Genomic DNA, 69,780 nt, shown 5'->3' with positions numbered 1-69,780 from the left:
GCCGCCTCCATGTTCTTTTTTAGTTCGCTTATTTCGGCGTCCTTTCTCTTCTCAAGCTTCAACAACTCCCGCAGATACTTGTCCTTCATAACTATGGCTGCTTTCTGCTTCTCCGCTTCCGCCGAACTAACTAGATCGGCAAGACGACCGTTCTCCGCTTCTAGCTCGGCCATTCTCTTTTCGGCATCTAGTAGTTCAGCCGCCTTTGCTTCGGCTTCCGCCATCGCTTGCCTTGTGGTCTTGTGGAGTTCTTGGACTTTTCTATAAGTGATATTGTTCTTTTGCAAGGCCTGGCAAAACAAAGATTTCTTCTCAACCGAAGTAAAAGTTGGAAAAATTTAGACAGAAAAAACAGACAGAGCTACTTACCAAGATCATGGACTTGGAAGCAGACCGAATTGATTTCATTTCGGTGTTCAGTTGCTTCAAGTGGTGCTCCATGTCCTTGGGGAGGCACACACTTTTGGCCAGGTTAAAGGCCAGTTGGTGGTCTTTTTCAGCCACGACCGAGTCAGTGGCTTTGATGTTTCGGTCGTTGAAGATTAGCGGCGGAGCCCACTTCGGAGATCGAGCTCGGTCAGTTTGCTCTGGTTGGGGGGCAGGATGAGGACTTTGGGGGACGGATTCGACCTCATCAACAAGTTGCTGTTCGGCTGACGTAGATCGGGCGCGTTTGGAAGGGCGAGATGAAGAAGGCCGTTGTGAAGGAAGGGCCACGACGGCGGGCTGCACCTCAGTAGTTGGTGTTACTTCGGCCCTGGTTGTTGCGGTCAGGAGGGCCCTAACTCTGCTTTTCTTTGCCATTTCTTCTTCAGCTGTTAGTGGGACAAGTCTTATCTCGGGCAAAGTTGGGTCCGGTTCTGGGTCTTCCTCAAGAAGAAAATCGGTTACCTTTGCTTTTCGTCGACCGCTGTACCGGTAGGTCGGTTCAAAGTTCAGAAGCTTAGCCCAACTCCTTTCTTGACACCGTAGTGCGGCTCGCAAAATCGCAAGGTTGGGATAGCTATATAGAGAACGGAGGTGGGCAAAATCTGCAAAAAAGAGAAGTGTTAGTTCGGTCAATGGACTGAAGAACCGAAATACAATGCAAGGAAGAAGACCGAAGTTAAATTACCAGGCTCTCCCATTTTCCAATTTATAGGTCGGCCAGGAATTTGAGCTTGAAAATCCTCAAAGTTCCCAGAGACCCAAAAGAAATCATCATCATTAAGATCTTTGTCCGGAGTGTGTTTAATTATCTTCTCTCGGCGGCGGCGAATTCTAAGATAATAGACCCACCCGGCATTCTTTGAGCCAATAGAGTATTGATGAAAAATCTCGGCCAGGCCAAGATTTAGTCCGGTTTGGTGGTTTAATGCGGCTATTCCCATTATAATACGATATGTATTGGTGGACAGTTGGGTGAGGCACAACCTAGTCTGTCTAAGAAATTCACAGATTAGCGGTTGGACAGGAAACCGAAGTCCGGTTTCTATTATGGATTGAAGGGTAAAAGGGACGAAGCCTTCATTGTCCGAGGGAGTAGCATCTTTCTTGGCCAACACCAGTTGGACATCATCAGGAATCTGGTAATCTTGCCTAAATTCGGCCATGCCACCAGGGGTTTCGACTAAATATCTATACTTACCCATTTGTTGTATAATTTATGAATAAATTATTTCGGTACAAAAATTAGGCTCAGTAGCTCGGTTGAGCACACGCAGGAATGCCTGGGCAACCTAAGTCTGCAAGGTAGAAAACAAAGGGGTTAAGCACAGATCGTTGGACCGCGCTACAAATTATAAGCAAGATATACAAATCCTACTTCGGCTTAGTGGGCTGGTTCTACCTCGGCCCATCAGAAGGTTTGTTAGCTCGGTTTTGAGCAGTTTAGACCGGTTTAACGTCTAGGGGCAGCTTTCTGAGTTCGGTCTAAAAAACTAAGAAAGCTGGTTTAGTCCCAAGGCTTGAATCGGTTGCAGTATGAGGAAAGTTACTTCGGTTGAACCCCTAGGGGCGGTTTTCTGAGTTCGGTTTAAGAGCTAAGAAAGCCGGCTTGGCCCCGAAAGGCTTAGCTCGGTTATAGACCGAAGTACCTAGTTCGGTATGTGCACGTTTTTTCGGTGATCTTATCTTGGCTAGAGTGGTTCAGAAGAAACTACTGATATTCCTACAAGTTCTAGTTCGGTTGTTCTCTGAAATCTATCTACATACATAACACAAACAGTATCCTAGTTCGGTTGGGACGTGATTCTGGATCAAAATCAAGTTTTCTCTAGGGTATATGACATATACTCATGGGTTCTACTGGTTTCTTCATAAAAGTATAAAAGCAAAGCAAACAAATGAAGAAAAATGTTTGCAAAAAGTATACAAAACAAAAACAGATGGAAAAACAAATAAAAAAAAGCGAGAAGGGTAGGCTTGCTTACCAGATTGGAGAAGAAGAAGCTGAAGATGGAGCAGTAGCAGCAATGGAAGCACGAACACAGTAAGCTCAAAGCTCAAAAACTCAGGAAACAGAGGAGAAGAGAAAATGAAGAATGGAAGGTGAAGTAATTCGAGAAAGAGTAAAAAGGTTGTTTTGTGAAAGAAGGGAGAGAAAAAGGCAGCAAAAAGAAGTGGGAACAGTACAAAAATTCTGAAGGGCGGCATGATAGTTGGCCACAGCTTATCAGAGTTTGCCACGTGTTACTGGAATGGGAAGCGTTACAGTCGCTGTGATTGAAGAGACGTTTTGACCGGACATAGTGATACCCGAGGTAAACTTAGCTCGGCTGGAAAGGCTAAAAGGGTTTTTAGCTCGGCTGAAAAAGCGTAAAGCTCGGCCAGAAGGCTGGTAATCCCAATCATGTTGCACAGATGGAATTAAGGGGCAATTGAGAGGGTAATTTTTGGGAAAAATTGGGCCGAGCTTCGAGTTGGGTTTTGAGGCCCAAAACGCAGAGGACTAGGTAAAAAGGCCGTACTGAATACTCCGGCCTAGATGGCAAGGTTACTCCGGCCTTGGGGAGACAAAGTTACTTCGGCCCAAGGAGGTGAGTTTATTCCGGCTTAAGAAGAGATAGTTGCTTCGGCCCAAGGAAGAGTAAGGCTACTCCGGTCCAGAGACAACTCGGAGTAGGGCCGGTCTTAGAGTTAGTCCGGTCGCAGTATGTTCTGGGAAGACCGGTTTCGGAATTAGTCCGGTCGTGACACACTCTGGTTAAGTCGGTCAGAACTTGTTACTTGGAAGTTTGATCTAAACACACCAAGGTTGAACAGGGGCAGCCGAAGTAATGAGTTAAAGGAGAAGACCGAGCTAAGGATAGTTCGGCCTTCTCTGTGGCTCAGCATAGCCAGTGTTATTTCGGTCGTGTGGTAGTTTGGCTGTGGAGAAAACCATCCCACTTGGTTTAAGCAGTGGGGGAGGGTGTAAAAGGATAAGCATTATCCTTAGGAGAATGAATCCTAGGAGGACTCTGCATGGAGAAATACAAGTCCTATCAGGATTGTGCCACGGGAAATTTATAAAAGCTCACAAGCATCACTTTGGAGGAGGTAATTGAACACAATACTTTTGGAGAGCATAAAACTTTGTCTATTTGTCAAGCTTACTGACTTAGGCATCGGAGAGGTTTCCGGCACACACCCGCCGGCTAGCTCACGTTTGTGTTTTCAGGTGACAAAGCGACGTCGTACGGAGGAGCGTGGACTTGGTCAACAGGATTATACGAGGAGAATTATTTCCTCCCCGTACAGATTCGGAAAGAGAAATGAAAAAAGAAAAGTGAAATGTGAATAAAATATACTTATATTTCACCTAGTTTCTTACATCTTTTCTTTTTTCCTTTCCAAATTCATTCCCAAATTCCTTAACAAAATACAGCGTAAAAGAATGATGATAACCACTTCCAAACTTTATTTCCATACTTTAGCCACATTTCATTGCATTCTCTCATCTTCCCATGCTTCATCTTCCCCATCCTATTCCTCACTCACAATCCCCTCCCCGACGAGTGGTAGAAAGGAAACAATAGGAGCTGAGGTAATGAGAACAAGGTGAAAATTAAATGATTTGTTCAAAGAAATTCAATAAAATTCAAAAACCACTAATAACAATATTTTATTGTTGAAAATTGTATTGAAATATATATAATAATAAAAAAAAAGAATACATGAAAAAGTATCCGTAATGGCTTGGACCCTCTTTTTTTCCCACCCCTTAGACCCCTTCTTCACCTGATTGGCTATTTTTTCTTTTTTTTTTTTCTTTTTTTTTTTCCTTTTCCTCCAATCACCACCCGCCACGTGTTTGGGGGTGATTGGTGGGGGTCTCAATCATCACGCAAAAAGTATTTAATATTTTGCATTTCTTATCAACAACATTTAAAAATTTTGATTAATAAAAATTGGTGTTTTCGTCATAGGACCTAACTCCTCTCGAATAATTGAAGAGTGCTCTTCGAGATTGGTGGGCCATGTATATAACTCGTCGAATGTATCATTGTTACAAAAAAATCATGTTAATTAAGGCCAGGTTTGACAGGTTTTAAAAAATCCAAAAAACCAAAAAAATTACACAAAAAATAAAAAAATCATTACTATTCACAAATAAAAAATATTAAAAAAATATTTTATACATTTTTGTAATACAAAAGTTTGAATTACACTGTCATCCGTACTGGCCTAGCAGGAAGGGAGGTTATACACTTTTTGGGCAAAAAAAAAATTACATATGTAAAGCCACAAAGTTTTATGGTAATGTTGGTCCCTTGGAGGCCCACTAAGGGTTCCATTTTGATAATCCGAATCATTCAATATTTAGAACTCGTCGAGTACTATATGTCTATAAAAAATCACGTTGATCGGATATTGTTAACTATATGATCAAATCAGTTTTGTATAAACAAAACGGATGGTGTGATAGTTAACTGTTGAACAAAAACTAATCCAATCATATAGCTATCGATATCCGATAAACGTAATTTTTTACAGACATATAATACTCGATGAATTGTACATATTGAACGGTTCAAATTATTAAAATAGGACACGTGGTGACCCCCATGGACCGACAATCACTGTCCAAACACTTTGTCCCCGAATGAGGCAATAATTTGTTGTGTAAGACAAACTGTCCCAGGTAGCTATACAATCTACTCAACTTTCTTCCCTTATATACTTTATTTATACAGTTTTTTATTACACATTTTTTTATAAAAAAACAAAAAATTAACCTAAATATTCATATTTTTTTCTCAACTTTTTAATTTAAAAAGATAAAAAATACATTTATTTATAACACTCAGACAATCCCATATCAAAAAACTATTTGATTTGATCATATTTTAAAATAAATTATAATACAAATATAATATAATATAATAAAATAATTAATAATGTCTAATCAATTTAATTTTTTATAAAAATAATATATTAACGGAGTTGTAAAAATTAAACAATTTGAATCCTCACCATAAACTTGAATCAGAGCACACTAATGCGTACAACACCCTCGAGGTCACTGATAGGAGGTGTATCCTTGATAATGAATACAAACAGAAACAGTCAATTTTGGGCACCGTTAATAAGCATTAAATTCATGGCGTTGTCGTGCGTGAATCAATGGTCATTGTTTTTGGGGATTTGGATTATAGCTACGTCAACATCATAATCGTAAATACTACCTTACCATATAATAGTACTAATAAGATATTGGAACAAGAACCCTTCAAAGTTTTCCCTCCATCTTCCACATTCCATTCGAAAATTAATAAGGGAATCGTTAGTGTGGTAATTAAAGCTCCATTTAAGAAGAGTTATTTAAGATTTTTTTGGTTGTGTTAGTCACAAAAGATAAGATAAATTATTTTAGTCATAAAAAATAAAATATTATATTCAATTCATAATTATTACATTCTTTTCTCATAAAAAAAAAAGGTTAAAAAGTCATTCACAAACCAAGTTTTTTAGCCCAGGTTAAAATAGTTAAAAAATTCAAAAAGTCAAAAAGTCAACCCACTTCCCAAACGACACCTAAGTAAAATTGTATTTGTTTTTATAATAATTGTTTGTGTAGAAATTATTAAATTATTTTTATATAAAATAATAAAATAAATTAATAAATACAAAAAATTAAACACTAATGTTAAAAAAAAATTCCCAATATGTAAAAAATAAAAAATAAATAAAAAAATTTCTAATCCCCTAACTATTTTTCTAATACCACCTCCATCTCTTCCATCCCAATTCCGTTTCCAACCTCCATCTTAATCCCTTCCACAACTCTACAAACAAACACAATATTAAATAACCTCACCTCCATCCTAATTCCATTCCATTCATTACACCTAAAAACAAAGGGGGTTTTAAGATTATATATATCAATTAATATATTAATAAATCATGTAATATAATTTTAAAAGTTTTAAATATTTATAATTTGTATAATAGGTAAGATTAGTAATTATAACATAACACTAGTTGATACTAGTGTGTACATTAATAGATGAGTTATGTTAGGAATTTCAGAGAATCCCACATCTATATTAGAGGTTTAGTAAAAAATTTAAGAAAAATGCTATAGATTTCAAAGAAATTATCAAATTTTCTACTAAATCTCTCATACAAGTATAGGACCCACATAAATTATATGGGTGTGAATTGAATCCTATACCCATATAAAAGACTTAGGCCAAGTTTGACATGCTTGAAAAAAGATAAAAAATTAAAAAGTCGCTATCATATTTAGCCTCCGTTTGGCAAGGGCTTTTTCAGGCTTTTTTGGCTATTTTAGCCACAAAAAACAAAATAGGCTATTTTAGCCATAACAAACAAAACATCACATCCAACCCATAATCATTACATTCTTCTCTCACAAAAAAAGTCAAAAAAGCCAAAAAGCCCTTCCCAAACAAAGCTTTTTAGCCCAGGCTAAAATAGCCAAAAAAGCCAAAAAGCCAAAAAGCCAACCCACTTCCCAAACGGAGGCTTAAGTCATATCATCTTATTTAAGTTACATCACCTCTCTAACACATCACTTCAAACTCAACCAAAACCCAATCTATATTTCATAAAAAGTAAAAAAGTACACTTATTTAGATCATCTCAAACAACTTCTTAGTAAAAAATTTTAATAATTTATTTAAAATCCTAACCTTGCTTGTTTCTACTTTTCAAAAAATACTTTTCAGAAAATTCTACTTTCTTATTTTCAGTATTTTTTTGTTTTTACTGAATTTTTTTAATATTTTAAGCAATTTTTTTACTTTTTAGACACACATAACATAAATGCACCTAAAAAGTAAAAAAAAAAAAAAAAAAAATCTTTTAAAAATTCACTAAATATCAAAAATATAAAAAAATACAAGAATTCAGTACATTTTTTTATATTTTTATGTATTTATTAATTTTTAAAATATTTTTTCACAATTTTTTTACTTTTTAGATATATCTAAATAAGGTGCATCTAAAAAAGTAAAAAAAAAAAAAGCAACAATGCTAGGTGACCACAAATTCTGTGGCTCGAATGGCTCGAAACACTATGCAAAACGACGTCATTTTGGCAGTTTTGGACCATTTGAGTCACAGAATTTGTGGCCACCAATAATTTTTCAAAAAAAAAAAATGTTTAAAATTTAAAAAATATTCACTAAAAATAAAAAAAATACGAAAACTAAAAAAATCAATTTTCAAAAAACTTAATCCAGAAAACTCAAAGCAAACACACTGAATATTACTCAAAATTTAATAATTTATATGGGTCGATAGCATTTTTCTTAGGGTCCAGCTTGTCTCAAGTTGAAATAAAGACTGGACCCATCCAGTTCGGCCTATGGGGTCCATTTTTTGGGTCTGTTTTGATAATCTGAACCGTTCAATGTGTAAAACTCGTCGAGTACTACTTGCCTGTAAAAAATCACGTTGATCGGATATTAATAGTTATGTGATCAAATCAGTTTTGTATAAAAAAAAGGACGGTGAAACAATTAACGGTTGATAAAAAACTGTTTTGTTCACATAGCTATCGATATCCGATCAACATGATTTTTTACAGGCATATAGTACCTGACAAGTTCTACACATTGAACGATTCAGATTATCAAAATGGAACCCGTGGTGAACTCCACGGGCCCAACAACACGGTCGAGATTGGACTAGACCAAAGCCACTGCCTTTTTCTTAATAGATACTAGCCTATCACCCGTGCGATGCACGGGATAATTATAGATATTTATATTTATTTTAATTTTTTTTAATATATGAATTATGTTTTTTAAGATTTTTTATAAAAATAATTTAACAATCTTATCATTATACAGGAGAAATTAAAAAGGCTACTACAGTAACTATGCACATGCTGTATCTATAATTATCTGTATGAGAGGATTTTAAATGCTAATCAGAGATTTTGACCAAATCAGTAAATGCAGGCATGTGGATTGAAAAAAGTTAATAAATGCTGATCAGGAGATTTTGACTAAATCAATAAATGCTGATATTTTTTTTTAAATCAAATATTTAGAAAATTAAGATTGAGAGATTGGAGCTCCCACAAGGCTTATGCACAGACTGTATCTATAATTATTTGTATGAAGGGATTTTAAATGCTAATTAGGGATTTTGAACAAATCAATAAATGCAGACATGTGGATTGGAAAAAGTTAATAAATGGTGATAAGGGGATTTTGACCAAATTAATAAATGTTGAGTTTTTTTTTTGTTTTAAATAAAAATTTAAAAAATTAAGATTGAGAGAATGGAGGTCCCACGAGGCTTGGGGTTTAAAAATCTCATTTTTCTTAATATATTTACAATTATTTATGTATGTGAATTGCGATTTTTAAATGTCTTTTTTTTATAAAATGTCTTCTTTTTTTTTTATTTTATATTAAAGTTTAATATTTTGATAATAATTATATGTGTTAGATTTTTCAAGGAATTAAATGTTTTTTTTATTATATTATATTAAAATTTAATATTTTGATAATAATCATATGTGTTGGACTTTTCAAGATTTTTTTTTTATACTTGTTCTTAATGCATTAAAATATTATTATGAGGGACAATAATCATATGTGTTGGGACTTTTCAAGGAACTCATATGTGTTGGATTTTAAAGAATTTTTTTTGGGTAAGACTTGGAGGTTAGAAGAAGTTAATAAATACTATTTTTTTTTTTAAATTAAAAAATTAAAAAATTTAAATTGAAAAATTAAAACTCTCAAAAAATTTGAGTTAAAAATCTCATTTTACTTAATATATATATATATATATATATGTGGTATAAATAGATATGTAAGACCACCGTTTGAAAACACAACCGTACGCTCCACTCTGTAATATACATTTTCTTACTCATCATCGTCATCATTCATCACTCCCAATTACTCTCTCTCTCTCTCTCTCTCTCTCTAAGCGTATAAATGGTGGATCGTCATTGACATTGTCGGTGTTCAAATTCTGGATACCCATCTCGCATGCGACCCTCCGACGTCCTAATGGAGGACAGCGATGATGATTTCTTCGGCGAATCATCATTCATCGTCACCGATACAAGACGACGTAGAAGAAGAAGGAGAAGGGGGAGTTGTTTGTCCCCTCGATCGTTGCTCTTTCGATGGTGGTCGCCCTCTAAGAAGTCGAAGGGGCAAAAAATTGTGGAGGTAAAGAAGAGTGAGGACGTATCGAGGAGGGTGGGATTGGAGAGAGAGAGAAAGGAGGAGGTGGGTTGTTCGATGAATGGTCTGAATGGGGAATCCTCTTCCTGTGTTTCGGATTTGAAAGAAGAGTCTGAAATTGATGAGGTCTCAGCCTCAGGTAATGATTATTTATTTTTATTTTTTTTAAAGGCCCTTTTTGTGTTCTTTCAATCTTTTGCTGTTTATGTGGCCGATTGTGGTGATTTTATAGGAGCATCTCTACCTCTTCTCTCTCTCTATATATCAAGTCTTTTTGAAAAATTCTAAATTTATCATATAAACATGTTTTAACTATTTTTGATGAAAGAAAATCATCTGTAAGGCTTTCTTTTATTTTAATAATTTTTTGATTTTTTTTAATTAAAATATGAGATAAAAAAATTAGTATATTTAAAATACTTTTTTTTTTAATTTTTTTTTTTTAAAAAAAAAAAGACATATAAAAAGTAAAAAGAAAAAAAAAATATTTTTGATATAAGTCATTCATTTTTTAAATTTTTTTAAAGTAATTTTTTTGATTTTTAAGTTAAAATAGTAAGATGCCAAACATGGCTTAAGAGATCCTTGCCCGAATGTTTCATCAAATTTAAATTTGAATAAACACGCCCCTTTTCTACTCCAACCATGGCATCAAAACTCATATCAAATGAAGGCTATGCCCCATTTTTTATCAAATCAAAGTAGCGTTTAATCTTTCATTAAATTTCATTAAATTTTGCAAGTGACCGTTGTTGGTGGACTTACTGGCTGGTCAACCGAGTGGATAACCGGCGGGACATCTGGGTAGATAACCGGCTTATTAAAGTTCTGCTAAAAAATTTGCTCTAGGTCGGATGACTGGCCAAATTTGATGAAACAACTGGGTTGCAAAATATTAAATCAAACTTTGATGAAAAAATTGAGTAAGCGGTACAGATGCTCTAATCTCTACTCTTTTTAAAATTTCACCAAATTTGACTTAAGGTATAAAATTTCATCAAAATTGCTATGTATTTGGTGAAAGAATTTGGTTCCATCTTGATTTGGTGAAAAAGTTGACTCTCCCTAGATTTGATACCGATCTGATGAAATGGTTGGAGCACATGTCTAGCTATTTTTTTAAATTTTTTTTTATCAAATTTAAAATTGATGAAGGATCAGAGATTATGAATCGTGGTTGTGTAATAATGTGTGTGCATATTAAAGAATTAGGCAAACGTTTTATTTGATTCGGATTTAAATCTGTATGTATATGTTCGTATTTGTACATTAAAACATTGATGATGGTGGTATATATTTCTTTCAGTTGAGATGCAATTGATTTTGTTTACCAATAAATTATGTGTGCAAGCTTTCAACATGGTTGGAGAGGTATGGGACCTAGTTGAGTTATTGTTTGATGGAACATTGAATCTTATTGTGTACAACCAAGGAATATACCGGGCAATCGTAGTTTGACAATGTTTGCTTAATTTCTATTAATCCATTGAATAATATGGTTTCACTTTGAGTTGAATTTTCTAGAACAATATACTTACTCTTTGAGTCTCCTCTGTCTTCAAAAGATCCACTGCTGGTGGATGGATCTCTTCTCAGGCTGACTTTGTGCACATATTAGTGCGGCGAAGATAACTCTTTTCAACTCTTCCTATACGTACTTCCCATCCAATCGGGGGTGTGCCAGTTCATTGAACTTTGGTTGGGTCTACATACTCCCCATTCAGTCACGTCAACCGAAAGGGAGGGTAGTATTTTGGAGCACAACTAATTCACATTCAACGTCTGATCCTTTGATTGGGCGTGGATTTTTTTGTGAAAGCATCAATCTGCAGACTGGTCCCCTTGATTCATGGGTTATAGGCACTTAGTTGTGCACGTGTCCATCTGTTTGCATACCTGTATTGCGTGGCTGTGATAATTTTTTATACATTTTTGGTGTGCTTTCTTGTGCATTTCTCAAAATCTTACTTCTTAATGTCTTTGCCAAGTGAATGGCAATTGAGGTATTAAGAAATGCAGCATGAGTGCATATGATTGGGATGTCACTTCAGCTCCAATTGAGCTAGAGTTGTCTGTTTGTTTCAGACCATGTGTGGGTTAACCTCAAGTTGACCAGTTGTCATAGCAGCCACAGTGAGTGAATATTCACCTTCTAGTTTTATTACTCAAATCCTTTCTTGTGGGAATTCTGTGTTTCCTTCTAAATTACTTTACAAACCAGCTGACATGTTCCTGGATTTAATTTGATTTTACAGTTTCAATATCATAATTTTATGTGTTTCTTTTTTTGATTTAATTGTTTTATACATTTGTCTTTTTTTTTTTTCACTGAATTGATTGATTTATTTATACAGGACAATTCAGGAAAGAGGACTGTTTCAACTTGGCAGTTGGATTTGGTCTGCTTTATCTTATTGCTGCAAGTAAAAACGAACTCAATAAGATTATTAAGTTGCGGACAGAAATGGAAATGCTTCTTCAAAATGTCAAAGAGGAAGTTGAGAACCAAAATATGGAAATACTGTGTAAACCATCCAAGTCAAATGAGATTATTGCTTGCTCAGCTATTGATGCCCATGAAAATTTATGCTCTAATGGGCATGTTTCACTTCAACATCTGTTATTGTTAAAAAATCCAGCAGATGTAGAAACCACCCAGTTATATGATCAATCTATGACTTGCGAGGCAATTAGACCAGAAAAATGCATGAAAGGAATAGATCAGCTTGAGGCTGAACTTGAAGCTGAATTGGAACGTCTGCAGCTCCACTTGGACTCGGATGATATTTTTGAATACCCAAAACAGCAAAGAGTGGAGGTATGTTTCATCATGTGCACCTGTCTTCCTTGAATTGGTGTCCTTATGTGATTTTTCATTTTTATTTTTGATTATTTTCTAAATGTGATTCTTTTGTTAACCTATGATTTACACTTCTGTATAGATGGATCAAAATGGGTATCAGTCATGACTGCTGAATGGAAGCGATTGGGCTATTGAGAATTAGTTAATATTAGTTTCAAGGGTATTGGCTGTGCAAACTCTGTTTCAATAGCTTATTAACATTATCTAAGGCAAATGATAACCAAAAATAACCCTTTTAAAGGTCATCAAATATTCTCTCTCTCTCTCTCTCTCTCTCTCTCTCTCTCTCTCTCATGTGTGCATGTTTTAGAGAGTGAGGATAAATTTAAAGTGTCATTTGTTTTCATTTTGGGTTTATGTTTCTCCTACCATCATGCTTATCTTCTGTATTACACATTTGAAAACTAACCAACAGTTCCTCCTCTGTTTTATTCTCATTCGAGCTATAATTTAAACACATACATCTTGTGAATATATGGATCACCCCTGCTACATGGCAGGCCCCATATGTACTGCATCATCTCCCATGGCAGGTTCTTCACCCTCCACGTGGGGAGCCCTCAAAGGTACCATGGTATCTCTTAAGCAATCAATTGAGGTTATGTGCCTAGCCAAAGCAGGGGCACAACCACGTAGTATAGAAGAAGCTTTGGCCTTGCAAAGCACTTGGCACCTTAGTTGTAGGCTAAGGCACATAGTGAATGAGTCAAAGTGTGTGGAGCTCTGAGGCGGGGGGGCCAAGGGGACTACTTAGCCAAGCTGAGCCACCGCTACTAGGTGGCAGCATGGTCTGGCTCTTAGCTTGGTCATGTCTCTCCTATGTCTTTCACCCCCAAGCTGGGGGGCTGCTACATACAATCACCACCAATGTTGCCACAGCTGTGGCATCCTAAACTAGGAACAAAGGAAGGAGGCTCATTACGTCTTCGGGTAAGTTTTGTTGAGCAGCTCCAAGAGATACAGAGGTTGACAGATGAATGGAGGATGCTGTTTTAGGACACTATTCTTTTATTAAGGGTAAATGATAAAACGGCTTTGAGTCAAGCACCAATTTTTCTTTCGTTGGCAAAGGTAGTGTAGAATATGTAAGCAGTTCAAGAACATACTTTGCATTCACCGTACATGGTCTCATAGAAACTTGAAAAATTCTTCAGAAGGATGTTGCACTTTGATTTTATCATGTTTGAATTTTTTGCTGGAACTTCTGAATTCTATACCTTAAAATTGGCAGGTGACCATCGAGGATACTGCTCTTGTAGGAAGCCTAAGTGCAAGCTTTGAAGTAGTAGTTGACCCTCCAGAGGCATGTACCCAAGAACACTTTGGAGTTCCTCCTAATGAACTTGAAAGGAGGTTGCATGAACTTTTAGAATCGAGACAACAAGAAAGGATAGAAGAGCTAGAACATGCTTTAGAATGTGTAAACCAAAAGCTTTGTGAGAAAGAAAGAGAAGTTTGTTGGTGGAAAAACACTGCAATACTCATTTCTCAGCACGTTCCAAAGACCTCTCGCTTGTTACCGTAAGATCAAACCATACCAAAGTCTTTCAAAATGAGATGTCGATCAAGCTTCCATGCCTTTTGTAATTTTTTTTGATATTGTTGCTTGTGGATCCCCAAAGTGTGGGGATAGGTTTGCAAAAAGGATGCTAACAACCGATGGTGAGAAAAGTGACAACAACAGATTTGAAAGGTTTCAGGGGAAAAAATAGAAAGAAATTTACTGAGTTGGGAATTAATGATATTATTGAACATCCTTATGAACGCTTTGTAGATGTAACAGTCTTGTTTAGTATGGCCATCTATTTTGCCAGACTCTGATCTCTATGTAATTTGGATGAATTGTCTCACAACTTTCAAGTACATAGTTATTCTAATGTTTCTGCTTTTTGCTTCTTGGATGGCACTATTTGGATGCTAATTAATCTTAAGTAATCCTGGAAACTTTTTGTCATTGGCAAGTTCAGTTTTCCTTTTCAAAACTAGCAAAAAAAAAAAAAATGTTAACGAGCGTTTTAAAAGCACTTCATCAATTTTTCTTGGGCCGAGGCTATATATGTCCCAATGAGCCGTGTGTCTTACCATTGAAGGGAAGAGATCTTCAGAAAGTGTTAAGGAATCAAACTTATTTAAAAGTTTATTAAAATAATTTTGCATTCTCCATAAAAGTACATATCATGAAAAAATGTACAACTACTTAAAACATATTATCTATCGCTAATATGACCTTCAAAATTTTAAAAACTCTCAAGTTAGTTATTTGTGATTTTGATTCAATTTAAAACAACGTATAGTAATCCTAATCAATCAATCAATAACAAATCAGTGTAACGATTTAATGTGAAAAAAAATCATAATTGGATTCCTCTAATTATCCTCTAATTATGATAAAAAATCATGGCCTAAAATTACAAAATAATCCACTAAAAAAATTAAATATATATATATATATATATATATTTACACATGAGAACCTTCAATTTTCTAGCGAATCCACGTCTAAATTGAACCAAGCCTGATATGCCTCTTCTACCACCGTCTTCACCTCGGAATCATTTTACCCAACATTGAATTCACAACACTTGTTGAATTATGACGATGAGCTACTCCATAATCCACCACTGCTTTAAGCCCAAGTTCTCCGGAATCCACCGATTAATACCTCTTTATATATATATATATATAAATAACAAACAATACACTTTACATTAAATAGAGCCGTGAAGACTGAGAGGGTAATTTATGTGAATAGTTTTTACCAAACTAATCTTAGACATTGGGCCGAACTACGAGCCAAAGTAATTGTTTATGTAGCACGGTCCTAGATCATCTAAGCATCAGGCCGGTCAAAGGTGGGCTACCAGTGGCCTGACTTGGCTATCCTGGACCGAGGTATCAGTGGACGGAGAACCGAGCCAAGGATAGCTCTGCAGGGCGTCATCTCACAGTTAGGGCTATGACAGTGTTGCCTAAAGCGGCATCGAGCTGTGTAACCTCGGTTGAGTTTGGAAACAGCCGAGGCAAGAGTTGCAACCATGCCACTTAGTTGGCAGTGACTAGGGTGTAATCAGGGTAAGCATTATCCTTGAGAGTGTGATTTCTAGCAAGACTCTACTAAGGAGGGTTGGAGTCCTACTAAGATTGTGCTAGGTGGAATCTATAAAAAACTCATGACAAACTTATGTATAGGTATCACAATTCTTACTCTGGAATACATAGAGCTTTTGCGTCTATTGTCTATTGAATGACTTAAGCATCCGAGAGGTTTCCGGTACACACCCGCCGACTAACTCACGTTTGTGTTTTTAGGTGGCAAAGCGACGATGTTTGGAAGAGTACAAACTTGATCAACAAGATTATACGAGAAGATTATTTATATGCTCGTACAATTGGCGCCGTTTGTGGGAAGTCACACAAAGAACAAACTTTTTGATTGAGTTTCCTCTTTAGTTGAAATCTATGGCGCACAATGAAGACTTACTACATTCTGCTATTGATGGGCAAACCCTGGAAGGGGGCGCGAGGCGCGAAGGTTTACCTTTTATCCCACCTATGGCAGAATTAGATCCCCAGCGACGGAACCCACGCAGAGACACACGAGAAAGACGGGGCTCAAGCCCTTGTCGCTCTCAGAGCCCTGATAGGCAGAGGCAGAGAATGGATCCTCAGGTTCTGGAGGATCGCGTAAGGGAGGAAAACGAATTGATACAGAAGATGGCGGCAGACATGGAGATGATGAAACACTAGATAAAAGGCAAAAGGGTGGCAACAGAAGAAGGGCGCAAAGGCAACACACACTCTTACCACTCAGAAGATCGTGACAGGCAAGTCACACCATCACAAGCTGAAAGTAGAAGCCACAGGATAGGCAACACATAATCAAGGACTTCCAGGACTCGTTATTCCAGGTCTGAGAGAACGAGGACTGAAAGGTCTTATACGGAGAGAAGCAGTTATCGGCCCTCGCATTCACACCAAACAACATCTAGGCACACGGAGTTGCCTAGGTCAACAAACCTACATATAGTGCTACAAGAAAAGACTCAAATGAGAGAAGACACCCAGGCTGATGAACCCCGTAGAGTCTTAGCGCTGCAACGATTGGCTCCTAAAACACATAAGAGTGTCTAGATTAGAATGCCAAAACCACGCCTTGCCTATGAACCAGTAGACAAAGCATTAGCGAGGTTGCAGAGGTCGCTGTTCGTTCCGACGATAGAGGACGCACCATTACCCTCAGGTTTCCACCAACCCAAATTCACTACTTATGAGGGAAAGTCAAACCCCTACATGCACTTGAGCCACTTGAGCCAGGTTATGGCCGTGTATCGGTGAAACGAGGCTCTAATGTGTATCCTGTTCCCTTGCAGCCTTGGTGACTTGGGTTTAACATGGTTTGAAAGGTTGCTAGAAGGTAGCATAGTGTCATGGGCGCAACTAGCAGAGGCATTTAAGACTAGATTCAAAACGAACACCAAGATGCCAGTGGAGATTGACCAGCTTATTTCCACAGACATGGGCGACAAGGAAACATTGAGGTCTTACAATAACCGGTATTGGGAGACTTTTAATCAGATTGGAGATTGCCCTACAAAGCTAGCTATCGCACAGTACAAACGAGGTTTGTTGGCTGGCAATAAATTGAGGAATTCAATGACGATGACTCCACCCCTCACAATGGAGGCCCTAATGGAAAAAGTACATCAACACATCTGGGTAGAAAAAGATATCGCTCGCTCCAAAGAAAAAGCTGGTACAACAGTGATGTCAGACAAAAAACTTGTGACAAAAGTTAACACGATGGGGCGAGAGAAACAACCGAGCAAAAATAGGCAAGGTAGACGAGCCAACCGAGAGGACCCCCAAGCAACGAAGTTGAGAGTCCACATTTCCATCACCACGATATTCAATAAACCTATCTACCAGATTCTTAGCGAAATACGCGATGAACCCTTCGTTCGGCGGTCAGCCAAATTGGGAGAAGCACAGAGGGGCTACGATGATAGGTACTATTGCACCTTCCATGATGAAAATGGGCGCCGAACTGAAAACTGTATGCCATTAAGGCAACATCTAGAGGAGTTAGTGGCTGCAGGCCACCTGGATCAATATATTGAAGGGGAAACATAGCCAGCCCCCTAGGATCACAATAGGCCGGACGGGATGTCGGTCGACAGTCCGCCCCAAGGCATAATCAATGTAATACATGGGATCATCGAACCTGAAATAGTAAGTGAACTCAGAGGGATGATCAAAAAGGCTGAGCATATGAGAGAGGTACTAAGTGCACAACCTACCGTGAAAAAGAGAAAAACGGAGGCAACGAACGTCATCACATTTTTTGACAAAGACTTAGCAAGGTTACAAAGCCCTCACAACGACGCACTGGTGGTTACTCTGTGCGTCAAGAATTTCGACATCAAGCGGATCCTAATTGACCAAGGGAGTTCATACGAGATAATATATTACGAGACCTTCAAGTAACTAAAATTAGAGGACAAAGACTTGGCACCTGTAACATCTCCCTTAGTCGGCTTCAACTCAATGTTAGAATGGCCAGTGGGCAAAATAATTCTGTCAGTCAAAGCAGGAACAATGACAAAACAAGTGGAATTTTAGGTATTGAAAGTCCCCTCCACTTACAACATAATCTTGGGAAGAGCATGGTTGCATGCCATGCGAGCGGTAGCATCAACCTACCATCAGGTGTTATGGTCCCCCAACGAAGCCGGAATGATTAAGGAGGTCTTGGGAGACCAAATCATGTTCAAGCAGTGCTTCATAACAGTAAATGGCAGTCGGGCTGCAAAAAGGTTCGTACAAATGGTAGAGGAGCCAGAAAGCAACGAGCTGTTCGCAGATGTCGACAAAGCAGAAGAACAGAAAGTAATGGAAGACTTGGTAGAGGCAATGATAGATGAGAAAAACCCAGAGAGGTTCTTTTTGCTCGGCTCGTCTCTATCCAGCACCGAGAGAATAGAGATCATGGAATTTTTGATCTCTAACATCGAAGTGTTTACTTGGACGCCGTATGACATGCCTGGCATTGACCCCAACTTCATCTACTATCAACTCAATGTCCATCCAACCGCCAGACCAATTATACAACGAACTCGCTGATCGACACTCTACCACGCAGAGATAGTAGTAGAATAAGTAAAAAACCTGCTGGAAGCAGGGGCAACCAAATAAGTACACTATCTTAGGTAGATCTCCAACACGGTAGTGGTACCAAAAAATAACAGAAAATGGCGCGTTTGCGTGGACTACAAGACAATCAACAAAGCATGCCCGAAAGACAGCTTTCCTTTACCACGAATAGACCAATTGGTGGATCTAACTGCAGGACATAACCGACTTAGCTTTCTTGATGCGTACCGCGGTTACCATCAGATCACCATGTATGAACCAGACCAGGAGGTCACGTTGTTTACAATACCCAGAGGATTATATTGCTACAAGGCCATGCCTTTTGGCCTAAAAAATGCAAGGGCAACATTCCAATGGATGATCACCAAATGTTTGAGCCATTGTTAAGCAGGAAAATGGAAGCATACATAGATGATATGGTGGTTAAAAGTAAGAATGAGGGAGACCATCCCAAGGACCTAGCTGAGATGTTTCAAATTTTGAAGACTCACGGACTGCGATTGAACGTATCCAAGTGCGCATTCGGCGTAAGGTCAGGAAAATTTATTGGCTTTCTGGTGACCAACCGAGGTATAGAAGCTGGTCCGTCTTAAATTAAAACCATTCAAGATGTTGAGAGGCCCAACATAATCAAGGAGGTACATCATCTCACTGGCCTAGCAGCCGTATTAAATCAATTCATAAGTCAATCATCAGATAGGTGTCGATCGTTCTTCCAGGCACTAAAGGCCAAGTTTGGTCCTGTTTGGTGTAGCTGTTAAAATAGATTATAGATTATAGCTTCATAGATTGTAGATTATGACTTTAATCAGAAGCTGTTAATCTGTTTAGTGTAACTGTTAGATTATAGATTTAAGTTGCTGAGTAGTGTTTGTTAAATAAACTGTGAAATAGTTTTTTCAATTAACTTTTATTTTTTATTATTCACTATTTGTCTACATTTCTCATAAATAATAATAATAATATTCTATAGTCCATTTGAGTCTTTTTCTATTTTTTAAAAAATAAAAAATAAAAAAATCTAAGAGTATAACCGTAAATTAACATGTCCACAGAAGAAGTTGATAATCAGAAGCAATAGGTGAGCAGCTTCTCAAAAATAGCTTTTTTGACTTAAAATAAGTTGTTAGAATTAGAAACTGTTTAAAATAAGTTTAACCAAATAGTTGGAAATAACTTTTTAAAAGCCAAAAGCCATAAGTTGACTCAAAAAAACCCCACCAAACACCCCCTTTGAGTGGGATGATGAGTGTGACTGCACTCTGGAAAGCTTGAAAGATTATATGACCTCTCCTCCATTGTTGGTAACCCCAACACTAGGAGAGGAACTCTTTTTATACTAAGTCGTTTCCCAGCATGTAGTTAGCGTAATGTTGGTAAAAGTTGAGGGAATACAACACATGCCTATCTTTTATGTTAGTAAGACATTGATGGGCGCTAAAACAAGGTATCTGTCGTTGGTAAAGCTGGTCTTAGCTTTGATGATGGCTTCAAAAAAATTGTCGCACTACTTCTATGCCCACACCATGATTGTCTTAACGGCCTTCCCCTTAAAAGCCTTGTTTGAAAGGGCGGACTTTTCTAGTCGAATTTTGAAGTGGGTTGTGGAGTTAGGGCATTTCGACATAAGTTTCAACCAAGAACCGCGATAAAGGTCCAAGCTTTGGCAAAATTCGCGGCCGAGTTCGCACCAGACAGTCATCATGTTTACTCAATCGACTTAACCGAGGTAACCGAAAGAAAGGAGAAAAGTGCCGCAGGGATAGCACAGGCCCCAAAGTAGGACGCTCAACTACATAGCAAACCATTCAGCCCTGTAGAAAGGGAGAAGGAACATATCGCAGCATTACCACCAAGGATTCACCCAAAAGTAAAGTCCTGAGATAGTCAGATGGTGAGGATCAAATTCCAACGACAAACAATAACCTGGAAGAAGGCATCATCAGCATCCCTGATCCCAAGACATTATCAGATCCCTCCACTTGCTGGAAGCTATTCGTCGAAGAGATGTGGAAACTCTTTGTGGATGGAGCATTCAACAGGCACAGTGCAGGACTTGGCATAGTCCTTATCTCACCAGATGGCCTAACAATTGAATAGGCAGTCAACCTTGGCTTTCCAACATCCAACAACGAAGTGGAGTATGAAGCATTATTAGCGAGTTTGAAGTCAGTATTCGCATGAAGGCCACCGAGCTGATGGTATACAGTAACTCTCAACTGGTAGTCAACCAAATTTCAGGCGACTACGAAGCAAAAGGACGATAGAATGGCTAAGTACCAAAAGTTGGTCAAAAAGGATATCATGAAGTTTGAAGTGGTTCGGATAGAGCAAATCGGTCGAGAGGAAAATAATAAAGCAGATGAGCTAGCCGATTTTGCGTTAATAGTATATACGTCTATCCTACACCCATTGTTAATTGACTTCCTACCCAAGCCAAGTATTGAAGAGCCAGAAGCAGCCAAAGCATGTTGTGCCGATCTAGGCCCTTCTTGGATGGGTCCCATCATAGTATTTTTAAAAGGTAGCATCTTACCTGAGGAAAAGAAAGAAGCCAACAAAATTAGAACAAAGTCGCAGCGATTTTGGCTCTCCGCATCACTAGCATTGTACAAAAAATCCTTCATTGGACCATATTTGAAGTGTGTCCATCCTAGCAAGGTTGAGGCATTTTTGTTCAAAATACACGAAAACATTTGCGAAAGCCACCAAGGGGGAAAATCGTTGGCCTGTCGAGCAATTTTACAAGGGTATTGGTGGCTTTACATGCAAGCAGACGCAGAGAAATATGTCAAGAAGTGTGAGAAATGTCAGAAGTTTGCACATCAAATACATCAACCGGCTAGAGAGCTCCTACCTTTGACCAGCCCGTAGCCCTTTGCAATATGGGGCCTGGATATAGTGGAACCACTCCCAACTACGCCAGGCAACAAAAAGTTCTTTCTCGCGGCAATGGACTACTTAACAAAATGGGTGGAAGCAGAAGCACTCGCATCCATAAAAGAAAAAGATGTCAAGAAGTTTGTTTGGAAAAACATTATAATCCGGTTTGGAATACCCTAGGCTCTAATATCTAACAACGGCACTCAGTTTGATGGAAAAACCTTCAGGGGTTTCTGCAAAGAATACAAGATACAATTCTACAACTTTACACCGGCATACCCCCAAGCCAATGGCCAGGCTGAAGCTTCCAACAAAGTAGTCTTAGATGGCCTGAAAAAGAGGTTGGAAAAAGCAAAAGTGTAGACGTGCCTGAGGACTCTCGAGCGCCGCACTGTGAAGGCGCGAAATTCTTTCACTCTCTAGCTACCACAAGTTCGGACTCAAATGTCACGGTTCTGAATCTAGTCTCACAATGTGCGGTGCGAGACCGATAAATCACCAAAGAGTCAAAATCCGGCAAATCGTTTTGAAAAACTGATTTTTAATAAAGAAGTGCAAAACATGGACTGCTTTGCCAGATACAGAGTCGCCACCTAAATATTTTATTCTGGGGGAATTTAGGAAACCCTGACTCGTGCCTAAGGCCACGTGTCCGTCATCACCAAAGTTGCCTTGGCTCGGGAACTTGGGTACGAGAGGGGAAGGTCATGCAATGAGCATCCCCGCTCGCCGATCAAAAGATCGGCCTTTACTAACATAATATCTTGTTTTTGAAAACACATGTGTTCTTATTCCGGTTATTAACCTAGAAATACTATGTGATGTGCACATCATACAAGTATAGACTAGATGACCTAAGTTGGAACAAAATATTGCATGTTCGTTTGTGAAAATGGTTTGAAGTTTGCTACTCACGAGTAGGCTAAAACGCGAATTTTGATGAATTGTTCCAATTTAAGTAATCCAACTTTCACCCACAAGCATTCAGGCAGTTATAGCAAATAAGCAGTTAGCCTCATGGCAAGCATGCTTTCATGGCAGTCAATAACACATGCAGTATGCGAAAGCGTAAACACTCACAGTGTACTCCGAGCCAAAACAGAGAACTAGTTAGAAATCATGCATGATCCTAGTTCATGTTAAGGTGGCTAATGCAACACATGCAAAAATGTAGCTAGAATAGGCTCGGCTATTCTAGAATGGCATGTGAAATGCAACTTGATACATGTATTCAACTTGGAATTGAAATACAATGCAGTTAGTATGATGCGCCGAGCCCGGTACATGCAATACAGATGAATGGATGCACGCATGCAAACAGAGGGTATGTTAAATGAATTATGCCCTAAAACTAACCATTGTAAGTGGTTAAGTAAAAGAGAGAAAGAAATGGGGGTTGGAAGACATGCATCACACACACGCACGCTTATTACAATATTGCGCCCTCTCGACGGAGGGACCGAATAAGAAGCTAACTAGCGAATCTAAACTAATTAAACTAATTATTACAAAACAAATTGAAATTGCTAAACGCATTAACTATTAAAGTATAAAATGAATGCCTAATCTAGCTAAGTAAAGAAGCTAAATAAAGCAGTAAAACATGAGGTTCTCAGAGGGAGAAGACTGGATGCATGCTCGGTCGCCTCGTTCGGAAATTCGTCGCGATGCCCCAATTTGCCTTTGTTTGCAATTGTCCTAAGAACCTTGCACCAAGCTCCAGAAAGCTTCCAACTCACCTTGGAGACCTGTGGGAGGTTGACCGACCAGTTGTTGGTGTCTGCAGCCATTGGCCGACCACTTTTTGTTGTTGCAGGGTAGAAAAAGTGGTCGGCCAACTAGTTTTTTTGGCTGGTGGACTAGTTGTTGCTGCGCTCCTCCAGTTTGCTGCAACAGAGAGCAAGAAAGGGCATGGCAATGTATTTACAAGATATGTGTGCACAACCACCCTCCCTATCATTTCATAAGCTCAAGGGAGTGTGGTTCTCGATCCTCAGGCCACCAATCGCGCATTTTGATGCATGATGGCCGAGAGGCAAAGTTGTATAATTCAATATAAAATGAATGCACAAGTAAACACATAAAGCCTAAAACTCTATCATGTATGATTAAGAGCGTCGGCGACCGAGAATTAAAGCACGTTTCATCACTTCAAGTATGAAACGTCCCTCGTTTCTCGTGTTTGGACTAACACCCATTCCAAACACAATGCAACACATAACATGGCATGCACAATACTATGTAACATGGAGTATGTAAAATGCAATGCAACACAAGCATGCAAATATGCAATATGACTTAAATATGCAAACACAATGCAATGTAACATAGCATACACAATACAAGGTGACATGATCAACTTAAGAAAACTAATGGCATGCATAATGCACAATGCTAAGAACATGGCATACTCAATGCAATGTGCAACATAGCATGCACAATGCGATGCAACCTAAGCATACACAATGCAATGAACTACATAGCATACACAATGCTCAATGGACTTAAACCAAAATGGACAGACCTTAGCCACGCCCAAATTAGTGGCCATAACACCAAAATAAAGGCACAAAAGGCAAGGCATGCATGCACAATGCATTGGCCAACCAAATAGGCTTAAGAGCACAACCCTCAAGAAGGCTCAAGGAGTGACAAATGCAGAACTGTAACAACACTAAATGCACTGAAATTAAGTAAGAAATGATGCCAAATCATTCAAACAAAGCAAGTATGGCATGCAAAGGTCCTTAAGCATTAAAGCTAATAAGGAGGACTACAAAGGAGACATGCAATACATGGCACAAATGTATGAACCAAACATGGACAGAGCTGAAATAGGTCAAGACAATGACCAAAACATGCTAAGATGGAGGCTCAAATACCTAGGCAAGATGGCATACATGCTAGGCCACAATGCACAACCCTATGAGTCACTCAAAGGGTGAATGAAGTGGGAATATGACAATGCTACATGCTCTGGAATAAAGTATTAAATGATGCCAAATCATCTAAATAGCTCAAAGATAGCATGCATGAGTCATCAAAACACAAGACTAACAAGGCCAATTGCACCACAGCTATACAAAGCATAAAGCATATGGAAAAGGTAACCCAAAACAGTCCTAGAACATGTCAAAATGAGTCTAAAACATGCATGGAAGGAAGCCAAAACAAGCTAGTATGAAGGGCATAAGGCATGATGCATACAAGGTAGATAAGGTGGATTACTTTACACCTATTAAGACCAAGCATGGGATGACTTAACCAACAAAAATCAGAGTTATATCATGGCAAAATAACCCCAAATAAGCACTGAAATGATAGCTTGCAAGCTTAGGCATACGCAATGGTTCATGTTAAGGTATAAAGGACCAACCCCCAACGCATTGAATAAGTGAAAGATGCAAGTGTATGACCATGAAACATGCACTGAAATAACATAACAAATGATGCCAAATCATTCAAATAGGCCAAGCAATGCATGCTAGTGGACTCGATACACAAAGTTAACAAGCTAGAATGCACTCTAACTATACAAAGCATGGCATGCATGACCAAAACAACACAAATCAAAGCTAGAGCAAGCTAAAACATGGACAAATGCTTCTTATAGTTAAGCCAAAAGTATGCTAGAATGACATGTCAAAGCATGAGACATGTTAGGCTAAATCATGGAATTGCACTACAAGTGCATGAAGCATGCAAGTGACAACCAAACCAAACCTTAACAGAGGTATGACATGGAAAAATACCACCAAAAATATGCTGAGATGGACTCAAATGAAGCTAGAATGACCTGTTACTTCATGAGGCATACAAGACTAGTTTGTGAGATTTACGCTACAAGTGTATAAGGCATGCAAGAGCTAACGAAACCAACCCAAAACAGATCTAAGGAATGTTAAAATAACACAAAAAAAACTACTAAGATGGCCCCAAAACCAGCTAGAAAGACAAGCTCAAACATGAGGCACACAAAGCTAGTTTGCAAGATTTACACTACAAATGTATAAGGCATGCATGGAATGACCAAACCAAGTCAAAACAGATCTGAGGCATGCTGAAATAACCTCAAATACATGCTAAGAACAAGCCAACACAAGCTTAATAAACATGCTCAAACATGAGGCATATAAAGCAAGTATACAAAACACAAGGAGAGACCCTCTCCTATTAGGGACCTCAAAACCACCTTTCCACCACTGAAAATCCTCTGGATTTCAGTGGTAGAAAGGTCATGCAAAGGCTAGAACAAGAGCCAAAAGGGATGGCTCAAAACAAGGCCTAACAAGGCCTAAGAGGGGGTGAACCACCCCCAATGCAAAAGTGACCTTAAAAAAACTTCACAAGGAGTAAAAAACAGAACTTTTTGCAGTAGAAAGTCAAAGCAAAAACATTATGCAAGTAGGGCTAAAAACTTAAGCAAAAATGGGGGATTTAAGGGTTAGAAACTCACCCTTGAAGACCACCTTTAAAGCTGCAACTCCAGCAAGTTTTTCAAGCTCAAACCAACCCAAGAACACCAAAACCAGCTCCTAAGCACCTCAGCAACAAAAGGATGGTGTTTGAGTGTGTGTTTGTGTGCAAAAGTGAGACAAAATGACACTTTAAGGCACAAAACAAGAGTAAAAGAGAGATATAGATACAAATGTGTATGTATATCTCAAACCACCAATTTCTAAACCTGGAGGAAGGAGGAGGACCCTCTCTCTTATAGAGAGCAAAAGCACAAGCTTCTTCAAGAAGCTAATGCTCAAGGTCATCCCTCCATACACGTGTATGGAGGATGGTCCTAGTGCTCTCCAGCTGTGCCAGCTGGTCCAAAATATCTCCAAAACTGTGACAAAAAGCAGCCGACCACCTGAAGTGGTCGGTCGACCACTTTAAGTGGTCTCCCAAAAATGAAACTAGTCGGCCATGGTGGGAGAGAGTCTAAAACATGAAAACAAGCAAATGGTGTGGTGGCCGACCACTTTTGATGGTCCAAAGACCAGGGAGACTAGTTGTCAGACCAGAAAATAGGCTAGCAGGAAGAAAAGTGGTTTACGGGGAGAGAAACTGGTCTCACACCCTTGTACCACCTTCCAAACAAGGAAAACAAGGCTTGTACCAAAAATAAACCAAAACGGATGCAAGACGAAAGTTCGGGAGGCAAAGCGCGCAGCTGGGAGCCTCGAAAACTAGCTGTCAAGCACCAAAAGTGGTTTGCGACCACAAAAGTGGTCTCCTAAACCACATTGGCTCTTTAGGCCAAGGAAACAAGGTGTAGTTCAAAAATCATGCCAAACGGGAACGTTAAGTGGTCCCGAGACAAGGCGCGTGGCCGAAGGCTCCGAAAACCAAAAACTAGTCTCCAAGCGGGAAAGTGGTCTACAACCACAAGGGGGGGTTTACAAGACCTCTCATTCCCTCTGGCAATGAAAACAAGGCTTGGTCCGCAAACCGAGCCGAAACATAAAGAGTTCAGAGGCCTGGAGACAAGACACTCGCCCAAAACTCCGAAAACTCGAAACGAGCACAATATGCACTATCACCAAGCGCTCAATCGATGACGTCTGAGTCTTAAGGTCGGTCAAAAATGGGGTGTCTACAAAAAGGCAAATGGGCTGAGGAACTTCCCCACGTCTTATAGGCTTACCAAACTACACCTCGGCGATCGACTAGTGAAACATTTTTTTCCTTAGCTTATGGCATGGAAGCGGTAATTCACTTTTGATCCAGACTTGAATAGCGAGGCCATATCCCTAGAACTCGACCTTGCAGAAGAAAGAAGAGAGAGAGTATTGATGGACATTGCCTCGTATCAACAGGAATTATCCAGGAAATACAATAAAGCAGTGCACTCCAGACAATTCAAGATTGGAGATTGGGTACTGCGCAAGGTTATGGGAAACACCTTGATACCTGGAGATGGTAAATTAGGACCTAATTGGGAAGGGCCATACAGAGTGATTGGTTTGACCGGGAAAAGGACATATCACTTAGAAGATGTGGACGACAGAGCTATTCCATGGCCATGAAACATGGCCAATCTCAGAGTATTTTATTTTTAGCTTTTTCTTAAACACTTGTAATTTTTATTTTTCAATAAAACAAGTAGACATTTTTTTGGTAAAAATTCTTTCATCTATTTGTAAAAGTTGTTCGCCCGACTAGGGGCAATCAAGAAGGTTGGTAGGTTTGACCAACACTTTTTCTTTCCTTTAGCCGAGATAAGGATCTTGGCTTAAGAAGGTTGGCAAGTTTGACCAATACTTAGTTCGTTCTTTAACCGAGATAAGAATCTAGGTTCAAGACGGTTGGCAAGCTTGACCAACACTTTTTTTTTTCCCAGCCGAGTTAAGGATCTAGGCTCAAGAAGGTTGACAGGTTTAACCAACTCCTTTTCTTTTCTTCATCCTAGATAAGGATCTAGGCTCAAGAAGGTTGGCAGGTTTGACCAACACCTTTTCTCTTTTTCAGCCGAGATAAGGATCTAAGCTCAAGAAGGTTGGCAAGTTTAACCAACACTTTTCTTTTTCAGCCGAGATAAGGATCTAGGCTTAAGAAAGTTGGCATATTTGACCAACACTTTTTTCTTCTTCAGCCTAGATAAGGATCTAAGCTCAAGAAAGTTGGCAGGTTTGGCCAAACACTTAGTTCGTTCTTCAGTTGAAATAAGGATTTAGACTTAAGAAGGTTGACAGGTTTGATCAACACCTTTTTCTTCCCTTTAGCAGAGATAAGGATCTAGGTAAAAATCTCGGTTAAAGAGGTTTTGCAGTTTTCCAAGTTATTTTTTAGCCGAGATAAGTATCTCGACCGAAAAAAGGTGGGCAGGATAAGGAAAGGCTGAGCTAACTAGGCCGGCTGGGCTTGTAATAAAGATGATACATTATAAAGTGGAAAAGTGCTGTAACTGAACAAGAAGATGTGAAAAAAGAAAAGTTTCTTTCATTCATCGGAAATTAAGTACAAAAGGTGGGGCGTATAGCCCGGCTACATTTCATAAAAACAAAAGGAAAAAGTACGAAAAATAAGAAAAACAGGTTTCGAAGCAAACAAATCATCAAGGTCAGTGTCCAAGTCAACCCGGACTTCGCCACTAGGTAGGCCAGTTTGGGCAGCTGCTTCTTGGGATAGTTCAGTCGCAGGCTCTACGTCAACCATGCTTGCCACAAGTTGGCTGAGTGGATCCACCCGAGCATGCACAGAAAGTTGAAGACCGAGGTCGGTGTTGGCAGGAGGGGCATTAGCTGGATCAAGGGTCTCTTCTTCCTCCTCCCCCTCTTGGAGAAATTTTTGTTGGACCGCGTTTGTGTAGTCCGTCATGTAGCTAGGTATGAAGTGAGGGGGAGGGTTCAAAAAGATCTCGGTGTCATACCCCTGACCGAGCTTGGAAGCCGCAGCCTTCCACCCGCATTTGAAGAAAATATCTTTGCTGTTTCGCACTGCTGGACGTAGGCTTCTTCCCCCTCCTTATAACCTTGGTCTTTATCGTCCTCCGTTTTCTTCTTCCACTCTTGGATCTCGGCGTTCTTTTTCTTTTCCAGTTTGGCCAGTTCACGCAAATAACGGTCTTTTCTCTCGGCCAAGGCTTTTTATTTATCAACCTTAGTCGTGCTAACTAGCTTAACAGTCGCTCATTCTCCGCAACCGCCGCAACCAGTTTTTCCTTTAGTTCTTTCAGTTCGGCTGCCTTAGCGTTAGAATCAACCACAATCGACCGTGCTGTCTTCCGCAGTTCAAGCACACGTTTGTGTGCTACGTGGTTTTTTTGCAATGTCTGCGATTTAAATGAAGGAGTGTTAGGCTGCAAACTGAACAAATTAATAGACTTAAGCTAGCAAGTAGAGGGCTTATTAGCACCATGGACTTCGAAGTCGACCAAATTGCCTTTAGTTTGGTCAAATGATCGTGGTGTTCCATGTCAGCTGGCAAGCAAAGGCTTTTGGAGAGGTTGAATACGAGCATGTGGTCCTTCTCAACAACCACCAAGTCCTTGGTGGACACAGCCCAATTTTTGTAGGAGATTGCTGGTGCCCATTCCGAAGGGCTCGCTGGGTCAGGTCGAGCAGGTTCTAGGTTCGGCACCACAGGGTTAAGAAGTTTAGTTTCTTCCTTCTTCACCAAATGTTGTGGCTCGGTCGACGAGGTACGTACGCGCTTACTTGGCCGAGACGTGGTTCTCCTGGAGGTTAGAAAGGTGACCACGGTCTCGCACGGTTGACCAGAGGAAGCTTGTTCGGTTTGCATTGCGGCGGAAGTTTATTCGGTGATCAGAGCTCGCACGGCTCTTATTTTAGCCATTCCTTACTTTTCGGTGAGAGAAATTAGGTTGATCTGGAGGAGATTTGGGTCTGGTTCAGATGACAATTCAAGAAGAAAATTTGTAACCTTGGTTTTTTTCTTACCGCTATACTGATAGGTCGACTCAAAATTTAGAAGCTCAGTCCAATCTCGGTTGCGATAGCGGAACGCAGCTCATAGTGCGACCTGGTTGGCATAGGCGTAGTTGGATTTAAGCTAGTTCAAATCTGCACAAGGGACAATCACAAGGGTTAGCACGGTGGTTGTTGAAATAGCAAAGAAAATTAAACCGAATTGCTTTTACTAGTTGTTCCTTTATTCCAATTTATATTATAGCCCAGTATTTGGACTTTTTGGTCTTCAAAATTGCCTGACACCCAGAGAAAGTCGTTATCGTTTAAGTCTTTGTTCGGTGTTTTCTTGACAATTTTCTCTTAGCCTCTCCTGACTCTAAGGTTATAAACCTAGCCGTCGTCATTCTGACCGAGCGAATATTGATGGAACAGCTCGGCCAAACCGAGGTTGAGACCAATGTGACGATTTAGGTCGACAATCCCGTTAATGATCCTATAGGTGTTGGTTGATAACTGAGTGGGGCATAGCCTAGTTTGTCTAAGGAATTCATAGATTAAGGGTTGGACTAGGAACCGAAATCCCCCCTATACAATGGACACCACGGTAAAGGGAACAAAGCCTAACTTGTCCCATGGTGTGGTGTCCAGCTCGGCTAAAGAAAGGTGGACGTCGTCTGGAATGTGGTAATCCTTTCGGAATTCAGCCATGGCACTGGGTGAATCCACCAGAAATCGGTATTTGCCCATTAGATTAAAAACTTGGTATATTAAATGTGCACGGCGGCCTAGCGCGGCACTGATGTGACCTTGGTTGGCTCAATCGAGCAAAACTGCCCAAGGGCAAAGTGCAAGGGTATGCCTGGCCAACCTAGTCAAGTCTGCAAAGTGGAAATAAAAAGTGGTTATACAATGAGCACCCCCGGGCTAAATAAAAAAACTAATAAAGTCTAGCTTGGCAGAATGAGGGCACGTACTGGGTTTTGTTCACCTTAGGGACAGTTGGTATAGCGATCCCGGTTTTCCCTCAATTGTTTATTGTATTCGGACTCGGTTTCGTAGATGTTTGTTGTTGTCTATATCGCATTTCTATCCTTTAATTCTTTGTATTTGAGTTTTGGGATGTGTTAGGTAAGTTTGAAACAGGTTGGGTGTGTTTTGAAACAAATTGTTGCTGTCCAGATTTTGGTTTTTTCGCTCGAGTGAGGCTTTTGTCGCTCGAGCGAGCTTTGTGTTTTAGTTCCTTCGCTCGAGCCAGGGTTTTTGACCTGATGGTTGTGTTTCTTCGCTCGAGCGAGCTTTCTTTCGCTCGAGCGAGCAAGCTCTATGTTTTGGGTTTCTTCGCTCGAACGAGAACTCTTGCGCTCAAGCGTACTTCTGGGTTGCAGACCTGAAGCTTCGCATCGTTCGCTCGAGTGACGCTTCTTGCGCTCGAGCGAGGTCCTTTTGTATTTAGTCGCTCGAGCAACCACTCCTTCGCTCGAGCGAGCCTCGAGTATATAAGTTGGCAGCAGCGTGTTATACATTACTTTTTCATTACCTTTTTCACCCCAAACCCTAGATCCGACTATTTCTCTTTCTACACACTAGTTTTCTTTACAAATACTCTTGATTTATAGTGTCTTTACCTTAATCCCTTTGTAAAAAGAGTAGAGCTTTGCTTGGGTTACACTTTGATCCGAAAAAAGTTGGACTTTGGAGCATCTTGGGTTTTTCTCTTCATCTCCTTTGGGTTTCTTCATTTGAGGTAGAGATAAACTACTCCTTGTTATGAGTTTTAACATAAATTTTAGTCATTTTGTATAATTGGTGAAGTTATGGAAATCTTGAAAAGTTAGGGTTTGATTTGAAATATATAAAGAGGGGTTTTCAATTGTTGAGTCACATGTATGTGTGAGACCTTGGAAAATGGAATTATTGTTGTAGGATTAATGAAATTGAATCTTAGGGTTGATGTTTGAGAAGATGGGGAAAATGCCCTAATAATGTTTAAATAATTAATTTGTATAATTAATTTGGGGAAATATGGAAATATGAAATTAAGTTGAAAATCATGAAATTGGAAAATTATGAGATTGAATGGTGCAGCTGGATTGATTAATTACTTACCTATGAAATTGTTGATAATTTATCTGTTTGATAAATTTATTATCTGTTTAGAAATAATTGTTTTGGGCTATCGATGGAGGATAGTCTTGATTGTTGTAGACATTGTATGTTGATTAAGGAAAACTGGAACTAATCAATTGGGTTATGTCATTGAATATGACGGTTGAATTAACACATTGAATATGTGCTTGGATTGATCATTGTATATGATAAAGCGTTTAAATACATTGCATATGTATTTTGTTTTGAAGGAAATAGGGGATGTATTCCATGGTTTGGGAGGAGATAGGGGATGGACTCCATTGATAACTAAGTTGGTCGGAGTGTCTAGGGTGAAAGTCCCGAAATCTTAATTACATTTGCATAACGTAGATGAATTGAAGTATTGAAGTGTTGATAGTATGAGTTGTAGTCTCATTATAAATTGATTATGATTGAAGTGTTGATAGTATGAGTTGTAATCTCATTTTGAATTGTTCGGATAAACAATGAACCATATTTATGAATTGGATTAGATAATGAAACGGAAAGGGATTGAAACATGGTTGTGACTATGGATTGGTTATGGAAGAGATGTACGTTGATTTATATGAGTTAAACATTTATCAAATGTTAATGTTTTAGTTAATTCTCATATTATGTTTAGCGTATCTCTACTGAGCTTTGGCTTACCTTATATGGGACATCATTTTTCAGGTACAGGTGATATGTCGCCTCCAAGGATGTAGCTTGGGAGGTTTAGAAGCTGAAGGCTTATTTTTGTAGTTATCTTTTGTATTACATGTAATTCAAGCCAAGGGCTTAATCTGTTAAGAGTTAGAACTCTCTTTTGTTGAAACCAAGTGTTGACTTGGAAAGTTTGTAAGCCCGTAGAGCATTTACTTTTGTTGTCAACATGTAATACTTTTTTGTAAAGAATACTCTGATGGATGAATATATTTTATTTTCCTATGTCTATGGATATCATAGATGATTGAGTTATATGGATTTATTTTGAGGGCATTACAGTTGGAATTAGACACGGTTCAGTTCCAAAAGCGTGTTTTCAAAACCAGGGTATATTTAGTTCGGTTAAGAAGTATGGGCAGCATCGTAACTCGGTTTGTTCAGCAAGGGATCTTTAGTCCGGTCGGAACCGAGCCTAAAGTCATGAACAGGTTTTTATTCCGGTTACAGTATCATTTTGGATCAAAAACACTGTTCTAGACTGGTTTTAGTCCCAATTAATATGTTTTCCAAGTTTGCACATGGAGTTTCAAGGTTCTTGATGTTTGTTTAGTCTTTAGTATGTGTAAACATGCATAGCTGGTGTTCAGTTGATATTCTTTAAAAAGTAAACACATAGAAGTATGTCTGTAAAAAAAGAAAAATGGCACGAGGAACTTATTGATTTAGGGTGTGAAATCAGAATCCAATCGTTAGGACGAGCCCTTGCAATTGAGACGAGCAAAATAGGTGATCTAGATGCTGGGATTAAAAGACTTGACTGAAGAGGGTAAGGATTTGGAGCTAAAAAGTGTGAGAGGTTTTTTCCAGAGAGAAGATGAATAGTGGAGGTAACTATTCGAAGGATTATGAGTCTTGTATAATTAAGGTAGAAAGGCGCTACTTTTTGAATTTTTGGGCAGTGTAAAATGGCTGGCATAGTACGAAGGGGCAATTGACACATGCCACGTGTCCCAGTAAGGACGTGATGTCAGACTATAGGACGATAGGCTGTTATCGGCGCAATTTCAAGAATTCGAACAAGTTTTAGCTCGGTTGAAATCGTTATTTCAGCACGGTTGGACTTGGGTAGCTCGGTTGGAAGTCAATAATCCCATTCATGCTTTGCAGATGGAATTAAGGGGCAATTGAGAGGGTAATTTATGTGAATAGTTTTTACCAAACTAAGACCATTCGTTTTAGACATTGGGCCGAACTACGGACCGAAGTAATTGTTTATGTAGCACGGTCCTAGATCATCTAAGCATCAGGCCAGCCAGAGGTGGGCTACCAGTGGCTTGACCTGGCTATCCTGGACTGAGGTATCAGTGGAAGAAGGACTGAGCTAAGGATAGCTCTCCAGGGCGTCATCTCACAGTTAGGGTTATGATAGTGTTGCCTAAAGCAACACCGAGCTGTGTAACCTCGATTGAGTTTGGAAACAGCCGATGCAAGAGTTGCAATCATTCCACTTGGATGGTAGTGACTAGGGTGTAATCAGGATAAGCATTATCCTTAAGAGTGTGATTTCTAGCCGGGCTCTGCTAAGGAGGGTTGGAGTCCTACTAAGATTGTGTCAGGTGAAATCTATAAAAAGCTCATGACAGACCTATGTACAGGTATCACAATTCTTACTTTGGAATACACAGAGCTTTTGTGTCTATTGTCTATTGGCTAACTTAGGCATCGGAGAGGTTTCCGGCACACACCCATCGGTTAGCTTACGTTTGTGTTTTTAGGTGGCAAAGCACTTGATCAATAGGATTATACAAGAAGATTATTTATGTGCTCATACACAACATTGAATCCACAACACTGATGTTGAATCACGACGATGAGCTACTCCATAATCCACCACAACTTCAGGCCTAAGTTCTCTAAAATCCACCGATGAATACCTCTTTTTTTTTTTTGAATAAAATAATAAAAATAACCCATTGATTTTAGGCAATGTGTAGTTCGTTGATCAATTGATCACCTTCTATACATCAAGGAAACTCATATATAAACATCCTCTAATATAAAACACTTTATTTTAACTTCCTCTCTAAGAATCTGGACGAGTTGAATCATAAAAATAACAAACAATACACTTTATATTAAATAGAGCCGTGAAGGCCATTTGAGCACTCACTTTACCGCTAGAGTGGTGTGACTAAAGGTGGTATTTACATATAGGCCAACTGCTCGAGTTGCAAAATATGCTTCCAAAAAGTTTAGAATGCAAGCAAAGATACTGGATGAACCACTTCACCACTCAAACACACGAAAGACCACTAGAGTGGTTAACCAACTTTGACTTCTTGATTGGCTTCAGTAGTGCTGCTCCTTGACCCTACCTAGGAGCTGCCACAGACCCGACATGGGTGCTACCCCCTTAGTCAGTGAAGTAGCAAACAAGAAATGCTTAAAACAAGATACGAAATGTCAATACAAATTCGTATACTCAAACACAATTCGAGTTGAATTCGTATCTAAACTCTTATAACTTATGAATACAATAGAGCGAGTAAAAATACAACTAAATAAAAATTTTATCCAATAAGATTACCAATTATAAAAACATAACAAAAACTATTTAAAACATAATGAACTAATACCTACAAAACATTGCTCCCAAAGTCATTTAAAAATTTACACCGCAGGAGTTGCATAGGCTATGGGATTGTTTGGTACATCTCATAAGACAGGCTAACTTAAGATTAAACTACTAATTATTAATTATTAATTATTAATTTATAATAAATTATATCGAATAAGTTTATTTTGGGTGATGACGATAACACCCAAGATGATAATAATAAATTATTATCAAAAGAATTGAATATATTTTAGTATTATTATTTGAAAAAAAAGTGCAAATTGAAATTAATTATTTATTATTTTGGGTGAAAGATACGTGTAAGTCTCTTTGGATAGATGGTTAAAAATAATTTTTTAATTTTTAATATTTTTTGATTATATTATTTTTTTTATGCATTATTTTTTTAAAAAAGTCAAATAAAATTAAAAAATTATTTTTTAACTAAGATCTCGTTTGACAAGTAATTTTTTTAGTTAAAAAATTATTAAAATAATTAAAAAGTTAATAACATATATTAAAAAATTAAAATTTCTTTTTTTTCTTTATTTTTTATAGATATTTTTTTATAAAAAGTTAAAAAATCATTTTAAATATACTAATTTTTTTACATCATATTTTAACTAAAAAATCAAAAAATTACTAAAAAAATTTATCCCCAAACAATACGTAAGTTCCGAGACAACCTGAAAACACACGCATGCCAGATTTTTGTCGTCAACCCACTAATACTATATTTAGAAAAGAAGAGATCTCAGCCGTCAAAAAAGATGAACCAAGAACCAACGGCCAAGATCAGGTCTATAGCAACCAGAGTTAACTATTGCACACACACACTGCATCACACTTTGGATTGGAAACCCTAGTCAGTGGAGAGACGACTGCAGGGGTTGTAATATAAAAGCTTCGTTGTCTTCTCGCGGCACCGCTCTCCTTCCTCCCTCTCTCTTGCGTCCTTTGGCTGCGGCTGCTGTGAGAGCTTTCTGTAAATTTCTAGAGAGAGAAAGAGCGGAAACCCTAGAAAGTCGAAAACCATGTCGGACGAAGAGCATCACTTCGAGTCCAAGGCCGATGCTGGAGCCTCCAAAACCTATCCCCAACAAGCCGGTACCATCCGCAAGAACGGTTACATCGTCATCAAAAACCGTCCTTGCAAGGTATAACCTCTTTATCGATTAGATCATTCTTTATAACTGTTTTTGTGTTTAGATTTGGATTGGATTGGATTATTTTGGTCTTATGCTGTAATTTGTTGTATTTCCCGTGCAGATCGCGTGTTTATGTGTGTTATGTGTATCGGATTTCAATTCATTTAATTATTAAAACGTTGCTAGAGTTTTTTTTTTTTTTTACCTAGATTTTTATACATGAATGTTAAAATGGTTGGTGGGTTAATTTTTGTCAAATTTTGAGCTTGGGTTTTGCTGTTTGTGTTGGTTTCATCATATATTTGATTCATTAAATGTTAATAGGTCTTGTTGTGATATTTAGGTGGGTTTGATTTTTCTAATCCTCTTTTATATCTTTGGTTTAAGGATTTGGTGGAGGAAAAGGAAAAGGAAAAGAAAATGCAATGGATTGTTCCTTGTTTGGTTACCATGAAAAGCAATGATGAAGTCTTGTTCTATTTTACTTGCAAATCTAAAATAAATGGTAAATTGTTCCAAAAGGAGGAATTTTGAATGGCAAAGTCAGTCTTCAACTGCTTTCTTTTAGCCTGTACCAATTTGACTGGTATATTAAGGATTCGTCTTAATCGATTATTTTTAGTGTGTCAAGAGGTAATTTAGGATCCAAAGTGAAGTTAAGCTCAGCGATAACTTATTGCTGGAGACTTTGGATTTGTCCAAAACCATCAAATTGCAGTAGTCATCTCTTTTTTTTTGTGTGTGCGTGTGCGTGTGTGTTTGCGTTTGTTGCAACAGATTGGTGCTTTAATTATATTTCAGTGTTTTGATTTCTTTTAAATCATGATAGAAGGTTTTATGTAATATATAAAATTTGTAACTAAATCTAGAGAATTTGATTGAGAAATTTAGATCTGGCGTTTTTAGTTGATGTGGGTGTTATTTACAGCAAACAATTGTAAATTCATAAATAAATGCAGGAAATGTTTGACTATGGCTGTATAACCATCTTCAACTTCTAAATGGAATATGTAAGTGAATACAGCCTCAGAAAAGCTCTGAGAATTATAGACAGCATTAGACAAGAAAATGAAGTTTGCTTGATTCTCACATAATTGTAATTTAGTTTTAATTATTTCAAATTGGTTTGAGAAAATCTTGCCTTTAGCCTTGCAACAGATTGGTGCTTTAATTATATTTCAGCGTTTTGATTTCTTTTAAATCATGAAAGAAGGTTTTATGTAATATATTGAGAAATTTAGATCTGGCATTTTTAGTTGATGTGGGTGTCATTTACAGCAAACAATTGTAAATTCATAAATAAATGCAGGAAATGTATGTCTATGGCTGTATAACCATCTTCAACATCTAAATGGAATGTGTAAGTGAATACAGCCTCAGAAAAGCTTTGAGAATTATAGGGGGTGTTTGGGAAGAAAAAAAAATAGCCTAGTTTAGGCTAAAAATCACAAAAAGACAAAATAGGCTAAAATAGCTAATAAGACAAAATATCACATCAAACCCATAATCATTTCACTTTTCCTCTCACAAACATCACATCCAACCACAAAAAAATCCAATCATCTTCCCAAACACAAAAATTTTAGCCTACTAAAATAGTCAAAAACTAAAATAGCCAACTAAAATAGCCACTTCCCAAACGAGGCCATAGACAGCATTAGATAAGAAAATGAAGTTTGCCTGATTCTCACATAATTGTAATTTAGTTTTAATTATTACAAATTGGTTTGAGAAAATCTTGCCTGTAGCCTTCAAGTAGATAAACTTTTGATGAACACTCAGTATCATCATTCAGATATTACACTATTCATACTGCATTCCTTTTAATTTTACGTGCATATATTGATTGTTGATGATGAAAAGTTACTTATAATTTATTCTCTCCTGGTGGATTGCTAAACAGGTTGTTGAGGTTTCTACCTCTAAAACTGGCAAGCATGGGCATGCCAAGTGTCACTTTGTGGGCATTGATATATTCAATGGCAAGAAGCTTGAAGATATTGTCCCATCATCCCATAACTGCGATGTGAGGGGTCTTTTAGTTTAGATTCTTTTATTTTCCTTTCGGATTTCTGCTAATTCTTTGGAACACAGTACATGTATACTCATAGCTTCTAAGTCACTTCTCTTCTTTGCAGGTTCCTCATGTTACTCGTACTGATTATCAACTGATTGATATTTCTGAAGATGGTTTTGTAAGTAATTTCGTGTGAACATCTTGAATATTTCTGTATCCAATGGATCTCACTGGATTAATTATTGGTAGATAAAAATGCCATGTAATTTAATTGGGTTGCTATAGACATTTGGAAATTTAGACTTATTATTCTATTGACAAGAGATGATGTTGACAGCAATATTTTGTGTTTGTAATTTTGGCCATGGGTAATTTCCGCTGTTTTATTAGTGCTTTGTGTCCAGCCAAGAACTATCCATGTCTCTTTGTTAGAAATGTGTAAGATTTTATGTTATTATTCAGAACTTCATAAGTTTGGATGCAGTAACTTCATTTTCAGATCCAGCTTTAGGCTTTGCCTGTTAGGGGTTGCCACAATTTTTGAATTGTAAACCAAATAAACTTTGATCTGCAGGTGAGTCTTTTGACTGAGAATGGTAACACCAAGGATGACTTGAAGCTTCCCACCGATGAAAGTCTGCTCAGCCAGGTACACAAATGTTCTGCATTATTCAAAATGCAACCTGTGCACTCTAAATATATTTTGAAATATTAGTAAGATGAATACATTGTATTTCAATATTGTTTTGCATAATTTAGAAGCATTGTTACGTCAATGATATCTTGATTTTTAAGTTATTGAATAAATGACTTTTTAATTTTAATTACTCCAGTGTTATCTCATTTTTTGTTCATTATCTTTGAATAAACTATTTTTATATTTGGCACACAACAAAATTAAAAAAAATAAAAATAAAATGTGTCACAGGCATATTGTGTCCTGTATTTTTTAAAAATCACTGGGTCGGTATGTTTGTGTCATGTACGTATTGTGTCATTCGTTTTTGTCTGTGTGCATTGAAAATTTAATGCTGCCCTTCAATAGTCCACAATTAATATTATGTCCTTTACTTTATATTTATTTGTCTGTGCTTTGTGTGTTCAGATTAAAGATGGGTTTGCTGAAGGGAAAGACCTTGTTGTGTCGGTTATGTGTGCTATGGGGGAAGAACAGATCAATGCCCTCAAGGACATTGGCCCAAAGAACTAAAATTCTTGGGGTCTCTTGTATAATGTCTGCGCACAACATGCATGGGAGAGCTCATCTCAAACAAGTTCCATGGTGCCAGAAGTTGCATAGTTGAAAGTTCTGGGTATGAACCTCCATGATCTTTTTATGTTTCTGAAGGCTTGTTTCGGTTAAGACAGTAACCATATTATAGTGTCATGAAATATTTTTTTGATTTTTGGGGTTGTAAGTGACTGGTTTCGATTTGGTTTTGTGTGCTTCCTTGAGACAAAAGTGTAGCTGGATGGATTACATTTTCTGTGCACCCTAAGTTAATTTACAATATGAACTGAGAAAATTCAATTTTCTTGGTAAATATTGTCTGCGTATGGTTTTGATTTTATGTTCAAGTGAAATGTGCATGGTTTTGATTATCAGTTTTTCTTTTAACTTTTGTTTTCTGATTATCAGCTTTCAAATTGGAAGCCATACCCATGGAGAGGCAATATATTCTGATAGGAGTTCAAATACCCCAAAATGCCTGAATGGCATACCCCAAAAGTATTTTCTAAGTTTATAGCTGATGTGGGGATTGCTGTGGTGCATCCGATTTGCTGGAAATTAGTTTGAAGTGCTTTTCCCCCTTAATTTTGGAGACAAATCAACATTAAATTGTGTTTTAAAAATAATCTTCCAAATTTATATATATATATATAGATAGATATATATATATTTTTTAGTTGATTTTGCTAGTATTTGTTTTAATTATTTTATTGTTTAGGTCTTTCTAAATTAGACTGAGGTTATGTTTGGCATAAGTCTTTTTTGACTATTTTAATCACAAAAAGACAAAATAAGCTTAAAAGTTAATAAGATATTTTAAAAAAGTTAAAAAGTTTATTTTAAACTAGACTTTTGAGTTTAATGTTAAAATAGTTAAAAAACTAACTCATATTTTAAAATATTTTTTGTAAACATTTTTAAAAATGTATATTATTTTAGTTTTTTTATTTATTTTTATTTTAATATGGCCTTTTTAGATGTTGTCAAACATAGTTTAAAAAAGTTATGCAATTTAAATGAAAATGTACAAAATAAAAAATGTATAATATTTTAAAATTAAGTTATTTTATTTATTTATTTTTTTATTCTTTCTTGGATTGTTGATACCGATAAGATTTTAATAGTAGTGTCTTTGCTAGTTTCGAAATTGTCTGGTGTTTTATATTGTAATTGAGAAGGAAGTATTAAGCTGTGTATGGTGTTTTATACTGTAATCGAGAAGGAAGCATCAAGCTAGAGAGCTCAAAATGTTGAGATTATATTTTAGCATGCACTTTTCACTTGCACCTTGAGTTGTCAAGGAAAATGAAAGAATTATATAATGATAATTTTATATTTTATATGTTGCTAATTTTTTTTTCCCCATTAATTTTCCCAACCCAACTAACTAAAGAGAAAAAATCACTTCTATTTATTACTTTCATTTTTGTTCATTCAATATTCATGCATGCCCAAAGAAGATAAACCAAAAGGATGTAATTAAAATCAATTGTTGGAATCATATCACTTATCTCATTTAGGGATTGTTTAGGATGTCTTAAATATGTGCACTTTTTGATTTTTTGAACTAAAAAGTTGAGGAAATAAATATGGTTGTTTGGGTTAACTTTTTGACTTTTTATAAAAAAAAATGTGTATTAAAAAATTATATAAATTAGTATGTAGGGGAAAATTAGAATTGGGAGTTGTGCAACCGTACTTTTTGACTTTTGGTGAATAGTGATAACTTTTTAATTTTTTGAGTAACTTTTTGACTTTTTGACTTTTTCGCTTCATGCCAAACTTGGCCTTAATAATGGACAAAAAATGAAACATAGAAATGGAATATAAGTGATCTTAAACCAATCGTGATTCTTTCGAGAAATTTTATTTCTATACACCTAATTAGCTCAGAGTATACACTTAATTAAATATTAATTTAATGACAATTATATACTAAATAAAAATTACCATAATAAACATCCAACAATACCTATAATATTATATAGAAAAATTCTCTGTACACACCTTTGAAGGACTTGTTCTATCTCGGCCGATCCAACAAGTTGACTGTCACCATTCTTGATGCTGTCAAGAATCTGATCGATTCCTCCGAAGAAACAAGGATCCAGCCCAGCCTCCGAAATGGCGGCAACATCCAAATCAACAAAATTGCCAATAAAATGGCAGGACATATCCTCCTCACAAGCATCCAACTAGTAAAAGGCCTCCCCTACACCTTCCTTCTCTTCTCTAGAGGAAGATTAAGGCTTCTTGAAACCCTAGCCTCCTCCTTATTGTAGACACTCCATTTTTGACCGCCCTCAAGACTTGGGCGTCACTAATTGCTTACTTGGGTGATGAAAGTTGTGCAGTACAAATGTTCGGTTTCTTCGGCAAGAGGAGAATCAAATCCCAACCTCACACCTTTTTTTGGATCATAACTATTTTGAATGGTTTTAGACCTTAAAACCCTCTCTTTCAAAATATTTTTGAAAATAGGTTCCTACGATATTTCGACGCTCGTATTTTGTTAAATATTGCGCTTTTCGATAAACCGAGTAAGGACAAAGTGGAAATGAATGAAAGAGAGATGAAAGCCTTGTTTGGTTTGTTTTTTCAGAAATTTTTTTGGGAAAAATTATCTACAAATAAATTTTCAAAAGTAATCAAACCAAACAAATTTTTCTAAAAAAAATCTCAAAATTTTGTTTGGTTACCTATTTTCCAAAATCACTCTCTCTTTCATACACATCAAATCAATCACTTTTTTTAAAACTCTCTCTCCCAAAATAATTTTCCAAAACCATTTTTGAAAAAAGTTAAACCAAACAAGTTTTTGTACTTTTTATCTAAAAAATTACTCTACAAACACAAATCAAACACCCCCGAAATCTTTGAAAAGTATTTCAAAACACCTTGTTTAGAGGTTTGGAGTTGAAGAAAATGAGAGAGGAGAGAAGAAAACTAGTTGAGGAGAAGTTCGGCATAAATCCGGGTAGGATCGAAGTTGAGCGGCTTCACCAAAACAAGTATAACTTTTTTCACAGTTGGAATTTTGATGCAAGGCTGCCACCATTGGAAAGCTTACTTCCTGGGCTTCAATTTGGACACAAGAATGACGTGACAAGAAGTCCAGATGAAGTAGATATGCGCATTTGAAATTTGACCTGCAGAGTAGATTTTTGCTATCGGCCAGAAAAGTAACCAGCCGGCCACTTTTGTCCAAAACTCATTTTTTTTGCAGATATTTCTTCTCTAGTTGTTATACACTGCTCCAGATATTTCCAAACTCAGATATTTCGACCAAGGCTCCATTTTGCTATATATGGAACCATATCACTCATTTTGGAAAAAAGAAGAACATTATAGCAAATTTGGGAGCTTCTCACACTAAAATCCTTTTCTCTACAAAATTTTCAGAGCTAAATCTCTGCCTCTCTCTCTTTAGAGTTCACTCTCTTTTGCCTTTTTGTGCATGAAAGCTTAGATACACCATACTTTTGCATATACATCCTTGATCAAACTTGACCACCATTGGGCTGAGATTCCTTGGGACTTTGTTTGAGCTCTAAAAGGTGGTTTTGGCTCAGATTTTGGCTGGTTTTGCTGCTGTGCTTCAAGGGTAAGCACTTCTCCCTTTCAAGCTTGTTTTTGTACACTTGCTTTATCCCATTTTTCCATTGTTTTGTACTATTTTTTGGCTGGTTTTGAACCATAAAAAATTCTGATTTTGAGGTTCTAAAATGGTGGTTTAATCCTTGTTTGGCTAGGGAGTGTTTTCTCCTTTTTGCTCCTTAGCTTGTAAGGCCTTTTGAGCTATCTTTCAAGCTTTTTAAACAACTTCCTTTTGGCCTTAAAACCACTAAATTCCAGAGGAATTTCAGTGGTAGAAAACTTGTTTTGAGATCTCAAATAGGAGGGGGCCTCTTGTCTTGTTAGCATGTGTTGTTGGCCTACCAAATGAGCATGTGTTTCTTCCTTCTTGAGGCGTAGTTTGAGCATGTTTTTGTGACTTTTTGGACCTACTATAACTATGTTTTTGGCTAGTTTGGTCACCTCTTGCATGCTTCATACACTTGTAGTGTAATCCTACTTGCTAGCCTAACATGCTTCATGTCTTAGCCTATAATTTTAGCATGTATTGGCTCTACTCCAGCATGTTTTTGGCCATTATTTAACATGTTTTAACTCTAATTTTGGTTGGTTGGGTCACCTTTTGTTTGGTTCTTGCACTTGTAGTGCAATCATGCTCATTAACCTAGTGTACATGGTGATTTGGCTTCCCATTCTGGCTTATTTTGGCTACACTTCAATATGTTTTTGGCATTGTTTTGACATGCTTAGGACTGTTTCAAGTGGCCTTGGTCCTGTATGGCTTGCCTTGTAGGGCTATAGTGTAATTGGCTTTGCTAGACTTGTGTTTTGAGACCCCTAGAATGCCTTATTTGTGATGTTTGTGTGATATGGCATCATTTGGTATGTAATTTCAGAGCTTATATCTTTGCCATGCTTCCACTCGAATCACTCTTTAAGTGCTCTTGAGAGTTAAGCTTTGCGCCTCGCTTGCGAGCCATCATTTGAGCATGCGTTTTCTTGTTTTTCATGCTATCATTTTAGCCCATTTTAGCCACTATTTTGGCATGCATGAGGTCTTTTTGGGGCTGGATTAGTCTCTTGAGCATGGTGTTGCATGGTTTTAGTGTTATGCTCTTTGCTAGCTTCAATGCTTTCGACTCCGAGCATGTCTTGCATGCATAATTTTCATGTTTTGATGTCATTTAGCATCCTATTTCAGTACTGGAATATGTGTCATTGCATTCTATCTTTCATTGTTATATCACTTTTGAAAGTGGTCTTAAGCCCTTTGTTGGTTTGAGCACGAAATTGAGGCGTTCATGCCTAATGGTATTAACCTTCTCTTGAGGGTTTCTACTAACCAATGACATGCTGCTTCTTTCATGCTCAAGACGCTTGTGGCTTGGTCCGTCTTTCCAATTAGAGGACTTCTCACTTTTGGACAAATCAATTAAAGGATTAATTGGTAATCTAAAATGAGTAAACAAAATGAATCAAAGTAAAACATGCCAAGATAACATGTTTGTGTTGCATTGTATGTGTTTGGATTGGACGTTAATCCAAACCCGAGAAACGAGGGGCGTTTCATACTCAAAGTGATGAAACGTGTCTCATTTCTTGGTCGTCGTCCCCCTTGATTGTGCATGATAGGGTGGAGGCCTCTTGAGTCTTGTGTGTTATTTGTGCATTCATTGACTTGTACAAACTTGGCTTCTCGGCCATCGTGCATTGCGTTGCTCGGTTGGTGGCCCGAGAGCTAAGTACCACACTCCTTTGAGCTTGAGAAATAATAACGAGGGTGGTTGTACACATATACCCTGCTCTGTCCTTGTTGTACTCTGTTTGTAGCAAAATTGGAGTGTGCAAGAGCAAGTGGCCGACCGGCCAGTGGAAGTGGCCTACCGGCCACTTTAAGTGGCAGACAGTTCTCAGGCTCAGAGGTGGTCAAAAGTTGTTCTGGTTCTGGAACAGAAACAACTTGGAGATTTGTTTGGTGTTCAGAATCAAGACAAATGCAAACAGAGGCAACCGGTGGCAAGGCAACGAATTTTCGGGAGGAAGCTGATCAAGCATGCATGCATCCCTTGTCCCGAGGCCTTTTAACTGTTTTGCTTTAGCTGGTTAATTCGTTGGTTCTATACTTAAATAGTTAATGTGCTTAGCTAGTTATTCAATTGTGTTGAAATTAATTAGCTAAAATAGTTAGTTAATTAGTTGGTTTGTAATAGTTGACTTAATTAGCGTAGCTAGTTAGCTCTCTTTCATTCGGACCCTCCGTCAATAGGGCAAATGTTGTAATAAGTGTGCGTGCGTGTGTGAATGTCTTCCAACCCTACGTCTTTCTCCCTTTTATTTATCCGCTTTCGTTGGTTAGATTAGGGCATATTTTGATTATCATATCTTATGCTTGCATGTTTGCATCCATTCATTTGTATTGTATGCACCGGGCTCGACGTATCATTCAAACTGCATCGTATTTCAATACACTTACTTGAATACATGTTTCAAAGTATGTTATCGAGTGTTGCATTCATATGCCATGATTAGATAGCCGAGCCTATTTAGTTGCATTTTGCATGTGTTGCATTAGGCATTTTGTATAGTTAAGAGCATGCATGGTTTTCTAACTAGTTTTCTGTTTTGACTCAGAGTACACTGTAAGTGTTTACGCTTTAGCATCCTTGCATGAGTGTGAGTGTTGCCATGACAGATTGCTTGCTATGAGACAATGTGTAACAACCTTCGTCACTATTTACCGATTAACCACTGATTATGATTGGTAACTGAATTGATTGAAGTATTGAACTGATTGACTGAAATCTGGAACTGAATTGATTAAGTATATTTGTTCAATTGTATGTCTATCTGTTGACTGTTTGATTATCTGTTCATGCCTTTGTGTTTAAATTGCGAATTAAAGGCCTTATCGGTGGCCGAATCTGAAATTGATTGATGATTTGTGATCCTTAGAATTAATGTGATTTTATGGCATATTTAGTTAAAATGTGATTTGGTATGATTAAATTAGGTTAATGATTGATAAATTGTACAACTTAGACTTAATTACTATTTTGCCATCCTTAGTGGCCACTACCTCAACATGTTGAGCCTTATTACACTTAGACACACATTTGAGAAGCCACATTTGAGAAGCTAACCGACCAAGATAGAGAGTGAGAGAGAGTTGAGTTGTTCTTGAGAGTTTGGCTAGAGAACTTGAAGAATTGAAGAGTAAATTGGCAAATTGAGCCTCTAGACTTGTAATTGAGGAACCTAGGTATGAATTTCATCATTCTTATTGTGTATTTAAGTTCCTTCTAGTATGGATCATGGTAGTTTAAAGAGCTAAGTCAAGAATTGGTTCATTAATGTTGGATTGGAGCTCATTCCATGCATGCATGTTTGAATTGTTGAATTTTGAGTTGATTCCATGGAGAATTGTCACATGTATGCTCATGGTTATGTTAAGTTCATGTTTTCATCTTGTTTTTGTAAGAGTTAGCTCATTTGAGCTTGTATTTAAAGCTTTGAAATGATTTAAGTTCATGCATGTTTGCATGTTCTTCGTATTCATGAAAATTGGTTTGAATTAGATTCATTTGAAACACCCTTGGGCTTTGATTTTACAAATTGAGCTTTGAATCATGTTAAAGTATGAGTTGTGGGATGTTTTTCGGAAAATTGGCCCAAGAGGATCGAAATTTATGTTTTAAAACTTGGTTTTGAGCTTGAGGTTCAAATCTGGAATTTCCAGAATTTGGACTCACGCTCGAGCGGGGTGACTGGCGCTCGAGCGTGGAAATCGTGCTCCCAGCATTTTGTTATGTTTTGATGTCCACTCGAGCGAAATAATTGACGCTCGAGCGGGACATTGTGTCTCATGCTCGAGCGGGTGTCGAGTGCCTAATCGAGCGTGATTTTCACCTATCCAGCATTTTTGACTATTTTACAAAACGCTCGAGCGGGTAAGTATACGCTCGAGCGGAAACTTTTGTCTGCATGTCCGCTCGAGCGGAGTAACCTACGCTCGAGCGTGACCCCTGTTATTTGAAAATTTTGAAAATACTTTTAAAGTGCATCTTTGCATCCTCATCTCATTCTAGGCATTATTAGGCCTAGTTTAAGACATCTTAATGAGGATATAGATGTAGAACCACACCGAGGCAAATTAGGGATTAAGTTATTGTCTTTTCCAACTGTGTAGCTTAGTGTGTGTTCGATCTGTAACTGCGTAGGGTTGGCGACTGGGGACGCGCTCTAGTTTTACTGGAGGCCAGAAATTTTGTGAGTAACAACTGTGTAAAGATATGTTCAAAATGATTATCTTCTGAACAATTGAACTGTACTGCTTTCTGAACTGATACTGTTAATTGAATGAATGTATGTCCTATATTCTGAACTGTATTGTGGCATCCGTAGCAACTACTGTTTACTGTTACTGTTACAGAGATCTCTGTCGGTTCCCTTATTGGAATCACTACTGTTTACTGATTGATGGCCATCATTTATTGTTCGGTCTTTTAAGATCTACTGCTTACTGTACTGTTATGCTAATGGGTGTACCACATATGACTGTACTGACTGAACGACTGAAATACTGATTTAATGAACTATTTTCAATACTGAAAGGACATTCATTCTTAACCCCTTTACGCATTGTGTTATTCACTGGGTTTTAGCTCACTACTTATATATATATGTAGGTGTACAGGCACCAGACCGTGGTTAGAAGCGTCGGGGTAAGCTCCAGTTTTGTCAAGCCAACCACTGTGCCTTACTGCGAGGTTCCGAGCCTGTCAAGTTATGGCTTAGGGGTGTTTTAGTTCCCCCTTCTGTCTCTGTAACTGTTTTGTTTACTGTACTATACTGTTTAATAGGGATTAGGTCCCTGAACTGAATGATTGTATATATGTACATACTGTTTTGTCCGACTGTATATATTTGAATGAAAAGTCTTTTTGCATACAGACTATCATAGCTCATTAGACATTGTTTATTTACTGTATTGGCTTCTGCCAGCCCCTGTACTCTGTATTACTGTTAAGCAGGTCTTCGCTAATCTTGGATTACTGGCCGGTTACGGTGCTAAACCCATAGGGGCGGGTTTGGGTCGTGACAGAGTGGTATCAGAGCGATACTTACCACGAGTTATACCGCACACACGTGTCCAAATGAGCTATAGGATTTCCTAGAAAAGCGATTAGGGCATTACATGAGCATGATAAGTGTGTGGCTATGACGTAACTGAATATATGCTACTGTGTTAATCTGTTTAAACAAATGATTGCCTATGTTGATAACTATTATAACTGCCTATAGTGAAATGGATAATGCGAGAACTGCAAATGAATCTGAATCTTCATCCTCTGAGGCAAGAATGACAAGACTGGAAAGAATGATGGAACTAATAACTGAGAGATTAGATCAACAACAGAATCAACAGCCCCCACCTCCTCCTCCGGTACAGCCGGAGCAGAATGTGAATGTTAATGATGGGGACATAATTGCTCTCACCCATAAGTTCAGCAAAATGAAACCACCATCCTTCCAGGGAGGCCTTGAACCGTTAAAAGCTGAAGCATGGGTTCTCGAGACAAAAAAATTGTTTGAGGTCTTTCCGTGCTCCGAAGCACATAAAGTGCTATTGGCCACCTTTACTCTGTAAGAAGAAGCTAGAAGGTGGTGGATGCTTATCCGTGATGACAATACTGTGATGACTTGGGCTCAATTCAAAGGAGCCTTCTTTGAAAAGTAATTCCCTCAGTGTTTAGGGACAGAAAAGTAACCGAATTTGAACAGCTGAGACAGGGCACAATGTCCGTTGCTGAATATGAAACGAAGTTCACTGAGCTTGCTAGATATGCACCACATATGGTTGACACTGACTACAAGAAGGCCAGAAAGTTTGAAGGTGGCCTTAACGTTGCAATACTCGACAGAATAAATGTTCTGAAATTACCGAACTATGTAAATGTTCTTGACCGAGCCTTGATGGCTGAATCGAACATCGAAGCACTGAAAACTAAAACACCAGCATCTGAATGGCATGGTGAAAGGCAGGGTTTTAAATTCAAGAAAGGCAAGCATAACCCATTGAACAAGAAACAGAATACGGGGTCAACAACTAGCCCCGGCCAAGGGAGTGGTTTCATACCACCCTGTTCTGAGTGTGGCAAGAAGCACAAAGGGGTCTGTTATAAAATATCTGGAGCCTGTTACAGGTGTGGCAAGGTGGGCCACATGGTTAAAGACTACCCCTCTGCTCCACAAGCCAGTAGTAAAGCTACACCAAGCATGGCAGTATCAACTGTTGCACCAAAATCGAACCCCAAAGCTACCGGGAAAGAGCCCATGAGGCAGGGCCGAGTGTTCGCCCTAGTACCGGGAGACGTGCAGAATACCGAGACTGTTGTGTCAGGTATTCTCTCTATTTGTACTCAAAATGCTTATATACTGATTGATTCGGGGTCTACGCATTTATATGCGTCGCATGTTTTTTTGCGGAAACTGAATAGACCATTAGAACCCATGAATTATCTGTTAGCTGTATCATCACCCATTGGGGGATCTATGACCTGTGCATATATGTACCCTGCTTGTGAATTTATTATTGGAGATGCACATTTGTTTATTGACTTACTGCCTCTGAACATTGATCATTTTGATATAATATTGAGAATAGACTGGTTAACGAAATACCATGCCACCATAGACTGTGTAACGAAACAAGTAGTTTTCCGTCCACTGGGTTTACCCGAATTTTTGTTTAATGGGGTTGGAGTAGTACCTCCTCCGTACTTGATTTCATCTGTGAAAGTTGTTAAATTGATTAGAAAAATGTGTAAGGGATATCTGTGTTCTGTATTGACTGTATCTACTGATGATGATGCTAACGTGAATAGTATTCCTATAGTCAGAGAATTCCCAGATGTTTTTCCAGATAATCTGCCAGGGGATTTGATTGACAGGGAGATTGAATTTACGGTTGATGTGATTCTGGGAACACAGCCAGTATCTAAAGCTCCTTACCGAATGGCGCCAACTGAACTGAAAGAATTGAAAGTGCAACTGCAAGAACTGCTAGATAAGAAGTTCATCAGGCCTAGCACTTCGCCATGGGGCGCTCCTGTTTTATTTGTGAAGAAGAAAGACGGCTCACTGAGATTGTGTATCGACTACCGTGAACTGAACAAGGTAACTGTGAAAAATAAATACCCATTGCCACGTATTGATGACTTATTTGATCAGTTACAGGGTGCTCAAGTGTTCTCTAAGATCGACCTCAGATCAGGATACCATCAGTTGAAAGTTAAACCAGAAGACATTGACAAAACTGCTTTTCGAACGAGGTATGGACATTACGAATTTTTAGTTATGCCTTTCGGAGTTACCAATGCACCTGCTGCATTTATGGACCTCATGAACAGAATCTTTAAACCATACCTTGATAACTTTATTGTAGTATTCATTGATGACATACTGATTTACTCGAAAGGTATAGAAGAACATGAACATCATCTGAGACTTGCCCTACAGACCCTAAGAGAACAGAAACTTTATGCTAAACTGTCTAAATGCGAATTTTGGCTCGATCATGTTATGTTTTTGGGGCATGTTGTTAGCAAAGATGGAATTTCCGTTGATCCACAGAAAATTGAAGCTGTAGTAAACTGGCCTAGACCAACAAATGTGACAGAAATCCGAAGCTTTTTGGGACTAGCCGGGTATTACAAAAGATTTGTCAAAGATTTCTCTAAAATTGCCTTACCGTTGACTCAGTTAACTCAGAAGGGGATATCGTTTGACTGGACTGACCAAAGGGAATCTGCTTTCCAAGAGTTGAAAACTCGACTTGTGACTGCACCGGTTCTTACCTTACCTTCTGGTACGGATGGTTATGCTGTATTTAGTGATGCTTCTCATAAGGGTTTGGGGTGTGTTTTAATGCAGAATGGGAGAGTTATTGTTTATGCTTCCCGACAACTGAGACCGCACGAAAAAAATTACCCGACCCATGATCTGGAAGTTGCTGCAGTAGTATTTGCACTGAAAATCTGGCGTCACTATCTGTATGGGGCGACTTGTGAAGTATATACTGATCACAAGAGTTTGAAATATTTCTTCACACAGAAAGAATTAAACATGAGACAGCGGAGATGGCTAGAGCTGATTAAAGACTATGACCTACAGATTTTGTACCATCTGGGAAAAGCCAATACCGTTGCCGATGCACTAAGCCGGAAATCAATTGGAAATTTAGCCTGTTTGCTTATCGGGCAGAAGGAATTGCTTTGTGACCTTGAAAACTCTAAAATTGAAATCGTTTTGCGAGAACAAGGTGGAACCTTAGCTGCTATTTCTGCTCAACCAGCACTGATTGAAGAGATTAAAGAGAAACAACAATTGGATGACCTCTTGAAGAAGATCATCGAAGAAAGGGAAACTAAACCCAGACCGGGTTTCAAATTTGAAAGTAATGTACTGAAATTTCAAGAAAGACTGTGTATACTAAATGATACTGAATTGAAAAGAAGAGTTTTGCAAGAGGGCCATAATTCAAAATTTTCTATCTATCCAGAGAATAGGAAAATGTACCAAGACCTGAAACTAAATTTCTGGTGGCCGGGAAAGAAGAAAGAAATTGCTGATTTTGTATCGAAATGTCTTCATTGCCAACAAGTCAAAACCGAACATCAACGACCCGCAGGCTTATTGCATTCCTTACCGATACCGGAGTGGAAATGAGAGCATATCACCATGGATTTTATTGTGGGGTTGCCTCGCTCCAGTAAAGGTATGGACTCAATTTGGGTTATTGTTGATAGACTGACTAAATCTGCTCACTTCTTACCTGTTAAGACAATTTATAATGCGGACAAATTGGCTATACTCTATATTGATGAAATTGTTAGACTGCATGGAGTTCCTGTGTCCATTATTTTTGACAAGGATTCGAAGTTTACATCGAGATTTTGGCAAAGCTTACAGACTCCATTGGGTACCGAATTGAGACTGAGTAGTACTTATCATCCTCAGACTGATGGCCAGTCAGAAAGGACCATCCAGACTCTGGAGGATTTACTGAGAATGTGTGTCCTTGATTTTCAGGAAAACTGGGAAAGTCATTTGCCCATAGCTGAATTCGTCTACAACAATAGCTATCATTCAAGTATTGGTATGGCGCCTTTCGAGGCATTATATGGCAGAAAATGTAGATCTCCGATTTGCTGGGCAGAAGTTGGAGATGGGCCTTTGTTTGGGCTCGAGATTGTATACGAAACGACTGAGAAAGTGAAACTGATAATACAGAGACTGAAAACCGCACAGAGCAGACAGAAAAGTTATGCTGATGTCAGAAGACGGGATAGAGAATATGAAGTGGGTGATCACGTGTTTGTGAAAGTGACACTGATGAAAGGCCAGATTCGTTTTGGAGTCAAAGGCAAGTTAGCGCCGAGATACGTCGGACCATATGAGATTATTAAGAAAATCAATCCGGTGGCGTATTAAGTTGCGCTTCCTCCTGAAATGGAGCATATGCACAACGTCTTCTAGATTTCTATGTTGAGGGACTACCTCCGAGATCCTTTCCATGTAATAGAGCCTACTCGTGTAGTGCTGAGTGATAACTACACTTACGAGGAACGGCCTATTCAGATTGTAAACAAACGGATCAAGAAGTTGAGAAACAAAGAGATCCCGTTAGTGAAAGTTGACTGGCAAAAACCATGGTGGCGTGTATGCCACTTGGGAGAGGGAAGATGACATGGCTAAAAGATATCATGAACTGTTTCCACTGAATCCTGTTTAATTCCAAAACGAAGGTAACTCGAGTTTAGAGGACTAAACTTTTTTTAAGGAGGGGAGACTATAACAACCCTCGTCACTATTTACCGATTAACCACTGATTACTGCTAAACTGAGACTGGTTATGATTGGTAACTGAATTGATTGAAGTACTGAACTGATTGACTGAAATCTGGAACTGAATTGATTAAGTATATCTGTTCAATTGTATGTCTATCTGTTGACTGTTTGATTATCTGTTCATGCCTTTGTGTTTAAATTGCGAATTGAAGGCCTTATCGGCGACCGAATCTGAAATTGATTGATGATTTGTGATCCTTAGAATTAATGTGATTTATGGCATATTTAGTTAAAATGTGATTTGGTATGATTAAATTAGGTTAATGATTGATAAATTGCACAACTTAGATTTAATTACTATTTTGCCGTCCTTAGTGGCCACTACCTCAACATATTGAGCCTTATTACACTTAGACACACATTTGAGAAGCCACATTTGAGAAGCCAACTGACCAAGATAGAGAAGGAGAGAGAGTTGAGTTGTTCTTGAGAGTTTGGCTAAAGAACTTGAAGAATTGAAGAGTAAATTGGCAAATTGAGCCTCTAAACTTGTAATTGAGGAACCTAGGTATGAATTTCATCTTTCTTATTGTGTATTTAAGTTCCTTCTAGCATGGATCATGGTAGTTTAAAGAGCTAAGTCAAGAATTGGTTCATTAATGTTGGATTGGAGCTCATTCCATGTATGCATGTTTGAATTGTTGAATTTTTAGTTGATTCCATGGAGAATTGTCACATGCATGCTCATGGTTATGTTAAGTCCATGTTTTCATCTTGTTTTTGTAAGAGTTAGCTCATTTGAGCTTGTATTTAAAGCTTTGAAATGATTTAAGTTCATGCATGTTTGCATGTTCTTCATATTCATGAAAATTGGTTTGAATTGGATTTATTTGAAACACCCTTGGGCTTTGATTTTACAAATTGAGCTTTGAATCATGTTAAAGTATGAGTTTTGGGATGTTTTCTGGAAAATTGGCCCAAGAGGATCGAAATTTATGTTTTAAAACTTGGTTTTGAGCTTGAGGTTCAAATCTGGAATTTCCAGAATTTGGACTCACGCTCGAGCGGGGTGACTGGCGCTCGAGCGTGGAAATCGTGCTCCCAGCATTTTGTTCTGTTTTGATGTCCAGTCGAGCGAAATAATTGACGCTCGAGCGGGACATTGTGTCTCATGCTCGAGCGGGTGTCGAGTGCCTAATCGAGCGTGATTTTCACCTATCCAGCACTTTTGACTATTTTACAAAACGCTCGAGCGGGTAAGTATACGCTCGAGCGGAAACTTTTGTCTGCATGTCCGCTCGAGCGGAGTAACCTACGCTCGAGCGTGACCCCTGTTTTCTAAAAATTTTGAAAATGCTTTTAAAGTGCATCTTTGCATCCTCATCTCATCCTAGGCATTATTAGGCCTAGTTTAAGACATCTTAATGAGGATATAGATGTAGAACCACACCGAGGCAAATTAGGGATTAAGTTATTGTCTTTTCCAACTGTATAGCTTAGTGTGTGTTCGATCTGTAACTGCGTAGGGTTGGCGACTGGGGACGCGCTCTAGTTTTACTGGAGCCCAGAAACTCTATGAGTAACAACTGTGTAAAGATATGTTCAAAATGATTATCTTCTAAACAATTGAACTGTACTGCTTTCTGAACTGATACTGTTAATTGAATGAATGTATGTCCTATATTCTGAATTGTATTGTGGCATCCTTAACAACTACTGTTTACTGTTACTGTTACAGAGATCTCTGTCGGTTCCCTTATTGGAATCACTACTGTTTACTGATTGATGGCCATCATTTACTGTTCGGTCTTTTAAGACCTACTGTTTACTATACTGTTATGCTAATGGGTGTACCACATATGACTGTACTGACTGAACGACTGAAATAATGATTTAATGAACTGTTTTCAATACTGAAAGGACATTCATTCTTAATCCCTTTACGCATTGTGTTATTCACTAGGCTTTAGTTCATTGCTTATATATATATGTAGGTGTACAGGCACCAGACCGTGGTTAGAAGCGTAGGGGTAAGCTCCAATTTTGTCAAGCCAACCACTGTGCCTCACTGTGAGGTTCCGAGCCTGTCAAGTTATGGCTTAGGGGTGTTTTAGTTCCTCCTTCTGTTTCAGTAACTGTTTTGTTTACTGTACTGTACTGTTCAATAGGGATTAGGTCCCTGAATTGAATGATTGTATATATGTGCATACTGTTTTGTCCGACTGTATATATTTGAATGAAAAGTCTTTTTGCATATAGACTGTCACAGCTCATTGGACATTGTTTATTTACTGTATTGGCTTCCGTCAGCCCCTGTACTCTGTATTACTGTATTACTGTTAATCAGGCCTTCGGTAATCTTGGATTACTGGCCGGTTACGGTGCTAAACCCATAAGGACGGGTTTGGGTCGTGACACTATGTGCTTAAATGATTAACTGTATGAATGCCTGTGGATGAATGCTTCATTACTTGAATTGGAACAATTCATCAAAATGTGAGTTTTAAGCCCACTTGGAGTGGCAAATCATCATGTTTTAAGCCCACTTGAGGGTGACAAATCTGCACTTTAGCCTACTTGCGAGTAGCACTTTCAAATCATTTGCGAAAACAAACATTGAATTGTTTTGTTCCAATTCTCGTGATTGAGTCTATACTTGTGTGTTGTGCGCATCACATAGTAATTTAGCTAATAATCAAACAAGAACACGTGTTTTCAAAACAACATATCATGATTAGTAGAGGCCGATTCTTTGATCGGGCGAGCGGGGGTGCTCATTTCATGACCTTCCCCCCTCGTACCCAAGTTCCCGAGCTGAAGCAACTTTGGTGATGACGGACACATGGCCTTAGGCACGAGTCAGGGTTTCCTAAATTTTCCAAAACAAAATATTTAGGTGGCGACTCTGAAATCTGACAAAGCAGTCCATGTTTGGTGTTTTTTGATTAAAATCGATTTTCCAAAACGATTTGCCGGATTTGGACTTTTTGGTGATTTATCAGTCTTGCATTGCACTTTGTGAGATTAGATTCAGAACCGTGACAGGAGTCCGAACTGTAGTAGCTAGAACCTAATTCGCGCTCTCTTTAAACGAGGGGCGCTCGGAGGAAGTTCGGGTGGTCTACACTTATATTCCATTATTACTCTCTATTTATTTTACAGTATTTATTTACTCTTTTTTTTTGGTAATAAATAGTATTATATAAAGCTAAGAAGAGTCAAATACTATCATATGATAACACACTAATTCAACAACACAAACAAGAACACCACAAAGAGACATGTGTTTGAGAAATAAGTGGATTTGAGGGTAAAGTGTGTGTACATGGTTAGGAATAAAGGATGTAATTGTAATTTTAAGAGTGTGGATTAAGTAAATTAGTTAATAATCAAATTAATAGGTGTGTGTATTGAAAAAAGATTTGCCTTGAGTTAATTAGGTGTGTGGAAATAGAATTTCCCAATTCCTTCTTTGTTGAGATTTAATTATATGCGAGTTAGATATAAATAAAAAAACAATAGTATTTTATTTTAATTATTAAATTAAAGAAAAAAATATTTTAAGCATTTTATATATGCCTATATTGAGATTAAAATAGTCAAAAAAATTCAAAAAGCTATCACAAATTGTTAGAAAATAATAATCTTAACTTTTCTACAAAATTTGTCATTAAAAATAAAAAAATCAATTGCTCTTCAATTAGAGAGAAGCTCAAGGCATTTTAGACTTTTCACAATCCTGTCCAGTCCCATTTGTTTTGGATATAATTCTATTTCCACACACTAATTCCCCTCAGTACACACACTTAATGAATACTTTCTCAATACACACATTATAAAAATATAAATTCTCAGTACACATCTCTATATTATAATATTATCCTCATTTTCAATTTTAAAACATTAAGGTTATATTTGGTTTCAATTTTTAGATCAATTTTTTGACATTTTGATGAGAAAAATATAAATTATTTTGACAAAAATAAATACCAAAAAAATATTTTTTAATTTTTAAATTTGTTTGCCCCTAAAAAAATGAAACCATATTGAAATAAGAATTTTTTTTATATTTATTTTTGAAAACATATTCTAAAACTACACTAAACAGAGTCTAATTTTATTTTGTTTTTTCTATTTATCCACTCATCTTTTACTGTCGTTGCCGTAACTTTCAACCCTCTATCGCCACTTCTGGCTCATCTCCCTCAATTATAGACATTCACAGTCAACATTGAGTGATTCGTGGTGAGAGACTTGTGAGAATGTATGATTCATGGTAGAAAGTGATCGCAAGTGAATAAGAAAACAAGTGACTTGAGGCGATGAAAAATGAAAGAGGTGGCATTGGTGATAAAGGATGATTGCGGCGTTTTAGAAATACAATTAGAGTAGAAAAAGATGAGGATATAATGATATTTTTATTTTAAGACAAAATTATATTAATAAAAATTTTCATTAATGTGTGAACAAAGTGAAATTAGTGGGTGAAAATAGAATTCCCATTTGCTTTGCTTCGTACGGAGGAGCATTCACCACTCTCTCAATCGATATAAGCTACAGTCCATAAGGGCTGTTTGGGCATTCTGAATTTCAGCTGTTGAAATTAGTCCTCTCGATTCTCGTCTGCTTCCGGCGACATACCCACACTGAATGAAAAGAAGGAGCTTTGATTAAACGTAAGTTTCTCTCTCCCTCTCTCTCTCTCTCTTATATACACCATATATATATATATATAAATATACCATCGTCACACTATCTCTATAGAATGTCGATCATAAATCCCTGTTATTTCCGATTGAAATTTCTGTATTTGAAAAGCTCACTGTGATTCTTTCTTTCTCGTTTTCTCTTACAATTTCAGTATTTTTTTGTCGATTTTATAAAGACAATTTTTTTTTTTTTTTTTTTTGAGGGTTTTGGTTGAAAGTTTCATGGGTTTACTTAACTTAACTTAGCTTCAGTTTTATGTTGAATCATTTAACTTAAATGCCTAATTTTTAACATATTTGGGTCTGTTTTTGCGTGTTGAGTGTACATAAAATCACTAGTTTTCGATTTTTCGAGAGGTATAAAGTTTTTATTTTTAGCAGCAAAAAAATGGAAACATTTGGGGAAGCTCTTAAATTTATTTGGTTTTGGGTGGAGTTTAGGGTTTTTAGGTTTTATGCCAGGATTAGGAAATGCCAGGAAAAAAAAAAAAAGTTGAGAGGGGTGGTGAGGTGAGGTGAGGTGACTTTTGCATTTCTAGCATGCAAATGTTGTTGCTAGATGTGTAAGAGTTTGGGTTTTGTATTAGGGTAGTTTGGGGTTTGAATAGCATCTGGGCTCCGGATAAATACATTTTGGTTGCTTTGTTGTTGTTAAATGCTTTGGTGACACACACAAAAAAAGGGTAACCATTTTAGGTAATATATCTATGATTTGAGGCATTTTTTTGCTTTTGTAACGGCTTATTTTATATTTTTTAAAATAAATATATTTTGAATTAGATTTGAAAGAGAAATTTACAAGGTCTTTTGTTTAATTAAGCTAGAACAATACTTTTGAAATTGTAACTGAGCTGCACCCTCCAAGCCATGGATTGAGTTTGGATTTTGGCTTATTGTTTGATCACGTTCTATGGTGTACAGTGTAATTTTGGTGTATTTTCAGATATTGAATCTAAACTGGGGCAATCAGATGATATGGAAGACCCAGGAGCAAGTAGTAAGGATGATATGAAATTGAATGTAGAGGATGATATTATGGACTTAGATGACTTTTTCGAAAACCTAGTAGGAACGAGTAGTAAGGTTGAGAAGTCATCAAATGGAGACGTGCACATGGGTTTAGACGATGATGATTTCATGGATCCAACAGCAATACAGGATATGGGAGAAATTTTTCTGAAGAATTTTTGTAAGAAGGCATCGATGTCATTTTTTGAACAATATGGACTGATCAGTCACCAAATCAACTCTTACAATGATTTCATAAAAAATGGAGTCCAGAATGTGTTCGATTCCATTGGTGAGATTACAGTTGAACCTGGGTACGATCCATCCAAGAAGGGGGAAAATGAATGGAGACATGCTTCAGTAAAGTTTGGGAAGGTCACCCTTGAGCGGCCACAGTTTTGGACAGGTGAGAAGTTTTCAGCTGATAGCGGTAAAGAGTACCTGAATTTGTTGCCCAGACATGCTCGCCTTCAGAATATGACATATTCGTCCCGAATGAAAGTTCAGATTCTCCTTCAGGTGAATAATGTGACTGGGTTTACTATTTTTGATTTCTACTTTCAACCATTTTGTTTAAAAGTTTGCAGTGTGTGGTAATTGAGATAGTTGTCTGACTTTGCTAACTGTAAATGAAGGGTTCCATGTGTCATATGCGAGTTGTTGAACCCTAAATTGCTAATAGTCTATTATGCAATTTGATTTTGTTATAGCATATCCAAATTTTACTTACTGATTTTTTTTTTTAGTATATTTGGTATCTTTATGGTTTCTATGATATTTAAATTAGTAATTGATGCTGAAAATCTCAATGTCATTACTAATACAGGCAAGTGCTCTGCCAATGTTAGTTACTGCCTTTGTGCCCAAGGGATTTGCCCTTAAAAGTCACTCTTTTTATTAGGGAATTATTGCTGAGAATACTTATTTTGAATTGTTAATATATCTTGGAAACTTAAGGTTTCTTACATTGGCAAACACTACCTTTCTTTGGAGTTCATAAAATTTATAAAAATTCTGCTGTTAATTTTTCCCTAGGTGCCTATTCATCGTTTGTGGTTTTTGGTTAATTGTGATTTTGTGGTACATGGTAATTAGATATCAAGACATGGATGATTATTAAATGTTACTGGTTGTGCATTCGTATTGTGATTTTGTGGTACATGGTAATTAGATATCAAGACATGGATGATTATTAAATGTTACTGGTTGTACCTTTGTATTGTTTTTTTTATTGGTTTCATATTTTATGTCCTCTTCTTTTTTGGATGCTTTTGGTAATTTATCTCGTACTTTTGAAAAATGAGGTACACCTAAAACCCTAACCAACAGATGTAATTAATTGATGAAAGCTTGTATATCGTTCAATGGGTTTTGACTTTTGACATGCAGTTCTACCACTACAACTAGTTTTTTACATTTTTTTGGTGAAGAACTACTATTTACACTTTCAATGTATTAGACTTCTTCCCTATGCCTAGGAGTCTTTGGAGTGTTTTTGAGAGTGTTGACGGAGTGATAAATTATTGAATTTGTTTCTTTAACTGCTCAGTTCTATCATCATACATTGTCTATAAAATCTCTCTCCTTTTCATCCTTCATGATAGCTACTAGTTTTAATTCTACGGATGAATTGCCTACATGATAATTGTAATGTTCATGCATAGTGTATGACTTTCATTCCACTGGCTTTTTTTTTTCTTGGGTGTAGTTTTAATTATATTGATTGCAAGAGTAGTGAATATCTCCTTATCAACCTCAAAAGTTTGAATTTCTTAACATTCTCCTTAGGTTATGTGAGGCATGTGAAGAGAATTTGTTTTCTTGTCGATTTTAATAGTCTTAAAAGTAGATGCACACTTTTCGCAAATTTGAACCAAATTGTCTCACGGTTATCGCATCAAAGGGACGTGTCAAAATATTACTTAAGATTCGTTCAATCAATTCATTTATTTTGACATTCTTATTTTTCTTTTGTATCAATGGCCCTTTTTGTACAAATTTTAATATTCATGTTCTTCTAAGGCTTTGGGACATTGTATGCATTCTAGGCTAGAATATTGACTCTTTTAAATTTGTTCAATTGATACTTTGAGAGCCTTTAGCGTTGTGGGCACACTAGCCTTTGCCTCATTTGATTCCTCCTTTGGAACCTAGATTTGGCTCACCATTCATGATAGGCTTTTTGACCAAGTATTTTGATTTTGCTTTGTAATCCTGCTGCAAGTGGAGGCCTGTGAAGAGAATTTGTTTTCTTGTCGATTTTAATAGTCTTAAAAGTAGATGCACACTTTTCGCAAATTTGAACCAAATTGTCTCACGGTTATCGCATCAAAGGGACGTGTCAAAATATTACTAAAGATTCGTTCAATCAATTCATTTATTTTGACATTCTTATTTTTCTTTTGTATCAATGGCCCTTTTTGTACAAATTTTACTATTCATGTTCTTCTAAGGCTTTGAGACATTGTATGCATTCTAGGCTAGAACATTGACTCTTTTAAATTTGTTCAATTTATACTTTGAGAGCCTTTAGCATTGTAGGCACACTAGCTTTTGCCTCATTTGATTCCTCCTTTGGAACCTAGATTTGGCTCACCATTCATGATAGGCTTTTTGACCAAGTATTTTGATTTTGCTTTGTAATCCTGCTGCAAGTGGACTTGGCTTGGAATCTTTTATTCATATAAACAACCCATATTCCACATATCTTTTATTTTGTTTGTTCTTCATGGTCTTTGTTTTTTGATCAACAATAAATAATTTTTTTTATTAAAATGAGATAGAGAAGAACATATACAAAAGAAATATGAGGGGACAAGAAGTCCAAAAAATTGAAAAAAATACAACAAAAACATAACAAACTTCATACGGTTCTCCAATCTCTAGAAATCAAACTTCATGGTTTTTGGTCCTCATCTTGCCCAAAGTTTTCTTATGCTGATGAAGCAATTACATGGCACTTCTTCTATGCCGTGGAAGTTCTGTGATAGCATTTCAAGAAGCTCATAAGTATTCGATTTGTCCATGTGCTTCCAATGGCAGTGGCTAAGGTTCTACCTAAGGTTGCATGTTACAAAGTCATGCAACCTATGCTAGTTTTAGCACTGATAGTGTTCTTCCCCTTTTTTTTGTCTTTTTCTTGTGTCCCAAGGGGCTGTTGGCAGAACCCTTGTTTTCATACTTGTATGTATTATTTTCTAAAATGTTATGGTGTTTGTGTAATCTTTCAGGTATATTCTCCGAAGCTTGTTAGAAGTGACAAATTTAAAACTGGCAAAGAACAATATCTTGATAAGGAACTGATAAGTGAAGATAGCAGGGATGTAATTGTTGGCCGAATCCCTGTAATGCTCAAGTCTGATTTGTGCTGGATGAACGGGGTTGAGAAAAGCGATTGTGACTTTGACCATGGAGGCTATTTCCTAGTCAAGGGTGCTGAGAAGGTGAGAAACTTGTATCTTTCCTTCCAATGTGTTACTTGTATAATTACAATTTATTGCTCAGTTGTTTTAGAATATTTTGATGGTAGAGTTAGGATTCAAAGATTTATTGAGTCAAGAAGATTTTTGCTTGAATGTCCATGCACTATGCTATTGTCTATACTCTATAGTTAATCTGCATTCCGTGTTGTTTGGAAAATTCTGGAGTGCTGCTGATCAAAAAAAGAAAAAAGAAAAAAGAAAATTCAGGAATGAATCCTTTAACACGATGTGGTAACTTCAAATGTCACAATTCCACTATGTGGAATGCAACTTATAATTCTGACAACAGTAATACAGGAAGCACCTTCCCTCCTTTCTCCTGCCCCATTCTGATTTCTGAGCTGCAGAGCAGCTAATGGGACACTCTTTTAATAAAAGCTCTATGAATTGGTTACATTTTTTGGTACATTAGGTGGACAAGTGTCTTAGAATACTGTGGAATTAAAGAGTTTTAAATCATCCAATTCCTAATTTGTGTCTTTGGGTTGGTGACACTGGAGTGGCTTGCTTTTCCACTCAGATTGTGTTTCATTCCACCTGACGGTCTATAGTCCATTTCTTTAAGAGTTAGGAAGCATCAAACAACTACAACACAAATTGTCATAAATTGCAAGAGTTAGGAAAGATCACACAATTGCAACACAAATTTTCACGAAATTAACTTGACTAAATCAAAGATATTACACATTTGTAGGCTAAAAGTCTCTCAACTCCTATGTTACCAGAAACGCTAATACCCTAGCAAATTATGTATTGGTATGCACCTTCCAAAATATGGTACACTTTCGTACTAAAACAGTAAATTCAGTGATCTCAATTTTTTTTTTTTTTTTTTTTTTTTTTTTTTTTTTCCAGTATATGTCCTTAAATGTTACCTTAGGAGAAAAAAATTAAAATATAATTAACTAAAATTTAAGGTGAGTCAAGTTTTGACAAGACAAAAAATCAAAAAATGGGTCATAATGCTCATAGAAAATATTGCATTTGATTGGATATCTAATAGTTAAAAAAAAAATTAATGTAGAAGTACTTTAAATTCTTAAGTATAATATATACAAGTCTACCCTTATCGTACCATATTTTAGAGCATTTGGTGTACCATGAACGATCCACGTTCCAGGTAACATAGCTTAGCTCTCTTATTTCTGTAAGGACTATGACTCCAATTTGGAAACAAATCAGTGTGTTTGGTTTGAGTTTTTTGGATTAAGTTTTTTGAATTAAGTTTTTTGAAAATTGACTTTTTTAGTTTTCTTATTTTTTTGTTCTTAGTGAATATATTTTAAATTTTAAACATTTTTTTTACTTTTTTAGATGCACCTCACTTAGATGTATCTAAAACGTAAAAAATTTGTGAAAAAATATTTTAAAAAATTAATAAATACATAAAAATACAAAAAATGTACTGAATTCTTGTATTTTTTTATATTTTTGGTATTTAGTGAATTTTTAAAAGATTTTTTTTTACAATTTTTTTACTTTTTAGGTGTATTTATGTTAGGTGTGTCTAAAAAGTAAAAAAATTGCTTAAAATATTAAAAAAATTCAATAAAAACAAAAAAACACAGAAAATAAGAAAGTAGAATTTTCTGAAAAATATTTTTTGAAAAGTGAAAACAAGCAAGGTAAATAATATTTGGTAATAGAAATATTCTAGACCGACTAGGACTTCAAATAACATTACCTGCCACACAAGAAAACCCATTGGTGATTCCTATAGGCCCATGTCTAGCAAATTATGAAAAAATACCCTAAATTACTAAATGATTTTACCACTTGGCAATGTTGTTGAAGCTGGAGGAGTTTTCAAACTTTCCCCAACCCCCAACCCCCAACCCCAAAACAAGGAAGAGAGCAAACCTTCATCTTAAATTTTGAAATATTGGTTGTTCATCATGAAGATATGATTGTGAAGATTTTGTTTTGCTGTGTATGTTTTAGTGGTAATCTTTTTGTGATGTTTATTGCAGACATTTATTGCACAGGAGCAAATCTGCCTGAAAAGGCTTTGGGTGTCTAATAATCCAACTTGGGCTGTTTCATACCGTCATGTTTTAAGAAGGAAAAGAGTTTTTATAAAACTAGTGGACGCTTCTAAAGATAAACAGATTAGTGGTGGAGAAAAAGTCCTTTCAGTATATTTCTCTGGAACAGAGTTTCCAATCTGGATTTTGTTTTTTGCCCTTGGTGTATCTTCCGACAGGGAAGTGGTTAATTTGATTGACTGTGGTACTGAAGATTCCAGAATTGTCAATATACTTGTTGCATCAATTCATGATGCTGATGAGTGTGCTGGATTTCGTAGAGGGGGGAAAGCTCTTAGTCATGTGGAGGGAGTTCTGAAACGCAGCAATTATCCACCTGGAGAATCTATTGAAGAGTTCTTTAGCAATTATTTGTTCCCCAATCTTAGTGGCTTCAGGCGAAAGGCTCGTTTTCTTGGATATATGGTCAACTGTCTCTTGCAGGCCTATACAGGCCGCAGAAAAGTTGATAACAGGGATGATTTTAGAAACAAGAGGTTGGAATTGGCTGGTGAGCTACTTGAACGAGAACTGAGAGTCCACATTAAACATGCTGAGAAGCGTATGGTGAAGGCTCTGCAGAGAGATCTTTATGGAGATCGTCAACTGCAACAGATTGAACACTATCTGGATGCATCAATCATCACCAATGGTCTTTGTAGGGCGTTTACAACCGGAGCATGGACACATCCTTACAAGAGGATGGAAAGGATCTCTGGTGTAGTGGCAATGCTTAGGCGAACAAATCCATTGCAGAGTATATCTGATATGAGGAAAACACGTCAGCAGGTTCAATACACTGGGAAGGTTGGAGATGCCAGATACCCGTAAGTTATTTGAACTTATTTTGGTTCTTCTTTTAATCTCATGTTTTGACCACCCTAAAGGTTGTTACTTCACCTCATTATGTTGTTTGGTAAAGTAATGAGGTCACTACATTGTTATGCTCGGATTATATTATATTGAATCATGTCTTGTTGTTAGGCTGTTGATGATGCCAGCATCACAAGCTTTCTTAAAAGTTTCCTCCTTTTCTCTATTACTACTGGAAAATCTAGTTTTCTGGAATCTTGGTGAGAGATTGATTAACAGCATGGTCCCTTTTAGGATAATGTTTGCATATAGCTGGTGGCTCGATAATCTAAAAGGTTGATAATTTCTTTGGTGAAAAATAGTACATGAGATAGTGCAAACTAACTCTGAGAGTGGCTTCAGACTCCAGAACTTTTTCTTTTTTCATATTAGCTATTGGCTGAAGTTACTGCATCTCATGTAGTTCAGCTTTTTATCCATTTTGTTCTTTATTATTGATAATTCCATGTACTCTCCCTCCTTGTGTTGATTAGAGAATTTGTGTGCATGCATGAGAATTGATAACTTTATTTTATTTGATAAATTATTCCAGATGTAATGTTACTACAAATATAAAGCCATGTGGCTAAAAGTTAAAGTTGGGTTCCTAGTGGCATGTGCATTAAAAAGGTAGCTTGATATTTATTTTCAGAAATTATTAACTAGTTGATGGATACATGGTTATGTAAACAAAGTAATCTATAAGTGTGATATTCATATATAATTTAGTGAAAGACTCATTCTTTATATATGAATGTCGTTGGCGTATTAATCAAGCTCTTCTTTTTTGCTGCATTTTTTGTGTATCAGTATTGGATACCTCTTCTACTACACTGACAATGCATTTGAAAATCTTCGCTACAAAATAAATATATGGCTATTGATGTACACAAACACAAACATAAGGATGCATCTAATTTGAATTTTTATTCCTTGTATTTTCTCTCCAAGATTAATTCGTTCACCTTAAACATTAATGAATTTGTTTGTTTTGGAAAAGGTAAATCTGGTGCTTTCCTATACTCTAGACACGGGCCAGATGATTTTAATGTTTCCAGCAACATTTTATTTTTGTTTGTTCTGTTTTGTTTTTTTTTTCTCTTTTTTAAAGAATAGTCAGAATAAAGATTTGTGTTCTGTATTTTTTTGAATCAGACTGTTAAAGTTATAACATTTATTTATTCCCTCTAATGCTTGTGGAGGTGAAGTCATTTGGATGTTGGGTGAGAGATGTCTGGCAACAATGGTAATCTTATGCTTGCAAATGTTCTGGATGCAGACACCCATCACACTGGGGAAAGATTTGCTTTCTGTCTACCCCGGATGGTGAAAATTGTGGGCTTGTAAAAAATTTGGCCATCACAGGACTCGTCAGCGCAAATGTTCAGGAACCTTTTCTTGACAAATTGCTTGATTGTGGGATGGAGGGACTGGCAGATGATACTTCAACTTTGCTTTCTGGAAAGTACAAAGTTTTGGTGGACGGGGACTGGGCTGGAGTATGTGAAGATTCTAGTTGGTTTGTTGCACAGTTAAGGGCTATGCGACGCAGGAAGGAAGTGCCACACCAGGTTCACACCTCTTTCCATTTACTGTCTAGAACTTTCATATTCAATTATATCTTGAATTCGGTTTGCTAGCTATTATGTGGCAGATGGATTGGATTGGAAAATCTTGTCAAAAATAAATAAATAAATAAATAAATGATTTGGGTCTAAAATTGTTAATATTCCATATAATTTAGTTCCTTCAAGGGATAGATTAGTAGAGCTGTATTGTAAATGTATAAATGTTAAATTATACTTACAAAATGTGCTTATGCTACCTCTATGAGTCAATTTAGTACAGGCTACAAGCTTAACTCGAAGTTCATTTGACAGGATCTTAGATGTGTAATGTTGTCACCACTACTCTACTGAAAGTTCTAAAGTAGTGAAATCAATCAGTGAAGGTTCCACGGTCAGAAATTGCTTTAGTATTTAATCATGGAACATGTTTCAATTACTTTCCGTTGAAGTTATATGTGTTTACCTCTCTTGGGTTCTCAAGCAGACTGATTTGTTTTGCTGTTCATTGCTGTGTGTGTGTAGTATGATTGCATTTGTGTCGTCTAAAGCTCGAGTATCATTTCACTTGTAGGTTGAAATCAAAAGAGATGAGAAGCACAGAGAAGTGAGGATATTTTCTGATCCTGGAAGAATTTTACGTCCTCTTCTAGTTGTTGGTAACTTAAGGAAAGTTAAAGCTCTGAAAGGGGGAAATTACAGCTTTCAAACTCTTCTGGATAATGGAATAATTGAACTTATTGGAACTGAAGAAGAAGAAGACTGCCGAACTGCTTGGGGAATTAAGTACCTCTTGATGGAATCTGAGGGCAAGTCACCTGTCAAATACACACACTGTGAACTTGACATGTCATTTTTATTAGGTTTAAGCTGTGCAATTATCCCTTTTGCAAATCATGACCATGCAAGGAGGGTCCTCTACCAGTCTGAGAAGCACTCTCAACAGGCTATTGGGTTTTCCACAACAAATCCGAATATCAGAGTAGATACCAATGCTCATCAGCTCTACTACCCTCAGAGGCCACTTTTCCGGACAATGCTTTCTGATTCTCTTGGAAAACCAGGATATCCTCTTGGTCACAATGGAGTAGTGCCAAGGCCTGAGTACTTCAATGGCCAATGTGCTATTGTGGCAGTTAATGTTCACTTGGGGTACAATCAAGAGGATTCCTTGGTGATGAATCGGGCTTCATTAGAGCGTGGAATGTTTCGATCAGAACATATAAGAAGCTACAAAGCTGAGGTTGATAATAAGGAAGCATTAGGAAAGAAGCCCAAGTATGAGGATACTGTTAACTTTGGAAAGATGCAGAGCAAAATTGGACGTGTTGACAGCCTTGATGATGATGGTTTTCCATTCATTGGAGCAAATCTCCAGAGTGGTGATATTGTCATTGGGAAATGTGCTGAATCCGGCGTAGACCACAGTATAAAATTGAAGCACACTGAAAGGGGAATGGTTCAGAAAGTCGTGCTATCTGCTAATGATGATGGAAAAAACTTTGCTGTAGTATCTTTGAGACAGGTAATTTCACTTTATAATTGTGATTGAATTTTGGTATGCATATATGTTCATGAAAGTGATTTACTTGATACTTTCAGTGTTCAGGTTTTGCCTTTCTCTTTCTGCAACAGTCGTTTGCCATAAAAAGTTCAATTCCTGATTAACAATTGAATTCTTGACTGTTTGTTTCTTGCACAGGTTCGAACGCCATGTCTCGGTGACAAGTTCTCTAGCATGCATGGGCAGAAAGGTGTATTGGGTTTTCTGGAATATCAAGAGAATTTCCCTTTCACAATTCAAGGGATTGTCCCGGATATTGTCATAAACCCTCATGCATTTCCTTCACGTCAGACTCCTGGTCAATTGCTAGAGGCTGCCTTGGGAAAGGGTATTGCATGTGGTGGTTCGCTAAGATACGCCACCCCATTTTCCACTATTTCTATTGATGCCATAACGGATCAGCTTCATAGGTAACAATGCCATAACGAAGGCATCTTTTTACATTGTGCCATGCTTATTGCAATGCATGTTGGCCTATATTTCATATGTGCTCCATACATTTTCTGGAAAACGTTTTATGTATCTTTTGACATTTGGTATGACGAAAACTAAAGTTAATGGAATACATTTTTCTTGGCCAACTGAAAACAAGTTTATTTGAGCAGAAAATATTTTTCACTATTAAAAGGTTGAAAACTGTTTTCCGAATTGAACTCTTCCTAATACCACCACCACTGCCAACACCACCACCACCACCACCACCATCACAACCACCACTAGCACCACAACTAATACAATCACTCACACATTAGTTCCAAGGTTGCAACCAAACATAGGAAAATGCTTTCTATGGAGAAAATGTTTCTGCCAAAACAAATGGAGTGATGCTATCACTCATTTTGTCATATAAATATAGATATACTCCTTGATACTCATCGGCATACTTGATGCATATACATGGCAGGGCTGGATTTTCAAGATGGGGGAATGAAAGAGTGTACAACGGCCGAACTGGTGAGATGATTCACTCTCTTGTATTTATGGGCCCAACATGCTACCAGCGTCTGACTCATATGTCCGAAGACAAAGTGAAATTCCGCAACACTGGACCTGTCCATCCGCTCACCAGACAGCCCGTGGCAGACAGGAAGCGCTTCGGAGGGATCAAATTTGGCGAGATGGAGCGTGACTGCCTTATAGCCCATGGTGCAGCAGCCAATCTCCATGAACGACTCTTCACGCTCAGTGACTCCTCCCAAATGCACATCTGCCGGAAATGTAAAAACATCGCAAATGTTATTCAGCGGCCGGTGCCTGGCGGTCGTAAGATTAGGGGTCCGTATTGCCGGTTTTGCGAGTCTGTGGAAGAGATTGTCAGAGTGAATGTGCCCTACGGAGCGAAGTTGCTGTGTCAAGAGCTTTTCTCCATGGGCATATCTCTGAAGTTTGATACTGAAGTCTTTTGAGTCGTGAAAACTCTGTTTATCTGTTAATGTTTGGAGCAAAGACATATATATGTGTTC

At 37.5% G+C, this 69,780-nt stretch overlaps 3 protein-coding genes across 5 annotated transcripts in view; all 3 read left to right on the top strand.

Annotated features, from left to right (window-relative positions):
• The first annotated feature begins 9,256 nt into the window (after positions 1-9,256).
• LOC114283110 (protein POLAR LOCALIZATION DURING ASYMMETRIC DIVISION AND REDISTRIBUTION) lies at positions 9,257-14,381 on the top strand. Of its 2 annotated transcripts, XR_003636468.2 has the most exons (4): positions 9,257-9,780; positions 11,996-12,459; positions 12,584-12,664; positions 13,736-14,381. XR_003636468.2 is itself a non-coding variant. In XM_028225945.2 (3 exons), the coding sequence occupies exons 1-3, from the start codon at positions 9,441-9,443 to the stop codon at positions 14,027-14,029; spliced, it is 1,098 nt and encodes a 365-aa protein (XP_028081746.1). In that variant the 5' UTR covers positions 9,257-9,440; the 3' UTR covers positions 14,030-14,381. The 2 variants fall into 2 exon arrangements, 1 of the variants encoding a protein (XP_028081746.1); XM_028225945.2 differs by lacking the exon at positions 12,584-12,664.
• A 20,231-nt stretch (positions 14,382-34,612) lies between these two features.
• Positions 34,613-40,001, top strand: LOC114283100 (eukaryotic translation initiation factor 5A-4). The gene is made up of 5 exons (XM_028225935.2): positions 34,613-36,449; positions 38,344-38,466; positions 38,579-38,635; positions 39,032-39,106; positions 39,563-40,001. The coding sequence occupies exons 1-5, from the start codon at positions 36,327-36,329 to the stop codon at positions 39,665-39,667; spliced, it is 483 nt and encodes a 160-aa protein (XP_028081736.1). The 5' UTR covers positions 34,613-36,326; the 3' UTR covers positions 39,668-40,001.
• Positions 40,002-57,608: 17,607 nt separating this feature from the next.
• LOC114283077 (DNA-directed RNA polymerases IV and V subunit 2) overlaps positions 57,609-69,780 on the top strand; it is a 12,272-nt gene continuing 100 nt past the window's right edge. Inside the window, exons 1-8 of one of the 2 annotated variants that reach the window (XM_028225911.2) lie at positions 57,609-57,789; positions 58,766-59,349; positions 62,061-62,273; positions 64,283-65,163; positions 66,468-66,759; positions 67,328-68,278; positions 68,456-68,727; positions 69,222-69,780. The exon at positions 69,222-69,780 is cut by the window's right edge and continues 100 nt beyond it. In XM_028225911.2, the coding sequence (XP_028081712.2) occupies positions 58,798-59,349; positions 62,061-62,273; positions 64,283-65,163; positions 66,468-66,759; positions 67,328-68,278; positions 68,456-68,727; positions 69,222-69,723 (3,663 nt within the window). In that variant the 5' untranslated portion in view covers positions 57,609-57,789; positions 58,766-58,797 and the 3' untranslated portion in view covers positions 69,724-69,780. Of the gene's footprint in view, positions 57,790-58,743; positions 59,350-62,060; positions 62,274-64,282; positions 65,164-66,467; positions 66,760-67,327; positions 68,279-68,455; positions 68,728-69,221 lie in introns of both variants that reach the window. The other variant, XM_028225917.2, reaches the window with a different exon arrangement.

This window comes from Camellia sinensis, chromosome 13 (assembly GCF_055761805.1).
Source record: "Camellia sinensis isolate YWXY chromosome 13, ASM5576180v1, whole genome shotgun sequence".
In the NCBI taxonomy this organism is placed as follows: domain Eukaryota; kingdom Viridiplantae; phylum Streptophyta; class Magnoliopsida; order Ericales; family Theaceae; genus Camellia; species Camellia sinensis.
This window is presented reverse-complemented; position numbering and strand designations above follow the sequence as displayed.

Bases quoted from the DNA above. Each gene is read 5' to 3' on its own strand.
- LOC114283100 (XM_028225935.2), top strand. From the start codon at position 36,327: ATGTCGGACGAAGAGCATCACTTCGAGTCCAAGGCCGATGCTGGAGCC. The intron at 38,636-39,031 runs GTAAGTAATTTC...TTTGATCTGCAG, and splicing joins ATATTTCTGAAGATGGTTTT to GTGAGTCTTTTGACTGAGAA. The intron at 39,107-39,562 runs GTACACAAATGT...TTGTGTGTTCAG, and splicing joins ATGAAAGTCTGCTCAGCCAG to ATTAAAGATGGGTTTGCTGA.
- LOC114283110 (XM_028225945.2), top strand. From the start codon at position 9,441: ATGCGACCCTCCGACGTCCTAATGGAGGACAGCGATGATGATTTCTTC. The intron at 9,781-11,995 runs GTAATGATTATT...TTATTTATACAG, and splicing joins TGATGAGGTCTCAGCCTCAG to GACAATTCAGGAAAGAGGAC. The intron at 12,460-13,735 runs GTATGTTTCATC...TAAAATTGGCAG, and splicing joins CAAAACAGCAAAGAGTGGAG to GTGACCATCGAGGATACTGC.